Genomic DNA, 71,284 nt, shown 5'->3' on the forward strand with positions numbered 1-71,284 from the left:
GTAGTGCTTGTCCTCCGCGGCGCAGATCAGATTCAGCGCCTTCATGAGCAATAACGCGGCCATGAGCAAATGGATCCGGTGGACGACGCGCTTGTTGGTGTAGCAGAGGTAGATCCAGAATCCGAGGAAGGCGAAGTAGGCGATGGAGAAGAGGAAGAAGAGGGAGGGGAGATGGGTGCGTCCGGCTGAGAGGTAATCCTTAGAACCGTCGCTGTCTAAGTTGTAGACCTCGGTGCGTACGGCCATGGAGACAGAGGACTCGGGTGCGCAATTGGCGAAGAAGAGGGAGTACTCGTTAGGGGAGGAGACTGGGTAGGAGTGGTTGAAGGAGGCAGCGGGGGGTGGCGAGAGGTCGCGGAAGTTGAACAGAGAGGATATGTAGTGGGAGTCCAGGACGCAAAGCTGAGGGTTCTGCTGGATCTCCACCAGCACTTGCAGGAGGGACTCCTCAGAAAGAAGGAAGAAGCCCAGCCGGGACGGGTCCGGCGGGGAGAGCGAGGTGGACACCGAGACGGAGGAGACGGAGATCGTCACGTGCCCGGTGTGGGTGAAACCGAATTTCTCGAAGAGGATCATGGGGCGGCTGTCGGAGGTGATGGTTAGGGTTTTGATCTCGGCGGAGCTGGGGGAGAGGACGACGAGGAGGAGGAGGAAGAGGAAGGGTAGTTTCGTCATTTTGATGCGGGTGTGGAGAATGGAGACGAAATTGGCGTGGTGAAGGGAGCAAAGGGGAAGAGTGGGAGCAAAGAATGCGAGGCAATGATAAATTGATGATGGGGGGTCACGAGGAAAAGGGTTGGTAGAGGCCCAGTTGTGTACTTTTGCTTGGTCTAGAAGGCAGCCCAAGAGCCTACAAAACTATATTAGTGCGGCCCAATTATAAGTGAGTTGTTTTTTTTTTTTTTTTTGAAGCCAAAAATTATAAGTGAGTTGTTGAATAAAATTAGATTTTGCAATTCATTTCATGTGTCAAGTTGCTAAGGCGTGTGTATAACATTATATAGATTATTCATAACTTAATCAATTTAATTAAACGGGTTAAATTCACTATCTATAACTTATTATTTTTGTATTGAGTTTGTGTCGAATTTGTAAATCATCTCAAATTCTATGTCACTATGTCACATATCTGATTCGAGTCGTGTCAAAATATGAATCTTGGACTAAGTAACTCATTTTTGTGCTCGTACCTTGGTAGAATGCCAACTTTATATTAAGGTTAAAATATTGAAAATGAAACTTCTTTGGTGAATTAAACTAGTTAATGTTGTAAAAATCATACACAGAAATGGTCCTTCTTTATTTTAGTTGTGTTGTCACTTGTCTGTCACACATATTTGTTGTTGTGTTATAGTGATTTTGCGGTCCCCACTTCTAGAAACATTTATTGGGCGCTTAGATCTCTCTCACGCTCTGTGGTTTCTTTTCTTAGCTAATGAAATGGAGTGGAATATATGAAGAAAAAAGAAAATTAGAGTTCTTTTTGCCTCACAAATAGTAAACATCTTTGAGATTGAGAGAACTCTAAAGAGTTCGAGATGAGAATCTTTTTTTTTTTTTTTTCGGCAGCGATGGATTTTCAACGGTGTTGTGTTGATTAGGGGTGAAAATACGGGCGGATAATAATTGCCAGCATCCGTTATCCGCATATGCAGCTGACATTTAGCCCCGCCGACCGCAATGAGTATTATGAGTTGGAACTATCGAGGGTTTGGGAACCCTCAGACAGTTCGAGACTTTTGCCGTCTGGTGAAGGTTAAGAAACCCGAAATGGTTTTTCTTATGGAAACCATTTCAAGACAGAGTAAAATGGAGCGGATTCGGTGTAAATTGGGGTTTCCCAATATGTTGGTGGTAGATTGTGTGGGGAAAAGTGGTGGCTTGGCACTGCTATGGAATGACGACGTGGGGGTGGAGATACAAAATTACAGTTGTCGCCATATCAACGCTAAAGTTTGTTTAACTCCTAATGAAGGGTTTTGGAAATTTACAAGCTTTTACGGTCATCCGGAAGCAAACAAAAGAAGAGAGGCATGGGGCCTTCTACGTTATCTCGTGACCATGGCTCCCGAACCTTGGATTTATTTGGGGGATTTTAACGAGATTCTGCATGTGTCCGAAAAATTGGGTGGCAAAGACAGACATAGGGGATTTATGGAAGATTTCCAATCCACTTTGACAAATTGTAATTTAATGGATTTGGGCTACAGGGGGCCCAAATTCACATGGAACAATGGCAAGGATGGAGAAGCTTTTGTACAAGAAAGACTAGATCGAGTAGTGGCGAATGAAGGGTGGAGAGCATTTTTTCCCAAAGTCGATATTTTGGTGGAGGGAACTTTATGTTCGGACCATTTACCTTTATTTGTCACGTTGCATGAAGACAAGCGGCTGGGTAGGAATATTCATCCATTCAAGCATGAAGCTTATTCGTTACTGGATGATACATAAACTGAGGTGGTCAAGCTTGCATGGAATGCTAAGAAATCAAGGATGAGCAGAGGGGGAAGTCTACGACGAAAATTGGACAAATGTAAAGTCGAATTGAAGAGATGGCAGGAAAAAAAGAAGGGGCCAGAAAGAGAAATAAAGAAGCTATGTGAACAAGTGACTCTTTTACAAGCCAAGGAGGGACCGGAGTAATTGGCAGAAATAAAAAAAAAAAAAACTTAAAACGCAAGTGGATTCTCTCATGGACCAAGAGGAAGTACAGTGGCAACAGCGTGCGAAAGTGGATTGGCTTTGGAATGGAGATAAAAACACCAAATTTTTTCACACTTGTGCAAGTCAAAGGCGAAATTCTAATAAAATCCAAATGGTTTGTGATATGGAAGGGAATCAATAGGAGTCCCAAGAAGATATTGGAAATGCATTTGTGGATTATTTCAGCCACTTATTCTCTACTGGGCAGCCGACTGGGTTGGAGGAGTGTTTGGAGTCTATTGACAGAAGGGTGACACATGAAATGAATGAGAGGTTGCTAAGACCTTTCACGGCTACAGATGTTAGTGCTGCTCTTCGTCAAATGGCGCCCCTTAAAGGTCCGGGTCCGGATGGGTTTAATGCTTGTTTTTTCCAAAAGCATTGGGCGTTAATTGGAACTGAGGTTTGCAACGATGTGCTATTTAAATTCTGGAGTATTGAATAAAGAATTGAATTCCACTTATATTGCTCTCATTCCTAAGTCTAAGAATCCAATTTGTGTTACTGATTACCGCCCAATTAGCCTATGTAATGTTTTATATAAAATCATCTCAAAGGTTTTGGCTAACAAGCTTAAAGAGGTTTTGCCTGCTATCATATCATCGTATCAAAGCGCCTTCATTCGGGGGGCGCTTGATTACGGACAACATTGTTGCTGCGTATGAAACTCTTCACACTATGCATTTCAGAATGTATGGGAAAACGGATTTCATGGCAGTTAAGCTTGATATAAGCAAAGCATATAACAGGGTGGAATGGTGTTTTTTGGAGGAAGTGATGAGAATGATGGGTTTTGATCACAGATGGATTAATCTGATCATGAGGTGTGTGAGTACAGCTCACTTTTCAATCTTGGTAAATGGTATTCCAATGGGACGAATTACCCATACTCGGGGAATACGACAAGGGGACCCAATTTCGCCATACCTATTCCTAATCTGTGCGGAAGCTCTTAGCTCACTTTTGGCCCGAGCTGACCGAGATGGCTCTTTTAGAGGTGTCCCAACCTCCAAAAGGGACCTCGATTGAACCATCTTTTTTTCGCTGATGATAGTTTATTGTTTTGCAGAGCCGATCATTCACATTGGCATCGAATGACTGCTATCTTGAATTGCTATGAGCGTGCTTCGGGTCAAATGCTTAATGTTAACAAAACTGCAATCTACTTTAGTCGTAATACACCGACTGAAGAGAGGGAAGCCATTCTTGAGATCGCTGCAATACCAGCGTTTCAAAGGTTTGATACCTACTTGGGACTCTCGGCTTTGGTAGGAAAGTCATGGGCTAAGGAGTTCAAGACCATTATCGACCGGATTGAAAAACGATTAAAAGATTGGAAGCTGAAATTTTTATCGCAGGCTGGGAAGGAGATTCTTTTGAAGGTCGTGGTGCAAGCTATACCGACATATAGTATGAGTGTCTTCTTGCTTCTGAAAGCATTATGTTCCACTATAAATCCGATTATGCATAAATTTTGGTGGGGGCATAAAAGTAATGAGTCCCATATTCACTGGATGAGTTGGGGACGATTGAGAATCAATAAAGAGAAGGGAGGGATGGGTTTTAGAGAGTTCTCTTGTTTTAACAAGGCTCTATTGGGTAAACAATATTGACGCCTCTGGAAATCCCCGGACAGTTTGGTAGCAAAGATAATGAAGGCAAAATATTTTCCAAGTAGTGAGGTTTTGGATGCGAAAATTGGATCTGAACCCTCGTATGCATGGAGGAGTATTTGTAGTTCGCAGGCATTACTGAAAGAAGGACTGTGTTAGAGGATCGGAAATGGGGAGAAGGTTCGTATTTAGGGAGAGCGTTGGGTACCAAAACGACATAGTTACTTTATGCAATCCCCCCCACGACAAGGGTATGAAGATGCTATGGTGTGTGACCTAATTGATAAGGAAATGGGTTGGTGGGATTGTAATATCCTTGCAAACCTATGTAGAGAGGATGAAGTGGAAGCCATAAAATCAATTCCGCTGAGTAGTACTAATCAAGAGGATTTGCTGATTTGGAGGGGCACGGTAAATGGGCTCTTTTCAGTCAAGAGTGCCTATCATTTGGCTAAAGAAGTGGAAGATAGATATAAGGCAGGTAGTTCTACGGGTATGCAAAAGAGTGAAGTGTGGCAGCGGATTTGGAAATTACATATCCCTAGTGTGGAGAAAATTTTTATCTAGAGAGCTTACCATAATATTCTATCTACTAGGGATAATCTCTTAAGAAGAAAAATTGTGCAGGATCCGCTGTGCCCGATTTGTGGGTTGGAGGTTGAGACACCTATCCATATATTATGGGAATGCTCTTCAGCTATGCATGCGTGGGGATCTAGTTGTAAAAAATTCCAAAAGAGTTCTTTTAAGGGGCTACCTTTTTTTAAGGTGTTGGAGGAGGTTTTGAAAATCGCAAATGAGGAAGAAATAAAATTCTTTATTGGTTTATCACGGCAATTGTGGCTTAGACAAAATGAAGTGATTTATGGGGGAGCATTTTGCCATCCAAAGTTGCTGATACAGAAGGTGTACAATGCAATTTCTGAATATGGTTAAGCTAATAGCGTCGAGTCTCATGCGCAATGAGTACAGGAGAGCAACGAAGATGAAAAATGGCACGCACCTCCAGTGGGCAGACTAAAGGCCAACTGGGACGCTGCAATGAATGTCAAATGTAGCAGAATAGGCATGGGCGTGATTGTCAGGGATCATGAAGGGTGTGTCATTGCAGCCAGGTGCAGTACTAGTCAAGGCACTTTAGATCCATCAGCTGCGGAAGCTTTAGCAACAGTCCATGCACTGTGGTTCAGTCTGGAAATTGGCGTGAATATTATCAGTCTGGAAGTTGACGCCAAAAACGTGGTGGAAGCGATGAATTCACAAAAAGAAAACTGGAGCAGAATTGGACACTAAGTGGCAGATGCTAAATCTATGCTCTAACGGTTTTAATAACTAGGATATTAAGTATGTAGGACGTAGTGCCAATTTCGCAGCTCATCATCTTGCAAAATTGGCAGCGGGATCGGGAATTGACAAGGAGTGGTTGGGAGAAATCCCTGATTGTATCCTAGAGATTGTCCAAAGAAAGCAGTCTGTATTATCTTTTTGATTGATTAATGAAGAAGTGAATGCTTTTCTCAAATATATATATATATATATTGTCGGATTTTTGTTTCTTATATTTGCTAGATTTGCAATGTTATTGAATTTCACTTTTAGAAAACTCTTTTAATTTGTTCTAATTAATTGCCTTATATGTTCTTCCTTTATTATTATTATTTTTATTATTTAAATGTTTTTTCTTGTTACCAACTATAGATTTACTAGAAGCAAAATATTAAATAATGTATGTAATGAAAATTTATTGGCAAAATAGTTAGAAAGTGTGATATGAATATCAGTGTTCAACTATAAATAATGTTTTGTTTTTGTTTTTGTTTTGTTTTTTTTTTTTTGTTTTTGTATTTACTAGAAGCTATAATTAGTAAATTATAATTTCAAGGTTTAAAATGCTCATTACCTCAATGCGGATAACAGATAATATCCAAATTTATTATCCGCATTAACCACGCAGATGCGGATATGGATATACGGATAATACCCTTATTATTAATTTTTTTCAAACTTACAAAAAAAAAAAAAAAAAAAAAAAGTGGGTGGCAGGCTGAGCGCTTCGTGGTGGTCCCTCTAGGTGCTCCGAGGGTGGTGTGACCACCCCTATGGCATTTTGGGGTGGTCACAGCAACCTTAGATGGCTTCGGGGGTGGTTGCGGCCACCCATACCCGCTCTGTGGGTGACCACCCATCCATGATCGGCCAGCCATTTAATTTTTTATATTTTTTGTTTTCTGTTTTTAATTAAGTTGAAAACAAGAAATAAATAGTGGTGGCCACTAAGTAGCACCACCCCCTGAGCGCTTCGTGGTGGTCCCTCTAGGTGCTCCGGGGGTGGTGTGACCACCCCTGTGGCATTTTGGGGTGGTCACAGCAACCTTAGATGGCTTCGGGGGTGGTTGCGGCCACCCATACCTGCTCTGTGGGTGACCACCCATCCATGATCGGCCACCCATTTAATTTTTTATATTTTTTGTTTTTTGTTTTTAATTAAGTTGAAAACAAGAAATAAATAGTGGTGGCCACTTTGTGGGTGGCCGACCACTTATTTAATTTTTTAAAATTAAGTTGAAAAAAAAAAAGAAATAAATAGTGATGAATTTTTTAGTAATTTTGATTCAATTCCACTTAAAACATATGTGTTGTTACTAAAATAAGGAATAAGAGTAATTATTCCATTTTACCCTCCTCTAATCTCTATTGCTAGTAATAACTATTCATTTTCCTAATAGAATAGTCATTCCGCAAGCTTCGACTAACTATTTATTTTCTTAATGAAATAGCAATTTCGCAAATCAAACCAGACTTTAGTCTCAATTATGCTCTGTCACTCATATACTTAGAGCACTTCTAGTAGCACCCTATAACTAGTTCTCTCTCATAAATTTAGGAAAAACTAAACAAAATTCAAAAAAAAATTCAAAAATTCAAAAAAGAGCATTTCTATTTAGTTATACATCTCAGACATTAATTTACACAAAGAAATCATGTGATACACGTGACCTAACAATTCGACCTAACAATTCAAGAATCATAACAGTTGGTAATACTTTTACGATCAAAGTCAACTTAAAAATCTTACAAAAAAGAAAAAGAAAAAAGGGTCAACTTAAAATGTATATCTTATTTATTTAGGTATAAATAATAAGGGATGGACAAAGGTTCAAGAGGAAAAAATATTAAGAGATAAATTTATATTTTTCATAACAGGGTATCAGTAAAAAGAGAAAATAAGACAAGGAAGGAGAGAAAGCAAAATCTTGGTCCTTGGATATATCGTTTTAAAAAAGATATTAATCTTTGAAAATATTATTGCTTATAAAAAGAAAAGAAAATGTGTCAAAAAAAAGAAAAAAAGAAAAAGAAAAGAAAAGGCGATTGGGGCATGTTTGAGTGTGCGTTTAAGGGGTCTAAAAGTTTATTTAACACTTTAACAATCCGTTTAAAGAAAAAAAGTACACATTTGGTAAAAAAAATTGAAAGTACTTTTAAGAGTCCAAAAAACCAAAAAATGGCCAAAACACATTTTTGGCAAAAAAAAAAACTTAAAATCTCTATTTTTCAAATGCAATTTCAAACATGTTCTAAGGGTCCGTTTGGGAGTGCGATTTTAAAAATTGCGTTTTTAAAGTTTATGTTTTTTAAATCGCTACTTTTTAAAATCACGCAGGCGTTTGGTAAAACATGTTAAGAAGTATTTTTTTTTTTTTATCAATTGAGTGTTTGGATAACATTAGCATATAATTGCTGTTTCATGACCAAATAGATAAATATTGCCCCAAACATTTTTTTAAGTGAAATCGTAATTTTGGCTTAAATTCACACATTTTTAAATAAGCATATTCTAATCAGCTTAATCAGCTTATAGAAATCGCAGGTCTTTTCACGATTTTAAAATTTGCGTTTTTAAAATTACAATTTCAAGCATTTCAAAATTGCGATTTGATTTAAAAACACAGATTATTTTTTTAAAAATACATTTCCAAACGGACCCTAAGGACTATAGCGCAAAGGGCATTTTTGGTGTTTTATAATCGATAAAATTTTGAGAAAACTAATTTTACCTCACTACACTTAATTTAGAAAAAAACTATTATGGGTCAATATAATTTTTTTTTTTAGTTTGAGATATTATAATTGAGTGAAATTTTCATGAGTAAGTGTAATTTTATTTAATTTTTGGTTTTTGTTTTTGTTTTTATTTTTTCAGAGCATCAATAAATATTTTGTTCACTTCAAGACAAAGTGCACTACGAGGTGATGATGGTCTCTGCTCTTTCCTTTTAAACCCGGAGACATTTATCTGAGTACAGTATTTAACAAGGAATCTAAGCCTGAATACCCAAAAAACCCTTCTTTTTATTCAATATTTACCGGTGACCTAGAGAGCAATTTCTGTAATTTCATCCAACAACAGGACCGGTTAAGCATTTCCGTTCGAGGAATACCTATTTATTGCTTGGCCATGGAGGTTGCTGGTTTTTGGCGTCCATTTGTTATCCTCCAAACAATCCCCCGAAAAGTCCAAGCTTCGAAGCCGCCAAGCATTTCAACAAGGGAGGATTGAATACGCAAACACAAACATTAATTAAAGAAATTCCTAGAAGACTAAAGCGACCTCACCAAGAAAGAGCAAGAGAAAAACTTTTTTGAGCATTTGGGCTGTTAGATTGGTTTGTCTTCGCCCATCTTCAAATTTCAATCTGTAAGTGTAACCACCTTAATGTCGTTTTAATTTTCTCTGAGAGGTTGTGTTCTCCGCTCTGCAATATATATATATATCTTTGTGGGTTTTGTTTGTTTAATTTTCTCGGGAAGTTGGTGTCTCTGCATTTTTGGTTGCTGGGAAAGAGGAAGCTTGGGAAAAGAATCGAAAATTCGAGATTTTTTTTAGCGGGTCGGAGTTGATTTTTTCATTTATGTGCATGTATTTTCGTGGGTTTGAAATGGCTACTGGAACATGTCAAGTTTTTCTTTTCCTTTTCTTTCCTTTCTTGGCGACCAAACGGATATTAGGGTTTTAAGTTCACTTCAAACTGGCGTTGACATCATATGTACTATTTACTTTGTTTCTTTAAAATGATCATTTGATGGAATTTTTTTTTTTTTTTTTTTTTTTTTTTTGTCTTGGATTTCACGCAGTGAAATACGTCGCAGTCTTGTTTGGAGGAAATAATTTTATTTCAATTTGGGTGGATGTTATTTTTGAAGGGAAACAAAGATTAAAATCTAATTGGGGCTTCCCAAAATCTTGAGGGTTTGAGTGGAGGTTGACCAGATGAATGTGGTTGGTAGGGTTGGGAGCCTAATTTCACAAGGTGTTTACTCTGTTGCTACTCCTTTTCACCCCTTTGGTGGGGCTGTCGATGTCATTGTTGTTCAGCAGCCGGATGGGACGTTCCTAAGCACGCCTTGGTATGTCCGGTTTGGTAAATTTCAGGGAGTTCTGAAAGGTGCTGAGAAGATTGTCCGCATAGCTGTCAATGGCGTTGAAGCCAATTTCCATATGTATCTTGATAATTCAGGCGAAGCCTATTTTATAAAGGAGGTTGATGCTGGTAAAGGAAGTGAGACAAATGGGGTTGTAAAGGATTCTGATAATTTAGTAGTTACAGGAGAGGATAGTATTATAGGTGATAATAACAAAGACAGTAGTAATGACAAAATTGATGACATTCATAGACTTGAACATAGTGTCTCTGATTCAGAGGTGGTTCGGTTGCGAGATGAATCTGTTTCCTTATATGCAGACCGAATTGAGAGGGTAGAATCTGATGTTGAGCGAAGGTTTTATGAATTCAAGGATGAGCATTCCCCTTTGGAGGGTTCAGTTGAGTTGTCGGAATATGGATCTAATCGATATGAAAGTTTAGATGGTGAGGATTTTGTGGAAGCCCAATGTTCGGATTCAGAAGTGATCTTGGTGAGTGTGGATGGTCATGTACTGACAGCCCCCATCTCAGCATCAGAGCAGAATACAGAGAATGTGCAATTAAGCATACCCCAGTTTCATTTAGGCCCAGGTGAAGGGACAGAATTTTGTGAAGGCAATGAGGAGTTTGGTTCAGGTGAAGATGTCTGGGCTGCAGATTATATTAATAAGCTGAGTGCATCTACGGCCAATGTTGCATCTGATGATGTCTGCAGCATTAATAATGATGACAATGCTATTGGGCGCCAGCTGGAAGTTTGTGAAGGAGTAGGGGAGCATGTCTGTCAATCTCAAGAAGCTCCGGGCATTTCAGATCAGGAAGGAGAGATACTCGTGCAGAGTGATTCAGAAGAAGTGTCTGCTAATAACAAGAGGGAAGATGTGTTTAAGAGCTGTTTGGAGCTGTCAAAGTTGACCAAACAAGTTGCAAATGCTGATTTAAATGATGTAATTTCCTCATTGGATGTCTCAGAACAGAAATCTCAGGAGAGTTCTCCAGTAGCTGGTGAAGACAAAGACGAGGGCGTTGTAGAATCTAGAAAGGATTATGATTTATCTGCTTCCGGTAGTTCTAGTTCTCTGGGTAATGGGGCATCTCCAGGCTTACAGGTTGGAGTTGAATCAGTTGAGAAAAATGCATCAGGTGCACAACATATGGTGTCTGACAGCATATCTGTTCATTCTGTCACTAATGGTTCAGAATCCAAGGGCAAAAACTTTTCTACATCAGCAGCATTCGAAGGGATAGATAATAGTCCACTGAGAACTGTACTGGAAGATGAGTGCAGTAAAAGTGAGCTAGTGGAACCTCAAACGGAAGCTTCCAGTGAAGGGATACAAACTCACTCTAGCATAAGTAAGGAGTTCTTAGTGGCATTTGTTAAAATTATGGGCTTTCCTGTTGTCAATCTTAGAGAGTATTTATTTTCTTCCATCCTTCTTACAATTTGCAGGGTTTGAGATCTCGCTCTGTAGGAATGAACTTCACCCTGGTATGGGCTTGGATGCTGCTGCTGAAGCTTTTGATGCACATCGGATATCTGAAGAGGAGTTTAAAAACTCTGCAGTATCGCTTATTAGAAATGAGAATCTAATCATCAGATTTAGAGAGAGCTACTTGCAGTGGGAAAAAGCTGCTCCTCTTGTTCTTGGAATGGCTGCATTTGGCTTAGAATTACCTGTTGAGCACAAAGATACAATTCCCGTGGGCACACCACAGCCCAGGGATGACGATTCCGGTAACCCTGCTTCCCCTGCTTCATCTGGACGCAGATGGCTCTGGCCATTTAGAAGAGTCAAAACACTTGATCATGCTAGCAGTAATGCATCAAGTGAGGAGGTCTTTGTTGATTCTGAATCTGGTAACTTACAAGCATTATCAATTATGACATCGCATGATGGCAAGGAGTCTCCTCACAAGCAATTGATAAGGACCAATGTTCCCTCTAATGAGCAGATAGCATCTTTGAATCTGGAAGATGGTCAAAATATGATAACTTTCAGTTTCTCTACCAGGGTTCTAGGAACACAACGGGTATGTTAATCATGTAGCATTTAAAACTTGCAATATGCAGATGGTAGCCAGTAGGATTGGATTTTGTATATTCTTATTGCTAATACCACATTTACGTTTAACAGGTTGATGCTCGTATTTACTTGTGGAAGTGGAATGCACGAATTGTAATTTCAGATGTTGATGGGACAATAACCAAGTTCGTATAGTAAATCTTATATTAGGCTGCTAAATATGTTTTTTACTGGAACTTCCTATAAGTTGATGAAGATGCTGCTATTTATGATGTTCTTTTCCCTGTCTACTTCCTCTATTTTGTATTAGATTTGACCCCAAGAGATGACGAGCCCAAATGCCTGACCATAGCTTCCACACACATTATTTCTTTTAGACTTTTCACTTCTCAGTTTATACACAAGTCATTAAAGTTGTCATATTACCACCAAGGCTTCCATGAGGGTGTTTCCTCTTATGTGGTCTCCTTTCATGGTTTTATTCATATAGATTCTAACTCCTGTTCTTTTTGGAATATTACGCTTTGGCAGAATGAGTATTTTATTTGTCATGTGCCCTGTTGTACATTATACTGACAGGCATCCAGTACAAATCATTAACAATTTTAGTTTCAATTGTATAACCATGATGCCTTAATTTGTGATGTAGTCAAGGACACCAAGGGACTCTTTTTGCATTATAATCACCTCTAAGCAGGGCTTAAGGTTCTTGCTGATAGGTTGAAACATTTTATTATAAGTGGTGTTCTTTGTTTATAATTGTCTTTGTACAGGGGGGGCAATTTTATTTGTCCTGATGCTTGCATATAAGATTTCAATGGGAAAAACATTTTTGCTTGATCTCCTGGTTGCTTTATCATAACTAGACCTTTTGATAGAAGTTGGAAATATAAACATATCTGGTGATATGGAATAGAAGTCACTAATATGGTATTAAGTAAAGATTGTGGAACTAATGACTTAGCTGAGGGAAAAATAACATTTTATATTTTATATGGAAAGAAGAAACCCTTCCTCTATAATGACTTCTACTTTTAAAAGTATTAGCATTCTTGTCAAATCGATTTATGATGAAACCTATAACTTTGAATGTCTTCCAATTAACAATAGGTTTTGTGACGTGCATTACCTTGACCATTTGTTTTTCTTCGTTTCCAGGTCTGATGTTTTAGGCCAATTCATGCCTTTAGTTGGAAGGGATTGGACTCAATCTGGGGTCGCTAAACTTTTCTCGGCAATTAAGGTACGCCTTTGTCTAACTTTTAACTTTCCCAAATCCTCATTTGATTTGTGTCTGACTCCCAAGTCTTTTAATCTTACCAAAGTTTGTAGGAGCCAATAAAGCAATAAGGTATTTCTGACTTTGGACAAAAAGAGTGATTTTATTGATCTGAGATATGTTTCAAAATGTACTCTACAGATTTGGTTTGTATGATTTAGCCTTGAGCAAGGTTTAACAATCGTGGAACTATAGTGGTTCACCAAGGATAAATTAGTCAGTACATCCCTTTCTTGTCAGCTACAGCCTCGATCTAGCAAGTGAACTATTTTTCGTTTTCTAGTATGTTTCACAAATCTACTATGCAGTTCGACCTCTGGTTTTGCCACTATCTATCAGTGAAGGGCTTGTTATTATGATTACTAGGCTTCTATATTTTTCTCTTCATGTGCATCATTTCGTCATGGACATATAATCTTTTCATTTTTCTTGTCATTTTGATTTTTCTGAGGGGAAGGATTCATGTGTGCCACGTGCTACTTCTACACATGATTGACCATCTTTCTTTCTATCAATTTTAAGATAGTTTGGAAAAGGGATGGGTGAGGTGGGGAAGAAGAGGAGAAACTGTTATTGGTTGACACAATAAAAAATGGCCCACCAAATCCCAGTTTTGTTAGATCATTGCAACATCAAGCTTGTGAAATATGGCACTATCTTCTCATCTCCTGTTTCATAGCACTATGTAAATCAGTAGTTCAATTTTTTTGAAGCATTTGCTTTCTTGGAGTTTGGTTGAATGATAAATTTTATTGAGCAGTATGGTTGTTGAGTTAATTCCTTTAACTAATGACCTTTTTTTTTTCTTTGGAGTTGCACATGGAATTATATTTTTTTTACAAGTAATTGATGCAAGGTGCCCTTAAGTACATAGGAAGTATACAAAAGAAAGCCTCTAACTAGAATTATCAGCTGTTCTGGAATTATATGGCCTTCTTTTGTATATGGATGTCTAATATTAGATCCCTGTTTTTTTCTACAGGAAAATGGATATCAGCTGCTGTTTTTGAGTGCGCGTGCCATTGTTCAGGCATATCTAACTAGAAGTTTTTTGCTTAATCTGAAACAGGTACCAAGATAAACTGGTTTTTGGTTGACTCGGTCCTAACTGATTGAAAATGGGAACCTATCTGTGAGATTTTATAGCTTGATGAAATTAAATTAAGAATTGACAGCATGGTGGCATCAATGTAGTTTTTGCCTTCTATCTCCATTGAAGGGTTTGCGTTATGATCTAGTTTCTGACAAGTTGATGCACATATGTCTATATGGGTCATTATGGTCGATCTTTGTAGTTTTTACGTATTGGTTCAGTTCTTCTCTTCTCTTGCCTTACAGTACACTTGCAGTGTAGAGGTTATAGCTACCGTGGTGGTAGAATTATATAAGCTCAATTGGCAACTCTTTCTTCACTTGCAGGATGGGAAAACTTTACCAAATGGACCTGTTGTTATTTCACCCGATGGATTATTTCCCTCACTGTACCGAGAAGGTGATATTCTTCCCATCCTAGAGAAATTATATAATGCCACTAATTTGTAGAAATACTTTAACCTGCATTAATTCTGTAGTACAGTTGCCTATAGTGCCAGCTATATTATGGGATATTCAGTGGTTGCTCTCTACAAAATATGATTTCTGTCTGAATGTTTAGTGGTTATAGTGACTTTTTCACAGCGATCAACATGCATAAAAATTCTCTCCTCCGGGGGCGATGGATATATGAAGCTCCAACACAATGATGGATAAAAGGAGGGGGGTTCTGGAGGGGCCATGTGTCCCCCTTTAGTTTTGAAAAATTCTATTGGATTGGGGGGGTGGGTGGGGGTGGGGTGTGGGGGTCTGGAGGGGTCCCCCTTTAGTTTTGAAAAATTCTATGGGATGGGGGGGTGGGGTGGGATGGGTATTCGAAGCTCCTACACAATGATGGACCCAAATAAGGGCTAAGAGGAGCCACCACCTGGGGGGTTTTTAAAAAAAAGTTTGACTTGGCCCCTATTTAAACAAAAGATCTTCATACCCAACCTCCCAAACAACCTATTTGACTAGACTGAAAAAAATAAAATAAAAATTGAACAACCTCCCTTGTTTTGTAATGCATCATAACAACCATTATTTGCCTCCCTTATTTTGCAACGATGCAATGACCATGACCCAACTCGCCCAACAACTCCCTTATTTGTCTAACAAATTGTTTTTCAAGGAACTACATAATAAGGTTTTTCAGCTGTAAATATGATCCAAACCAGGTTTCGCAACAAAATTGAAGATACGGTATCTAAAAGAACGTCGGGTTTCATTTTTTTAGGTGATTGAGTTAAAATTTGAAATATATTAAGAAACAATTATTTGGTGTTTGTTATTTTGTTTATATTTTGTTCACACTGAATGAATACTAGTTTTATTTTTTATATATTAATTAAATCCTAAATCTTAATATATTCTCGTTCATGCTTTGGCCTCCAAGATAAGAATTCTTGGTTCCGTCCTTCCTCCCACATCAAATGGAGACTGGTGTAACTAATAGTTTTACCATAGGCCTAGGCATCTAATTTAGTTCACCTTTGACGTGTGATGTTACATGCTCTGATGATAAGGTATTAAAGCTTATAAAAATGGCCTTGGTTTGTTGTTCACATGTGGAAGCAACACCTCACTGATATGTTCATCTATCATTGCATCATTGACCACTTCAAAGAAAAATAGGGTTATGTTTGACTTTTACCCAATAGTTTCATTTCCAGGTAGCATTAGTCTGCATTGTTTCTTACTTTGCATGCCTTATTGACCATTTTGCTTCTCCATTTCTGATGGCAGTAATAAGAAGAGCACCTCATGAGTTCAAGATTGCATGTTTAGAGGTAAATATCGAAGGTCAAACCTTATTACTGGATGTATATTAGACACTTTTACTAAGCATTGGATCCTTCTTTCTGACATTTTGTTGTATATGATGCAATATCATATTATGCAGGATATTAGAAAACTCTTCCCTTCTGATTACAATCCATTCTATGCGGGATTCGGAAATAGAGAAACAGATGAACTCAGTTACAGGAGAATTGGGATCCCTAAGGGCAAAATATTCATTATCAACCCTAAGGTATTTATCTTCAACTTATGTTTTTCACTTTTCAGTATTTTGTTCACTAAAAAATTGATCTAAACTGACAGGGTGAGGTTGCTACTAGTCATCGCATTGATGTGAAGTCCTACACGTCTTTACACACTCTTGTCAATGACATGTTCCCACCAACTTCATTGGTTGAGCAGGTAAGATAACTTACCTTAGAATTGACAAAAAGCCAAAGAGACATGGATGGGTCTTATTTTGTTGGGTTAAATACTAAATACCCCATGGAGTTTCATAATTTTATTTTTTCTCCTCTAGGGTTTTATTTTTATCACAGGAGATCCCTGTGGTTTTGATAATAGACCAAATTAGTCATTCTGTCAGTTGACCGTTAGTTGACTTAACGGAATTCTACGTGGATCAATCAAATGTTGACACGTGGCACTCATTTAATTTTTTTTAAATTAAAAAAAATGTATATATTTAAAAAAAAAAAATCGGGGGTGGCCGAAACCACCCCCAGTGGGTACTGGGGGTGGCTCAGCCACCCCATAGAGCCACTCCCTTGGGCACCAAGGGGGTGGCTCAACCATCATTGGGGGTAGTTTCGGCCACCCCCTAGGCTCCATGGGGGTGGCTAAGCCACCCCCAATACCCACTGGGGGTGGTTTTGGCCACCCCCTTGGGCACCAAGGGGGTGGCTCAACCACCATTGGGGGTGGTTTCGGCCACCCCCTAGGCTCAGCCACCCCCAGTACCTACTGGGGGTGGTTTCGGCCGCCCCCTTGACTACCATTGGGTGTAGTTTTGGCCACCCCCTAGGCTCCATGGGGATGGCTGAGCCACCCCCATCTGGCCAGCTGGCCACCCCCGAATGGCAATTTTTTTTCCTTTTTTTTTTAAAACATTTTTTTTTAATTTAAAAAAAAAAAAATTAAGTGGGTGCCACGTGTCAACATTTGATTAATCCACGTAGAATTTCGTTAAGTCAATTAACGGCCAATTGACAGAATGACTAATTTGGTCTATTATCAAAACCACATGGATCTCCTGTGATAAAAATGAAACCCTAAGGGGAAAAAATAAAGTTATGAAACCCTATGGGGGTATTTAGTATTGAACCCTATTTTGTTTAAGGAATGCTAATCTACTCTTCATATCTATTTCACACTGGGCTAAGGTGGCATATTGGAAAGCCACTTAAAATATATTACCTCAGCCAGTATAAAATGGGTGTGAAGAGTAGCATTACTCATTTTGTTTTGTTTCTCTCACAACTTCGAGTATCAATATGAAAAGGCACTTAAAACATGTTATGTTAACCGTTGTAAAATGAGTGATAAATGGGTGTGAAGAGTAGCATTACTTATTTTGTTTTGTTTCTCTCACAACTTCGAGTATCAATATGGAAAGGCACTTAAAACATGTTATGTTAGCAGTGATAAATGAGTGTGATAAATGAGTGTGAAGAGTAGCATTACTCATTTTGTTTTGTTTTTCTCACAACTTCGAGTATCAATATGAGAAGACACTTTAAAACATGTTATGTTAACCGTTGAAAAATGAGTGTAATAAATAGGTGTTTACTTATCTCACAACCTCAAGTATCAATATATGTGCAGGAAGATTTTAACTCATGGAATTTTTGGAGAGTGCCAGTGCCAGACATTGATTTATTGGGCCAATAAGATCAGTAGCTTGGGGTGTCCCATAAAATATGAATACATTCAACATTCTTGTTGTACGAGAAGCAGTCCTTGTTGTACGGGAAGTTTTGGGTATTTGTGGGTCATAAACATCTCTCACTGAATAAAAATTCCTGCTGACGTTTAGCTCTCCCTTGTATCCGTTTCTTTCTTTTGGTTTTTGTATATGATATCGACTCCTCCATTAAAAGAAAAACTTGCATCCAGAGAAACAAGGAAGCTATGTTTACTGATACTTTTTCTTTGTCTTTCTGATCTCTCTCGTGCTTGCAAACTAGTGATTTCATGGGAGCCATTGCTGCATTTAGATGCTCCCATGAAATCATCAAAATGTTTTCATTTTCGGTGTTGCTTTTTTCGTTTGAATTTGTTGTTGGAGAGTCCACTCTTCTTGGATACATTGGTTTGGTTCTCGTAACCCCACTTTATTTTATCATTCAGTTTTTTTTTATGGAATGACATATTTGGTCTTTTTTTTTTTTTTTTTTTTTTTTTTTAAGAAAAATAAAGAAAAAAAAGGTTAGGTGGCCCATATGCGATCCTTTTGGGCCTGTAGGGTGAGGCCCATTACTTGGAATCAAGATGGTATGACATATTTTTTTAGTAAATTGGTTCAGGATTGTTAAGTAATTTTATCTTATAGAATCATTATTTTAAAACGATTCACATTTTATATCATGAGCTTTTATTATATGTTATATGAAATAAATATTAAGAATATTTTTCAAACCTAAACTTTAGTATTTTACTTGTGATAAATTTGAGTTGTTAAAATCTGAATCATTGAAAGAGAATGGATAGAACTTTAAAAAGTAGTTGTATAAAATATCAAGAATATGGAATTCATATATAATCAATGAGAGTTTTGAACCCTGTAGTAAATCACATGCCCCCTAGCATTACTCAAAGTACTCATTTATATTTTTGTTTTGTTTTTTTTTTTTTTTTTGAATTAGAATTGGTAACTTTTATTGACTTAAATCGAGCCTTGCTCAGAGTGGACAATTTCCAGAATACATAAAGGAAAATTATCAAGCCAGAATATTTCCTGATTTATATTTTTGTTTTGAGTAAAGATAAAAAGCCACTCTTTTATTTTAAAATTAGTGTCTCACAATGATGATGTGACAATGTCAGGATCGGTTATTATTAAAAAATAAATAAATTTAAAAGTTAGTTGAACCAATTGTTAGATAAAAGTGTAGTATATAATATTATTATTCATTTTCTGCCCTAAAAATAAGAGGAAAAGCTACTATAGGTTAAGAACCAAAACAAAACTGCGCGTTCCTTTTATATAGCAAACAAAAGGGTAGCATATAAAAGGACCATCCTAACAAGTGGTATCAAAGCTATGGTTAGCTTTTCGGAACGAGTGTCTGGACACGTCGGGTTTGAAATTGTGTTTGCATACGCAACTCTTGATGCGAGACACTTTTGAAAATGTAAAAAGACTCACAAGCGGAGGGGAGTTGGGTCAATGTGAAGATACTCACAAGTCACAAGTAAGAGGGAGATTGTTGTAATTACACTTATGAGTGTTAAGTCTTACATTGAGAAAATAAATAAAGAAAAATAGTACTTAATATACCTAAGTGAACCTTAAGCCTATTAAGTGCAAAAACAACTCCGAGATTCGAGAAATTTTATTTTTGAAATGAAAAAGATTTATTTATGGTTAAAATTTTATTTTGTTGTATTTAAAGGTATATATGATAACATATTCAACCATCTTGCAGTATATAAAGAGTAATTCTAGAAAAGTAATTATATAAACTATATTTTTATTTAACAATTATTTTACAATATTGACGTGACTTTTTTTTTAAAAAAAAGAAATGATAAAAAATTGGTTAAGTTCGCCATGTCAGCATTATATGATAGTTATGGGATATAAACGTGGTTTCTTTTATTATTACTCGGGCTAAAAATAGGACAAGTAAATTCAATTTTAATGAAGCAAAGCGAAACCAAAGGCGTAAGACTCGGACTAACGAATGCTACAAACAAACGTGCGCAGTGGCGCGCTGAGACGCTTGACTTCTTCTTCCCTGACCATTTCTCTGTCTCCCTCTCTCTCGGTCTCCTAACAAAATCAAGTTAATCAACGGGAATTTTTATAGCAAAAAGAAAAAAAATCCGGATTATCTTCCAAAAAAAAGCCCATCTGTTTCATCCAAAATACTTCCCATTTCACAAGTGAGAGGGAGAGAAAGAGGCTGGTGATTACTATGTCGTGGATAAGAACAGCGGTGAACAAAGCAGTGGAAGCTGGGGGCAGGAACACTCGCACTGTCCGCGACTACGCTGGCTATGCTGTCTCCGAGGGAGCCAAGATCATCCACGACCGCATTGTAATTCCTCTTTCTCTTCTTTTTCTTCTTCATTATTTCTCTTTTTAATCTATATGGCTTTGTTCTCTTGGATTTTGGAGTTTTATGTTAATGTTGTCGATTAGGGTCCTGGGAACTTGAAAAGCTTTAAGCACACCGTGAAACAATTGGAAGAAGTTTCTGTATCGTGTAGAGGGATAGAAAGAGTTCAGTTACTGAGGAGGTGGTTGGTTGCACTTAAAGAAATAGAGAGATTATCCGATGTTTATCGGGAGAACAATGAAAAGAATCCCGAGGAGCAGCTGACATCTGATGAATCCAAGGACTCTCCTAGAAAACCCACTTTGGTGAGGATCAAACCCGGTTTTGTATTTCATTTTTGTCTCCCATTTGAGTGAGTTTAATTATATTTGCCAATGTTCTTCATTTGTGGTTATTCATATATAAGATATGTGCTTCATTTGTTAATAAGATGTGTTCTGTTTCATTTTTGTTTACTCATACTGATGGGGTCGTTTTGGGGCTTATTGTTGGGTTGCCCAGCCCTTTGTTGTTTGTTGTAATCTCTTGTTTTATCAAAAAAAAAAAAAAAAGATGTGTTCTGTTTCATTTTAGTTGCTTTTTAATAATTGGCATTCAATGGTGGACAGGTTTATTATGTAGATTCTGACATGGGTGGTGTACATTTGACTTTTCGTGATGCCTTTCTTCAAAGCCAAGCTCTTGAAGGCATAACGTTGTCTATGGTAAGTTGAAAACACATCCATGCTTCTCATGGGTAGTTTGTAAACTTCCAATGTTTTATAGTTTTCGAAATTTTCAATTGGCCTACTACTTGATGAGTATTGACAAGAAAGGATAATACACTTCTGTAATAGTCTCTCTCTCTCTCTTGGGTGGAGGGGGGAGGGAGTGAGTTTGAGGCCATGCCCAAGCGTATTATAGAGTGTTTAATTTACTAAACACATGTAATGTATGATTGTATCCTATTTGTGACTGGTCATCTTGAATATGGATGTCTCTGCTGTATCAAGTGGAGCTCTTATCGATGATCCAATGACAGTCGTGATTTGCTGGGACATATTGCAAATACTTTAGAAACTTTCCTGATTTATAGTTAGGAGAATAAGATCTTACTGCTTGATGATTTTGGTTCTCTTCATTTTTCCTATTTTGTTCTTATTTTAGATGGTTCTGGCATTGTGATACTTGTACTCTTCCTCTACCTCAAATTTTAGTTCCATTTTTATTATTATTTCTGGGCTTTGTATTTGCTGATCCATGGAGTTTAACCGCAGGTTAATTCTTTTGTATGAATCAGATTCTTGAAGCACCAAATGATGAAGAAGTTTCACTACTTCTGGAGATATATGGGTGATTTGTCTCACTCTTTCAACTTTCTTATAATGCCTAATTACAGTTTCTTTGGCCTCTGTTTCCTGGGAATCAAAACTTTGGCATATTGTGGGAAAAAAAGAAGATTACCACATATTTCAGCCACATATTGGCGTATTGTTTGACTTTCATATAACTTCCTTGTGGTATGGTTCATACAGGCTGTGTCTTACAGGAGGAAAGGAAGTTCATAATACAGTAATGAGCAGCATACAGAATTTGGCAAAAGCATTCTCAGGCTACCAAGATGAAGTACTGGTAAAGACATGAATCAATTTGCATGGGTTGATATAAGTGTTATGCCCCTGAATATCATATGGAACATATGCATGAACTCATTATCATACAGATGCTGGCACAATTCAATTATACAAGTTATTCTCTAGGACTTTTGAAGAAGCTTATGAATTGAAATTATCTTCATTGTTGACAGACCTTCACTGATACTTGGCTGACATTCATAAGTTTTCGTCCTTTAGGTAAAAATGATTTTTTTGCATTGGATCCTGTTCTGACCATTGTTCTATTTGATTTATCTGTACTATGCATTCGTTCTTACAGAACGCCCAAAATATTGCTAGGCTTGCCCATTAAGCATCATGATCGTGCACTTTGAATAAAATCATTGATGTTGTTTACATTTTATAATGATGTTACAATTGGAGATGTCTGAATTTATGTTATAATAGATGTGCTCCCTCCTTTCACCTCTTCCTTTGATTTTGCCCTTTATAGGTAAAGCGAGAAGAATTGCTCCAGTATGCTCAAGGTGCAATTTCAGGGTTGAAAATAAATGCTGATCTTGAAAGGTACTTTAGGAATTTAATTTTAATATCTGAATGATGAGTCTGCAATTCATTTTTATATGCAATTGTAGGTAACTTTGCATACTTTGGTTCTGATGAGCAGCAGTCAGCACTATGCTGACTCATGTATGGGTAACATATCTTTCATAGCCACATTTTTTACACCTTGATGAGAAGGAATTTTGCTTTCCAATTTGCAATACTGTTTTATGTATCAAACTGACTGTTGCTTGCTGAGCTTTGACGAGTTAGTAGTATGCTCTGATGTTTAGCAACAAATATTGTGTTAAATCTACAATGTGTGTTGTGTGTGTAGGGTTTGTTTTATTTTGTTTGCCTTATGAATACCTTTCAGTATTCTACTTGGGAAAGCAAGATTTTGAAGAAATCTTGTAAATGAATTGATTCTGGCTATTGGATTTTTCATCTCTTATCAGTATGTGGTATATAATTCACAGTATCATGTGGCTGTGCACATGTTTTTCCTATGGTCTCAACTCATGCTTGTTTTGTTTTTGGGGTCCAAGTCGTGGTTTCTCATGCAAATGGTAAGATTGAAACTTCAATTCCTTTTGTCCACTTCTTATTGATCTGTTCTCTGCTCTCAGAATAGATGCTGAAGCTTGCAGACTAAAGGAAAAACTTGATAAAATGAAGGCATCCCAGTGTCCTTCAAATGAGGGCTGTGAAAAATCAGCTGAAGAAACAAATTCTGTAACGATAGAGGTGAGCTTAATCTTCTCACTCTGAAACACACAAACAAGCACATAAGAACATGATTGGAGACATAACATTTACAATTTTGATGTGATGCTTGGGTTTTGAAATCATAAAATCATTGGGGAGAAAAATAATATTTGCAATTTTGATGTGAACTTTCCATTGTGCCTATTCCTTTTTCTCGCTCTCTAATATGGAGGTTCATTGATCAATATTAGACTTTATCATCCTTGTATGTACACATAGTTATTTTATTTTATTTATTTTTAATGTGTTTTGACATTCCTACTCCATTATAATATAACCTTAATTTCCATAGTATTCCTATTTAACTTTCCAGTTTATGAATGCGTGAATCATATAGAACTTATGCATTCTCTTGATGCCTTAAGTGAAAGGAACTTAATCAGAAAAGACAGGGTTTAATGTATAATTTGATACCATGGAGCCTTGTGGCATAGTGGCATCAGGGATCCCATTTAAGGATTGTTTTAAGGCTTGCTAGGTTATGTCCTGAGTTCAATCTATGAACCCTCTCCCTTATGTTACTGAATGGTTGTTGGGATTGGGGTCAAACTCTAACTTAGTTTGTCTTAAGGGAGCGCCTATAGACCACGCCCAAGTAGGGTGGAAGTGGTTATGATTTAGGACTATCTTGACTGATTCTCCAACAGGTGGAGACTGCTATGGTTATGCCCAAATAGGGATGTATTTGGTGGCTCCTTTTGCCGTTAATGCCAAAAAAAGAAAAAAAAGAAGGGATAATCGATTTTAGGATTGCAATTAAAACTTGTCTTTTAACTTCTTGTACTTTGAGTTCAATAATACCACCGTTGAACTCTAGCTCAAATGACACTTCCTCCTCCCCATAATAATGGTTTGAAGTGCGAGTTTGTGAATTCAAGACCCGTTGGATGTATGTAATTTACCAATAAAAAAGTTAAGCATTTCCACTATTCCCATATATTTGTTTTAGTATTGTCATCTTTCTGGTTTCCATTGAATATTTTCATAATCTTGTGCTTTGACCAATTGAACCTGGGGTTTTGTTTTTCAATTAACTTCTTAGCAAAACAGAAGAGAGAGAAAGAGAGAGAAGAGTGGAAGGATGTTTAAAGGATTCTGGTTTACTTTAGCTGAGCCATTAGTAGTTGTGTGCAGCTGAATGTTAATTATATGTTAAGTTGTATTGCATTGATATCCTAACTCTTATTTATAAGGAAAGCAAAACTATTATCTTGGCCGGCTATCTTAATGAAAGTAAAGCTAAGTTTCAATTCTTAACATTTCAAGGAACTCATAGAGAAAGTAAAGCTAAGTTTCAATTCTTAACATTTCAAGGAACTCGTAGAGAAAGTAAAGCTAAGTTTCAATTCTTAACGTTTCAAGGAACTCTTAGATCTAATCATGAACTTTCCATTCAATTTTTATACTCTTGGGGCAGCATCGTGGAGCTTCAGTCTGATAATCAAGTGCAACTTTAATGACTGATTGAAATTGAACTCTTTGGTTCCCTTGCAGGCTCTACAAGAAGCAATTGCGCAAATTGGACTATGTTCCAAGTTCGAGGCACTCTTACTAAGGAAAAAACCCTTGAGTAATGGGGATTCTTCAGAACTTCATGCTGAAAAGGTCTCATTTCCTGGTGATATGGGTCATTTATATATTTTTTCTTCTTGATGTGTAGCCAAAGATCTGAACTGAGTTTGCTGACAGTAAGTTAGCTCTCATTTCCCTAACCTAGGAAAGAACTGAGGTTCCCAAATAATCAAACCAGATGTCTGATTAGGTCAACCAGTTTTTGGCATGCACCAAACAAAGGAGCCCCGTCAAATCTGTGTAGGAGGAACAGAGCTGTGAAGAAAGCTTCAAATATGTGACTCATTGTTGTCAGCATTATCTTTGATAAATTCTCTTTATTTGGTATTTTGATAGATGGCTAGCATACAATAAAGCTTAACCATGCCTCATCTGAGTGACAGATGGCATGTTGTTCAGGTCCATCTTTTTGGGCCAGGTAGTTATCTCCTTGTTGCTCTCTAAGATGAAAAGTCTGAGCAACTTGTGTACCATAGTCGTCGATTGAGATGTTATGATGCCCAAATTGCTGCATTGCTGCTGCACCACCACTCTAGCATGTTCTTGCTGTGAGTTCATGATATGGAAATGGGGTACAAATTGGCTTCAGGCTGTCATACCTCTATCTTAAGAACATGTGATGATTCCCCTTTATATGCGGTTCCTTGAATTAGTTTATCTTAGATAGAGTGTTCAGAGAATCCTTAATTTCATGTTTCTTCCTGCAAACGCAAACCTATTTGTTGAATCATAAAAAGATAGTTTAAGAAGCATACTTTTAGGAGAATTGTTTGGAGGGCAAGAAGTATTTAGTACTTAAAAATTTATCTATATTACATGGACTCGCTTTAGGAGTTTTGATCCTAGCTGTTCTAGATGTCTGGTTCACCTAATCCACAGTGTCCAGATATGGAGAAATGGCTGGATTCTTTACATGTTTCATTTTCATCTTTAAATGGAAAATGAAGTGTGAATGTAGCGAAGCTTGTTAGATACTGTTGCTTTGACTAATTCATAAAGTCCATGCAACAAAAAAGCGAATCATTAAAAGTAGCTTAATAGTGATATGGCCATGATCCTCTCTCTGTTGAACATACGCACTAGATATATGTCCTATGGTAAGCATCCAGAAGGCATATCCTACTCCCATACCTGTGTCATCTGTGTCTGATACAGGTACTTTCATGCATTTTGAAGTGCTCGTGTGAAATAAAAACATCATAGTATTATGTAAGTGGTTCTAAAGTCATAATTAGCAATTTTATTTTAAATTCCACCAATGGATATTAATAGTTTGTGCAAGTGAGTATGGTTTATTTTGGTTCAACTCTTTGCTTGGTTAATGCTTAATGCTTAATTCTTCACTATCACTATTACTATTATAGTTTATTATGATTGATGGTTCAGGATTGCATTATATTGCAGATAGATAAATTGAAAATACTATCGGAATCTCTTGCTAACTCTACCTCCAAAGCCGAAAAGCGCATGTTAGACCACAGGTATTGTGTCTTAGGACTTGCTTCTTTTTTTTTTGGGTTCCTTTGCACAATTTTCCGTACTTGAGTTTGTATGTTTATGTATGCATGGCTTCATAACTTGCATGTGCATGCATTTATGGATCATAATGGATGCATTGCTTGCATGGTAACATGGCTTATATTTTTTTAGGAAAGGGATGGCCATTTATAAGACAATAAAGGGGAAATATTTTCGTCATTTTGGGTGTTTTTTGTTTTTTATCCTTAAATTCTAGACCCAAAATATGTTTTTATAGGTTACAAAAAATCCTGTACACCACATTAAGATTGCGACTGTCCTATGGTATTCCATTATCTTTAAGTATCCCCTCTTTATACCAATTAGAGTGAAAACCAAAATAAACAGATTTCATGGTACAAACCTGGAAGTGAAGTGGTTGCACTTATGGGTTTTGAAATATATTAGTAAATATGTAAATATATTACAAAGTTTGGGTTAAATAACCTTGTTAAGGAGTGATGCTCAACCTTATGACCGCTCCTTCTGAAGAAGGAACATGGAAAGGGAGATGAAACAAAAGTATTTCATCCAATTCAAAGTAGGCGATGGGAATAATATACATATATGGCTGGATTGGTAGCATCCAGATGGAATCCTATATACAAGATATGGCCATAGGATAGTTTATGATGCTGGAAGCAAGGTGGAAACAAAACTGTCAAGTGCTTTGAAAGGAAAAGAATGGGGTTGGCAGCCAGCTAGATCAGATGAGATGGTTAATGTTCAAATCATATTGTCTGTGGTGAAGCTTGGAGATGCTGATCAGCCTATCTGTGTCATATCTAAAAAGGGAACCTATACTTGTTTAGAAACTTGGAATGCTATTCGTGTCAAGATGCCACAAGTTAATTGGTGGAATTTAGTTTGGTTTCCTATGGCTATAAATAGGCATGCTTTCATTTTGTGGTTGGTTATAAGAGAGAGCTTATCAACAGGAGAAAGGTTGCTGAAATGGGGATGTTATATGTGTGTTCTGCAGAAGTAATATTGAGGGGAGAGATCATTTGTTCTTCCAATGCAGGTTTGATAAAAAGAATATGGAGGGAGATAATGAGAAATTGTTTAGTAGATGATCCTTTTACCGCTGGGAGGATAAGAATGCTACCATGATTGTCTAGGTGAAGCTTTGAAAAGCAGGAACTTGAAAGCTACTTTATGTAGGTTGAGCTGGAGTGCAACAGTGTTCAACATATAGAGGCAGAGAAATGATATAAAACATGGAAGCCAGCTTAAGTCGGAAGAGAAAATTGTGCAAAACATCAGTTGGGAGGTTAGAACACGGATTATGGCAAAATGCCGATTTAAAAAGACAAGGGAAACTTAGAATTTTGCTGCGGATGAGAGGTTACTTCTGAATGTCTGGGTTGGTAGAAAGACATTCTAGAGTTGTATAGAGGATTTTATCAATTGCTGTTTTGTAATAGGGTCCAGAGGTTATATTGGTGTGTCGTTGTTTAGTGGATTTGATTAGTTTAGATTTGGTTTTGGTTTGTAATCTGCTGTGGGTAGCTGCTGCTCCAGTGGATTTGCTAGAGAAGCCTGGAGTGTTTGTAAAGTGTGTTTGGGTCTCAACACCATTGAAAGTAGGCCCACGTGTGCCTCAACAAGAGAGACGAAGCTTATTACTCAAAAGTAAAGGGCTTTCCTATGGGCTTTGCGTACAGTTGCAAGTCATTCCAAATTGGGACAGGGTGATATAAGCAATATTCAATATTATGAGGAAAAAGAACTGAAACATTTAAGCCTTAGGGATGGTGTGTATTTACTGAGCATCAATGTTGTAGTTGATTAAGCTGATACTTTTAAAAGATTTGCACTTCATTTAGAATTGGAATGGTGCATTACAGCTTAATACATTTCTGCATGTCTGGTAGTTTGTCGCCAATATGCTTTTGGCGAAGTGGAGTTTTGACATGGAAAAGGTGGAAATTTTGACTATAACATGGCTTGTCCTGACCCTTCTTGTAGTTTATACTGAAATTTTCCGTTGCTTTACATTCTTTTTTTGTTCATTTGATTGAAGTGTTTCTATTCATTACCTCTACATCTCAATCAGGTATCAGAAAGAAGAAGCTCTCAACTTTCGCGTGGCAAAAGGCAATGAAGTTACCCAACTTGAGAAGGTACATTGCCTCTGAAGAAGTAATTTTCCTTTCTCATTAAAAACCATTAAGCTAAGGGACTCCCTTTCAGAGATAGATCATGTCATGAATAAGTAGTATGTGTTTCTTTCAAGAAAGAATTGTACACTTACGTATTGAATACTGACAATAAGTTTCAGTGCTTGGTATTTAATATATTCAACACACTGGTTATATTTTTATGCCACTTCCCAGTTTCATTCTTCTCCTTATAGCTATTGACTAATAAATGAAGGACAAGCAGCTTGGAGTTCCCTTTTGAATTTTCCATCCAAAAGAATTTACATGATTGGGCTAATAGTTGATACCTTTGAAAATTTTCCTAACCTTATCAATATGTAGTGAACTTTAACAATGTGAGGTATTTAAACATAAGTGTTGTGGCATTTTACAGGAATTGGTGGGGGAGATTGGAGAACTAGAGAAGCAAAGAGATGAACTTGAAGCTAAATTAAAAAAGGTTATTTTTTGCTCTATCTGATATGTTGTTACTTCTGAAGCATGAAAGATTACTTTTATGTGATGAACTCATCCTCAATATTGTTCAATTGATAATAATTCTGCCAATGTATCTTTGATTCTGAAGATTACACTCAGTAAGCTGAGTGTGTTTTATCCACATATTTGTGTGTGAGCACACACAAGGAAAGGTGAATTGCCAATGTCAGTCCAACCCATCCTTCGATTCACAATGTGACCTACTGGTTCTTTAAATTATTCTTTGAAGTGATTGCATATTGCTGAGCATTTGTTATAGGTCAATAACTCTTTGGCTGCCACTCGTGCACGGCTACACAATGTGAGAGAAGAAAGAGAGAATTTTGATGAAGCTAGTAATGAGATTCTTGCACACTTGAAAACAAAGGTATGCTAGCTTTTCTCACGCTCTTCTTCACTTTTAGATTATAAGTACAAAGATAAATTTTTATAGCTATAACCCTTTTCATTGTTGATACTTATCTTTTTCTACACTATTTGATTATAGGAAGATGAGCTGTTGAGATCGATTTCTTCCTATAGATTAGAAGGTAAAGCTGTTGATACATGGATCAATTTTCTGGAAGATACCTGGGTTCTCCAGACCTCGTATGCAGAGCAATGGGAGAAGCAGATCAAGTATGTATGTTTTCATTGCTCTGGTTGGAAAATTTGTCTGATACAAGAACTCTTTGTTGGATGGATATAGTTTAAAAACCAACGTTCGGAACTTCAGATTAATATCTCCTAATTATTTCACTTTTATGTTTAATGTCCCTGCTTATTTTTATCCATCTCATATTGGATCATAAGTTTCTCCTATTTGATGATATATTTCATATTTGCATGCTCAAGTGGTGAACTGGAGAGATATGGAGACTATTTTGTGAATTTGGTTATTCATCTTCTCTCTACTTACAAGGTATTAGCTTGCTCATCCCAACTAAATTGTTTCGTTAAATATAATGTTATACCTCCAATTCCAATCTATAACTGTGACACAATATATTTTCGTATTTTCTAATTGGCATGCAATTTGCATATCTTGTATATTATATTAGGAATGGTTGGGGCCTTCCATTTCTTGTACTAGGAAAATTGTGGACAGCTTGAGTTCAAGTCAACGGTATTTGCTCTATTTCTTTCAAATGTTTGTTAGCGGTTTTCAAAACCCATTGGGTGCGTGTAACTTGTTGCGAATCAAAGAAAAACCATTTTTATGCAATTAAACCAAAGCTGTTGTTGTTGATTTACGCCAGGTTAGAAATATCGCCTAGCATAGATGAGAGTTTCAAAGTAACAAAACCAAGGAAAAATCTTGAGGAAGAGTATTTGGGTGTTGAAGCCAAGGTATGCTTGATTCTCATTTTTGTCTGGATGATCTTTTGCATAGTTTGAATAATATTTTGATGTCAAATTGTACTCTCTATAAAGATTAATAAAAATATGCTTTATTTATGAGTTTGTATTTCTTCATTTATTTTGCTTCAAAACTTTAGTCCATCATGTATTGGCACTCCTAATTTTGAATCATTGGTTGCTTCTTTTAATCAAGTAGCATGAAATTATTAAATCATCATTTATCTCAAAAGCTTAAGCTTATAAGAGTTGATGAATTTAATTATTTAATTTATAATCTTAGACACTTGTTGGCACAAACCCTCCATTAGCAAGGGAGGTCCAACACGTGAGATATTTAATTAAAATGGTGGTGAATGACGGAAACAAAATTCGAACTCAAGACCTTTGCTCTGATACAAAGTTAAATAACCATTTATCCCAAAAGTTTAAGCTTATTGGAATGGATGAATTTAACCATTTAATTTATATTCTAGCAAAAATGAGGTCTATTGTTTCACAAAATTTGAGCTCTTATCTACTTAACAGATATGTTCTTCATTTTCATTTTTTTGTTCCTTCTCAGTTTGTAACCACTTTAAGTGTTGTGGACACCATGAAAAAGCAGTTCTACATTCAAAAAGAAGGCATTTTCAGGTATGCAGTCTTATCATGTTGTTGTCCCTCCCATTCCCCCCAATTGCATGCTCTACAATGGTATCAATCTCACTTAAAATGGATGCATGCCACTCTTTTCATCCAGGAAAGATGATCAAAAGGTGAAAGAGCTGTTTGATGCCCTAGAGAAAATAAATTATGAATTTGAATCAATTGAGAGACCGAAATTGGAAATCGAGACTCCAACTCGGAAGTTAGCGACACCATCCAGCAGTGGCCGCCATCGAAGTTATTTCCGTACCTCTGAACACAATGCAGAGTCATTGGAAGACAAACAAGATGAGGCCTCAATTCAGAGAGTAAAAGCAGAGCCAAAATTTGGAAAGGTTGGTGGAGATGACTTGGCAGAGGAGATTGGTGACTGGGAGTTTGATGTTCTTCAAGAGGACATAAAAACCAGCAGCTGACCATCAAGGAGATGGGAAGCAAAAAAATCATCTGATGTTTTATTCATGGGAAAAGAAAGAAAGCATTTCTCCATACAAGAGTAAAAGAATCACTCCCCAACCGCTGCAAATCCAATGGGAATTTAAAAGTGTATACATAAACTTATTTTTATCATATGTTAAAAACTTCCGAAATTGTGAATCGAGCTTGAGCTATTTCCCTCTCATCTCCTGCCTTTTTGGCTGCATTGTTTTTTTTTTTTTGCCTAAGCAATTACATTAGGGAGAAGCTAGGGAGAGGGGAAAATAAATCAAACATCCAACTCAAAATATGGTGGGCAACACAACAAGAATAATGCTACTCACACTTTACTTCTCTACACCCATTTTCACACTCTCATAGGTGTCTTTTAAAATCATCATTGGATTTAAATTCAATAAAAATTTATTCCAAATATATATATATATATATATATATATATATATATATATATATAAGCCGAGTTTTGACGTAGAGAGTGCTTAGAATTGCGACACATGTCTATGTTTTTAATATCTGAACCCTTTTTTATTTTATTTTTACCTCCGGTCATTAATTAGTGTAATTAATTGTGTTGATTATATTTCAAGAGTTTTCCATACATAAATTATTCAATAAATTAAGTATTATTAATGTCCGAATCAAATAAGGAAATAAATAATATAAATGAAATTATAAACTTTTTTTTTTTCACACCAACAATATTTTGTTTAAATTTTAAATTTTTTTACTCATAATTTTTAATAATTGAACCGTGCAAATATTGAAAGGGTTTTTCCTTTTTCTATTTTTTTTTAATGAATTAAGTGTACAATTTTTCCTTAATTATTTCCTTTTGACCTTTTTTTTTAAAAAAAATTTAAATTTTTTTACTCATAATTTTTAATAATTGAACCGTGCAAATATTGAAAGGGGTTTTTCCTTTTTCTATTTTTTTAATGAATTAAGTGTATGATTTTTCCTTAATTAATTCCTTTTAACCATTCTTTTTATTAACTCATGTTTATCTCTCTCACCCTCAATCATGATTTTTTTTTTTTTAATAAATTAAGTGTTTTAATTCATTAATATCTCTCCCTTTATTAAAACACAATTTTTCCTTAATTAATTCCTTTTGACATTTCGTTTTATTAATTCACATTTATTTCTCTCACCCTAAATCACGTCGGTCTCTCTCGCTCTAAACTCATCCTCTCCTTCTACGGCAACAGCGTTTCAAAACTCTTTCCTATAGAAGTTGACAGTTGCACGAAGTTTATTTGATCAGTTTCATGAAAATATATGTGACTCCGAACTATGATTTGAGGTATGAGATATTCGAGATGAATGTACCTTTGTACTTTTATGTATAAATTTTTAGCAATTGTGAATTGATGATCTTTAGTTTGTTTCTTGAGAATTTTTTTTGTACCAAACACCGTTTTAAATTAGAGATTAGGTAGAAATGAATATGTTTTCGTTTTGTTTTGTGAAATTTTTTATTCAGCTTTTTTTTTTTTTTTCCTTAATTAATTTCTTTTGACCTTTCGTTTTATTAACTTACATTTATCTCTCTCAACCTAAATTACGTCGGTCTCTCTCACTCTAAACTCACCCTCTCCTTCTATGGCAACAACGTTTCAAAACACTTTTCTATAGAAGTTGATGGTTGCACAAAGTTTATTTGATCGGTTTCATAGAAATATAGAAGTTGACGGTTGAAAATTAGTATACCTTTTTTTTTTTTAAAAAAAAAAATTATGCTTTTAATTTTAAACTACACTTATGGGAACGAATTTAGTTTGTTTTAATTTATTTTTTTTATTAAGGGAAGATTGAAATGATTTATTTGATTGTATTAAATATTGAGTGAAAGATTTTGTTATTTTTGTATCCATAAAAAAAAAAAAAAGATTTGTTATTTTGCTTTATATTATTTTTTAAATGTCCAGAATTTTATGAGTTTTAATTGTATTGAAATATAATGTATTACACAAAAACCTATTGGGTTTAGGGTTACTCTCAATTTTGCTACCATTCTCAATATATTGTTATAGGGTTTAGGGTTACTCTTTCCTTATTTTCTGTTCTAATTTATATATTATTTTTCACTCAAATTTCTTATTGTTCTTTCGTAAATTTAATTAACTTTGTTGTTCATTATGTTTTTTTTTGTGTTCCAATATTACTTCTACGATTTTTTATCTCTTTCTTTGATGAAAGAAATAAAACTACTCCTAGGAGAATAAATATTTTAATATGTTTTATGGGTCTTATGATTTATGGGTCTTATATTTTAACTCATTCTAGTTGGTTTTAAATTATACATATGAAAATTTTTTAATATGTTTTAATTTATATGAATTAAAACTAAAATTATATATGGTTATTTTGATAGTATATTTTTATGTGATTTATATATTCATGCAAACTTATGTATAATTGTGTTACTATGTTCAATAATATACTGTTGAATAACCTTTAGTATTTATTAATTTTTTTATTGAAATATGCATGATAGATTTTTTTACACAACTTTTTTGACCTATAATAAAAAATACAATGGAGATGTGTTTTAAGCTTTAAAATCAAATTATAATGAATAATCCTGCGCATAGCGTGGGCTCTAAGCTAGTGATATATAGTTTTAAAAGCCACTTAAGAAAGTGTGGAAATGGGTGTAGAGAAATGGGAGTGTGTAGATTACTCACACAACCAAAAAAAAAAAATTTAAAAATTTAAAAAAATCAATACACATGAATTGGAGGGGAACCGGTTCTCTTTAGCATAGGGGCAGAATTGTCCAACAAAAAATTGGACAATTTTGCCCCTATTTTAACAATAGCCGGCTCCTCTCTCGTCCATTTGGACCGGAGAGGATCCAAATGCTAAAAACTATTGGAAATGGGCCAAAACTTTGACTCGGTCCATCTGGATCTTAGCTCACTGGCCAAGAAAAAGGCTAGGGGTGTCAATACGGTTACGGTTAGCGATTATTGACAATAATCGTAACTGCCTTAGCAGTTAGTAAATTTTACTAACTGCAACCACTAACCGCTAGCGGTTAATGAAATAGGTAACCACCCGCTAACCGTTTTTTCAAAATTGAGTTTTTTTTGGGGGGTTTTGGGCTTTTTTTGGGCGTTTGTGAGCTTTTTTTTATTACTGTATCATTTTTTACCCTCATTTGTTTTTTGTATTTTTAGTGTCTTCTTAGGCCCAATTGCTATAAAAAGAGCCCATATTGAAAAATCAAAAATATTTGACCTCAAATTTACATTTACTTGTACTTAATCATAACTGGTTAACTTAAAAAAAAATAAAAAATAAAAAAAAATAAAAAATAAAAATCAACACAACATATAAAAAAAGTTCAACACAACATATAAAAGAAGTTCAAATAAAACATATGATATATATGATTATATGTATTATTTGTTATTGTATAATCATATGATTTAATGATCAATTCATCATATGATATAATCATATCAATTATAGTGATAATATTACTAAAATTAGAATGATAATACATTAATACTTCAATTATGTTTATAAGTAACACATTGTTTAATCCAATGTCAATTATTTAATTTGATATTATACGAATCACATTATCATTATACATTAATAATATGATTCACTTGAATAAAGTATTTGAATTGTCATTGAATCATATGATTAAGTATTAATATTATACATTTATATTATTTATATGCATATATATGTATAATTATAATTTATAACATATATAGACTTATAAGTTTATAACATACATTGGAACTAAGTCTTTAGGTACTTAAGTATTGTATTAGTATGAATTGATATACTTATGACTTATGTCATATTATATATGTATAATTTGTTATTATGTAATCATATAAATTAGAATGATAATACATTAATACTTCAATTGTGGTTATATATAACACATTATTCAATTTAATGCCAATTATTTAATTTGATATTATACGAATCACATTATCATTGTACGTTAATAACATGATTAACTTGAATAAATTATTTGAATTGTCATTGAATCGTATGATTAAGTATTGATCTTATACATTTATATTATTCATATGCATATATGTATAATTATAATTTATAACATATATAGACTTATAAGTTTATAACATACATTGGAACTAAGTCTCTAGATACTTAATTGTTGTATTAGTATGAATTGGTATACTTATGAGTTATGTCATATTATATATGTATAATTTGTTATTATGTAATCAAATGATTTAATGATCAATTGATCATGTGATATAATCATATAAATTATAGTGGTGATATATTAATACTCAAATTGTGATTTAATTATCTAAAAAAAGAAATTGTGATTTAATGATCAAGTGATTATGTTATATGTATAAATATTATTATTATTATAATTATAATTATAAAAATATATTATATAAAAAAAGCAGTTAACGGTTACGGTTAGTAAACCTAATAACCTCTAACCACTAACCGCTAGGCGGTTATAGTAGTTAGGCAGTTAGTGGTTAATACGATTGAACGGTTAAGCGGTTAGCGAGCAGTTTTTAATCGCCCGCATTGACACCCTTAAGAAAGACTATTGCACTCAATGCCAATTGTAACGACAAGCAAACTTAAAAGCCACAGCGGGAAAAAGCACACTAGAACCGGCTAGAACTAAATTATAGTGAAGATCATCTCACAATTATCCATCCAAATAATTAACTATTTTGACGAATAATTGTTAGGGATTTTTAATTATGAAATTTTAGCCTTTGTGAGGGTACAATGATTGTAACGGAGTGGTAATTGAGTCAAACTTTAGAGGTCCTAGGGAGCACTTACCGGAAAAAAAGAACTACTTTAAGGGTACCCTATATTCATCATGAAAGGCAGTTTCCAAAAGTGACAGGCACCGACACCCTTCGGCCTTTCCACAAACTTTTTATCCCTGCATTGGCCTTTCCTTCCCCGAGTGCTCTGAAAGACCCTTTTACTTCTCAAGATTAGCCCATGGAGACCTAAAAGCCACATTGAAAAGCTGATCACGTGACCGTGTATGAAAATCAATCAAAAAGCATCACTCAGAGAGCAGCACGTGATCAAGAAGTCCTAAAGGCTCAAGTGGTTTACAATGGGTCTCTCACGTGCACACGTGTGGTGGTGAATAGGAGGACTACATTGTGTTCGTATTAATTAAGTTCTTCGGTTCTGATACTATTTGTTGGACGGTGAGCTGCTATTTTACCTAAAACTAATTGATGTTAAGAGAGACAAACTCAAATCCTTTATGGACTACGACATCAAGTTCAACGGGCCTGTTTTTATAGACGTTGCAAAGAGCGGTATTGTGTCCTAACAACATCATTTGACAAGGAAGGAATATAACTTGATTCTACCAACAAGCTTGTTTCTCAAGGATAAAGAACAAGAAATGTGGTGGAGCTTCGAACACATCACTTTGCATCCTTCAATGTTTGCTTTGCTAGCTCCCTTGAAATATTAATTATCGGAAGTTGTTATTGCTATTTACTTGGCCGGTCAAACCATAAGTTAAAATCCCAAAAACAGTAATAATATATAAGCTCGATCTCCCTAGTCCCTACATATTGACCAGGTCAAAAAATAGGACAACCCAACCCATGAGAGATCTTAGAGAAAACAAAATACACAATGGAAAGCGGGAAGAATGAAGATTTGTTGAGAAATGGGACAGCTTTTGAAATTTGAATTTTGGTGTGGATGCATGTTGGAGATTCGGAGAACATAACACAAAATTCATTATATATATATATATATATATATATATATATATATATATATATATATATAATATACGTACATATCTATTATTGTTTATATATATATATATATATATGATCCTATATAGTATAGTATATTATATATAGGCCGGCCTTTGTCTATATATTATTTTGGAAGTAGCTAGTACAATTGTAGGTAGCTTGGAATAATGGGTGGCAAAATTACAACATTATATGCATGGATTGTCCGACCGACATGACTGAACCTAGTACTTGTAGATAAGGGAGGGTGGACGACATAGACGATGTTTGTTTGAAGCATCAATCCATTCAAAGAAATCCCAAGTGAATAAACACTCGATGCATGCATATGATCATAGTACTAATCAGGTTTTTTTTGTTACTTACATTGAAACTATCCATAAAAACAAGAACCACTGTCAACATCTTCTTCAAGTGGGAGACTGATCTTAACTTGGTTTCCAGGCAATTTCAAATTCAAGGTACCAAGTGGTTTGGTAGGACACTATCCAATCTCCAATCATGCATGTAGTTTCATAAAGGTGGTCTCATTTCTTGAGAAATAACTCACATTTTTTTTTTTTTTTAATTCACAATAGGACCAATATTATCAATCCCCAACAATTAGAGAAGAAACCAAAAAGAGACCCAAAATAAAAAGTTCAGAAGGTAAACGAATCGATCCCTAGACTTAAATTTAGGGCTTCAACAAGAAAGAAGAGATAATTTCGAATTTAGAGTGGAATGAAAAGCACTCTTTCAAAGAATAAAAGATGATAGATGGAAAGTTGTGATTTGAAAGATGTTAGAATATAAATTAAATGATTAAATTTACCTTTTATTATCAGCTTAAGTTTTGTGATATGTGGTGATTTAATATGATATCAGACTAAAAATCATGACTTCGAACTTTGTTTTTATCATTTATCTCCCATTTCAATTTAAATAGTACATGTGTTGTCTAGTCTCACACGTTAAAAAATGTTAAGCTTTTGGGATAAATGATGATCTAACAAATAAACTATGGTCCAATTTTCGAGTTGGCGTGTTGGGTCAACTGACTCACTAACCCGTTAAGGATCAACCCATTTAAATAAACAGAATAGAACAACTTGACCCATTTGATAAACATACCGTTTTGGATTGACCCAAACTGTACAATCCGTTATTTGAAAACTAACTCAAATAGATGAATAACTCGTTTGACCCAGCAACCCTTTAGGCTTTTGTTTTTTTAATCCAATCATACCAATTTCTAGTCAATTAATTTCAAATTTCGTGTTAGATTCACATGTCGTGTCAAAAATTGACAGTACCAAGTTCATGCATTATAGAGTACTTGTAATTAGATGGTCTGCACACATATCATAAGCTCTCTCTTTTTTTCCCTGAGCCGCATCATAGGCTCTCTTTGTGTCAAAGAAGAAGTTGGTTGAATCATGATTCTTTTTCCTTTTTCCTTGTATTTTTTTTTCCTCTTGCAATTCCCCTTTGATTTGGAGAGGATAAAATCACAAAAAATAATTGTTTTCGCCAGAGTTGTACTTGTTTCGTGCATAGCTTTCAATAACTTTGGACGTTACCACAAAGCTCTATGACCATGACAATTCCCTTTCATGATGGCTAGTAAATGAAGGCTGACCAATGGATATGGGTTCAGAGCCATGCACTTGTGGTGCTTATTCTATCCTAATAGATGACATAATTGACACAAATGCAACGAGCATATGGACTAACCCTTTTGATGCAGAAAGAGAAGCAGCATTAGGCATGGGCCAATTAGTGGCTGCTCAGCAGGGAAAAGGTCCATACTTCTTTTCTACATTTTCTTTAGGGAATAGGTCCACCCTTTTTTTTTTCTACATTTTCTTTCTTGGAAGCATTCAAGATACTCAAAAATATCTGACAATTCCTTACATTTTTATATATTATTCTAACTTGGCATCATCCTCACTTTAAAGGATGCTCTCTTCCTTCACAAAGCTCACCTCCCCATAATATCTATTCTCCACACACACAATTACACAAACACACAGAGACACAGATGTTTTGACAGTAAATCACATGAAATGGCTACAAACCAACCTTCATGTAACCATGGGGATGAAGACTATATAGATATGGAGGTGAGCTCTTCTTCCAACTTCTTCTGTTACTCTATTACTTCTCCATCACAAAACAGAGAGTTTGAGTTCCAAATGACTTCACTCTCACATGAGAGAGTTCCCAAAACTTCCCCTGCTGATGAGCTCTTTTACAAGGGAAAACTCCTCCCTCTTCACCTCCCCCCTCGCTTACAAATGGTGAGAAAAATCATCCAGAGCTCCAACACCCACAAAACAGAACAAGCCTTGGAAGAAGACCATAGCAGCCCCTTCACTACCACACCTTCAAATGCCAGCAGCCCACTTGAATCTCGCACCATTTCACCATCTGAGTCCAGTCGGGTTAGTTGTGAGCTAAACCCAGATGAGTATTTCTTTGAATGGTCTATTAATGAAACGAGTGGATTAATCCTTGGCGGTCATCCAAAGAAGTCTTGGTCCAAGAAGATGAAGTTAATCAAGAAATTCTTGCTCGGTCAAAAGCTCAAGGCTTCAAGAGCATATCTCAAGTCTTTTTTCAGCAAATCTGGTTGCTCAGATGAATCCTCTGCCAAGGCAGCAAGTAATGTAGAAGCAGAAATTGTGTCAAAGGGCAGGGGAGCCAAGAAAAAACCATCTGGGAAAATTGATGATGAGAAATGCCATTTATCAAACACTTTTATGAAGAGCATTGACAGAGAGATGCTTGAGGATGGTATTATTAATACCCACAGGAGATCTTTCTCAGGGGTGATTCAACGGCATTCTGCAACAAAGTCTTCATCTTCATCAACATCTTCATCTGGGTCTTCATCTTTTTCATTTGGTTCAAATAGTTTGTACGATTTACAACTACTCAAGAGGAGTTGCAGCGCGAGTTCAGAGATTGAGAATTCAATAGAGGGGGCGATCGCTCATTGTAAACAGTCTCATCAGCTGTTTAGTTCAACGATTGCTAGTAAAGTTGGTGTTTCTTCGCTGTCAGCTTCAAGGACTGCAGTTTGTGGGGATCAAGAAAGAAGAGGATTTTGCAGCATTTGATGGTGATTGGGGGAAAAGAATTCCACGAGAAAGACGTGGGAGAGAAATATTTACAATTGCATGATAAGATGGAAACACTTTTCCTGTTAAATGTACTATGATGTTTGGATATTTCATGGTTTGCATGTACTAATATTAGACTAGCTAGTTCTTCTTGTTAAAATTAATGCGTGGAAGAAATTGTTTGAAGTTCCTTGACTATTAATTTGTGAAAGAAACTTTAATGGGAAGATCTATCTACAGGCACCGAAGGAATTTCTGTTCAATTCTCTAATATTCTCTTGGGCTTTCTTTTGTACTTTTTTTCTTTCTTTAAAGTAAGATAATATTACAATAAAACAATAAAGAAAAAAAAAATACAGTAAAAGAGTGGATGGGGCTCCACCAATCACCCTTAATACAGTGTCAAATAAAAATAAAAAATAAAAAAATTTGAAAATGGGTCAAAGAATTGGCCCTAACCAATAGTTTTTTTGACCCACAGGCCAAGGAAAAGGCCATTGGAAGTGGCAATTTTTGAAGTAGTTTAAAACGTTGGCCGCCTGAAAGAACACCTAATAAGGCGGCAATAAAGACACTTTGGTTGCTACAACATAAAAGATTGCATTAGAACCAACTGAATAGAGGCACTAAAGAATAACTCTATTTCAATATCCAATAAGAGAGATGCCATGTAATAGAGATTAAATGGTTCTTGCACTTCATAAGCAAAAGGTTCCTACGAAGCCTTAGAGTTTTTACAATGAACTCTATATATATATTTTTTTATCTCGAATAGCTATTCAGAAGTTTTTTTTTTTTTTTTTTTTTTTTTTTTTTTTTTTTTTTTTTAACTAATGATTTTTCAAATGCATTCTATGTCCAATTATTTGTTACTTTTTTTTTGAATTATTTTAATATTCTATCTTTTATTTCACTTTTCAAACATATACTCTAATGATATGATGATGCTGCTTTACTCTCTTTATCTTTTTTTTTTATGAGATCTAGGAAAGAGGAGTAATCAACTAACAGTTCCACCCAACTGAAGAAGAGTTTTCAGAAAAGTTCCGAAAGCTCTTCTGGTTCTGGGGGTTGCCGTAGTTTTGTCGACATTGGATCTTTTGTGGTCCTTTTCCTTTGTATTAGATTCTCATTCACTGTTCCACGCGTACGCTTTATCCTACTATTTATGGTCAACAAGAAATGATGGGAGATATAGTACTGCTGCATCAAAGTCTGGAATATATATCATCATTTTCCTTCGGTAAAGAAAAAAGTAGAAAGTCATCAAATAACAAGAACAACGAAAGTTTATCATCATAATCTCAATCCAAAATGAAAACTATATATATATATATATATCGTCATAATCCCATTAATAGGGCTCTTATGTATGATCTAGTATGTAAATATGGCACTTGAAACCTTGATCTTTCTTAAAAAACACAAGCAAAATTATCTATCTCCTGTATGGTCTGCTAAAAACTTACCTGTACAGCCTACAGGAATGATTTATTGAACTGTATTTACTAACAAATGATGAGAAGAGAAATGATTCTTATCTGTCTCTGAAGAAAGCCCTTGGGCCACATGCATGCATGTTTGAAGCCTATTTTGTTTTCTTCTTGTGCTTTGAAATTTTTCACCTTTAAAGGCCTATGAGAATCAAATTAAGTACGTAGTATTTAGTTTTTACAAGTAGCCATTTTACCCTTTTTTGTTGTTGTTGTTGTATATATAATTAATCTTATTCAATATGCAGCTAAACCCATGTATTATTAATATGTATATTTCTATGTAATTTTAGTGTATAGTGAATATAGTATATGAAGATCTTCTATATATCATGTTGAACAACATGCTTTTCATTATGATGTCAGTCAAGTGCCTTTTAATGGTTTATCATCATCTACTTCTTAAAAAATTGTATGCAATAAAAAATTACCTCAAACAAACCAAACCTAAAATTTAGGGTAATGTCACTCTTCACAGCTATTTGATTTCGGTAATTTGACGTGTTATATATATATATTTTTTTTTTTCAAGTGATCGACATGAAAAACCACCTAAAATACGTCATATCAATTAATATGAAATAAGTAGCATTACTCTAAAATTTATGGTCCTCAATGTTGGAAACTTTCTAAGGCGCTAATGCCACCTTTATAAATTAAAAACATCGTCTTGATCGATAAATTGATTTCCAATTGAGTATTACAGGTTTGTTAAACTTGATTTGCAAATTGATATAACTTCAAAGATTAATTTTGCACTTTTCCCATAAAAATGCACAATTTGGTACAACAAAGTTGACATTCAATTAACTTAATTAAGGCAAATTACCCATTTTTCTATAGAGCTATCGTCTAAGATCTCTTGTCCCTCTCCAGAATTTTGTTTTGTTAGACTGAAGAGCCTCCTCCTAATATATTTCTTTCTTCTCTTTCTTTTTCCCTCTTCATCCAATCCCTATGCCCTCAACGCGCCACCTCAACTTCTTCCCCGCCCTTGGATCCTTCTTCGTCAAGTACCAGTACTCTCATTGGGCTCCGCGATGGTGTACCGTTCCAGCAGCTCCAAGCCTCCAATTCAACGAATTATACTGCTCTTTTCCCTAATGCAATTGGTGTTTTAATTAACATGTAGATTCGCCTTTGGTTTATTGCTTCAAACCACCAATGTTTACTGCGGCCTTGTTCTTAGCTGAGAAGCCAAGTATCAAATGGACCAGAGCAACTTTTTGACCGTTCCCAATAGTCTTCAAGTTTAGATTACAGTGTATGTGTATTGGTTGTTTTGGGGGCATGCACCAACTCGTTCTTCGGATTGAGATCTCCTAGAATTACTTTTAAATTTAAGATTTTTATATTCATAAATCTCATTCGTTCATCTCATTTAAGAGTTTAAAATAAGTCATGTTTCAACATTTTTTTTTTTTTTTTTTTTCATGTTTTAGCATTTAACGAGAATGCTACCCTCATGAAATTTAATAAGTCATGTTTCCTCATTAAATGCTGAAACATAATTTATTTTAGACGCTTAGATGAGATAAACGACTAAGATTTATGAATTTGAGAATGTGAGATCTCAATCCTCAGCAATCCCTTGTTGCCCTGCCTTTTTTTTGTTTGAGTTATGATCGATGGATCAATGTTGTATTTCTTTCATTCTCCTCGCCCCTTTGTAATTGCTTTAAAAGGAAGGGGGGTTGACATTGTATTTACATAGTCCTTATCTTCAAAATAGGTGGCCATGTCCAAGAAAATAGTCCAACAGCCCAATCAATCCAAATAGGTAGCGATGAATAAAGAAGAGTCACCCCACCCCCACTAGTGAAAATTAAACGACGTTGTTGCCAACTTGCCATATTGTACCTAAAAGGTTAATTAGGACAAATATCTTTTGTACAAACTTTCATAAGCAAACAAATCACTTTTTTAACTTTTTTTTCTTCCCCTTTTTCCTTCGGATATCGACTTAACAACGATCTAAACTAACATGTTAGATTTTTGACAGGTTAGCAGTGCGCAGCAGGCTGGTGCGGGCTGGCTGTCTGGGGACAGGTTTAGGCATGCAGGTTCCTGCTGCCTGCTGGGCTTCCTTCTCATCAGATTCAGGTGACGGAATCGAAAGGGACTCATCATCCCTGCTGCCTTGTGGACTGGAATTGGATGGAGGGGTGAGAACTGAGAAGAGAAGCTTCACTGCCGGTGTTTACTTTATTTATATTATATTCATCCATCACATTTTCCTTAGTGATAAAATAACTTCTATAAAGGTTTGGCACAAACTATGTCTTTTATACCTTCCATTGAGAGGATGATACATTAGTATGAAGCAACAAAAGTGAGCATTATGGAAACACCAAATCTATATCCCTTATATATCCACCAAAATAAAAAATAAAAAAATCATGAAATAAAGATAAAGATTTTTTTTTGTGTTTTTACGACACTCACTTTTGTTGTTTAATGCTAATGTGTTATTCTCTTAATGGAGGGCACAAATGACTTAGTTTGTGCCAAATCCTGATAAAAGTTATTTTCTATTATAATATATATAAAAAATAAGAGCAAAGATATAGTTTCTAAGGCTTTAACTTATTGATGTAGGTCATGGACCGAACTATGTCTCTTTACATTTTCACAACATTATGAGTTTTTCTCATGGTATTAAAACAAAGGTTCTTAATTCGAACATTATCTCTGTTATTCACCTCACGTTTCAATTAAATATTCTATGTGTTAGATCTCTCATATTAACGGACTCACACGTTAGAGAGTTCAGGGTTTTAAGGGGCCGGGGGAGAAAACACAACCACACATTTTCCCACGTATAGCTTGGTTTCTATAATCCCAAGTTGAAAATTTTACATGGCCTATATTTTCTTGGAACTAATTAAACAAAATTTATGCTAATGTGAAATATTGCCATTTGGCTTCTTTTTAAAAGTAAATATGTTAGCCAAAACTCAAAAGTTTTGTTCACAAATTCCATAGACAAAAACACATCTAATATCGTGTCTATAAGTCTATGTCATGTGAGTCATGTCATCATTTGATCATTAATGATATATTGCATGCATTCATATAAATAAAGAGGTTGTCCAATGGCCATCACAAATTGATTTTAGTAAGTCTATGTCATGTGAGTCATGTCATTTCATCATTGATTGAAGATATATTATATTGCATGCATTCATAAAGAAGTTGACCAATGAGACCATCATAAATTGATTTTATAAAGAGGTTGACCATCATAAATTCATTTTAGATAACAAGATCTATTGGATCTAAATTGAATCCAATGAGTTGCTATAAGCTATCAATATTTTTATGGGAAAATTTCACTGAAAACTCCTGAACTTTTACCCGATTTGATAAACTCTCCTTAAATTTCAAAATCTCTTAATTTAGTTCTCTGAACTTTCAATTGCTCTCAATTTGGACCACTCTGTCAGATTTTAAATGTTACATGACATTTATACCCCTAACTTTTGTATAAAATTCCAATTTCTAAAATGTTTTTTTATTTTTTTTTTAAAAAAAAACAAAAATCAGGAATATTTTAGACTTTTTTTTTTTGTATTTTTAACGGCTAAAATAGATGGAGGGGTCCAAATTAAGAGCAATTAAAAGTTCAGGGGACTAAATTAAGAGATTTTAAAGTTTAAGGAGATATTTTAAAACGGGTGAAAGTTTGAGTCTTCAGTGAAGTTTTCCCTATTTTTTATTTTGAACCAAAATCTTGATTCTGCCTTACAATCCAAACAAAGCTTTAGAAGGAAAAGATTTACTATGTTTGCAATAAATAAACGAAGCCCGCTTGGGGATTTCAACTTTCAAGGACTAGTGATGGGTGATGTATAGCAAGCCCAAATACAGGCCGCAGCCCATTGAGTAGTTTAACCTATTTTTCTTTACTCTTTACATGGATTAGGATCCTAAAATTTATAGAGCCTGTTTGAGATTACGTTTGAAAAATATAGTTTTTAAGTCAAAAAGAGTTTTTAGGCAAAAACTTCATTTTTAAGCTTTCGCCAGAAGTGCGTTTTGATCATTTTTAAGCTTTTTGGACACTTAAGAGCGTTATTAAGTTTTTTACCAAACGAGTACTCTTTTTTTTTTTTCTTCAAACAGACTTTTTGAGTGTTAAAAATACTTTTAAGCCTCTCAAACGCAATCTCAAACATGCTCTTAATAATTGTAAGGCTTATAATACTAAAAATTGTAATTTTGCCAGGTAATCCCTCTTTTGGAAGAAAAATTGCAAGACAAGTCTTCTTTATCCAACCACCCAAAGAGGGTAACCTATCACCTATTGAAATTTTTGAAGCCGTCAGCCGTCTCTGCGTCTCCTATAATTCTTGGCAGGCGGTTGAACCACCTTCTGAACAGTTCTAAGAATTGCAAGGGATCTTCATTTTCTTCACAATAGTTATTCTTTAGTTCGACACCTACTAGCGTGGGTCGACTTTTGACAAAAAAAACATGTCGAATATCAAATACCATTTTGAATTTCCTATTGTAATTGGGTCGAAACGAAATTCAGAAACTCAGTCGAGGGTGTGTTGGTGGTTTTTCCTGTTTCGCTTTCGATAGAGGAAGAAACCAAAACCGGAAGAGGCCTTTCCAACTCAGTCGGAATCGATGCACAACCTATTACTCCTTTTTTTTTTTTTTTTTTTTGACACTTCTCAGGCTATCGTCCAATATATGTGATGTTAAAAGAAGAAATCTAGAAAATTTGGATTTATTGTGTAGTAAATCTTAGAAGTTAAAAAGGCTGATTATGCATGATTTGGACCTTGATTCAAGGATGCGCTCCCTCTTCTCCAATCTATATAATAGATTATTTGTAAGCAGAAAATATATAGTGAAATAAAAGAATTAATTTTTTTTCTAAAATCTTACATGGTATCAGAGCGATTTGGTTAACACTTTACAATCTTGGTTTTTTCTTTGATTGCTACACAGCCCTTTTGGGCTATGCTCATGTAGGCCTAGGCAAATTCACTGCCTACCGACTGATAGTCGACCGACTTCTATCGACACTGATTAACCAATGGGCGGTAGGCGAAAGATGTTTTCTCTCTTTCGACAAATTTGGTTCGGTAGGCGAAATAAAATTTGTTAACCGAACCGACTTTACCAACCGACTTTGCCGATAATTTTCAATTTTTTCACATACCGACTTCACCGACCGACTTTAGCGACCGCCTATCGGTGTCGGGACAAAAATTTGGCGAAATAAGTCAGTGAAATTTTCGACTTTACTAACATTTTAGCGAAACAAAATTTTTTTTACCGATACCAACCGACTTTAACCAACGCCCAGCCCTACGGGCAGTGCCTTGTTGCCGTCTATTCCTTTAGTTTAACAATAAAATCTAAAAGCCATATATTTGGCTACTTTCAAATATGACCGTGAATTTGCAGTAAAATGCAATTTGCTGTGAAATCTGACCATCCATTAGTGGTTTTGTGGCGAGATACAACCGCCTCTTGGTATTTGAGGCGAGATTCGACCGTCTCTTGGTAATTTGCAGCGAGATTCGACTACTCCTTAGTATTTGCGGCGAGATCCGACCTCCCCTTAGTGTGTTGTGGCGACATCCAACCGCCCATAGTGGTTTATGGCCAGATTTAACCGTTCGTTGTGCTCCCTCTTCTCCAATCTATATATTAGACTATTTGTAAGTAGAAGATATACAGTAAAATAAAAGAATTTAATTTTCTTCTAAAATCTTACATGTGATACATACACATACTAACAAACCTTGTCATTTTTTATATCCTCTAAATATTTGATAATTTTATCTAGATTCTCGATTTTACAAAAAGTTTTTTGTAAAATTTACCAAAAGGAAAGATACATGATCTGAAAGATCATACAAAAAATATACACAAAATCATAGAACATCCTTGTGGAAGCATCCATTCCATTTTCTATAGCAGAAGGATGATCAGATTAACAGGGATCTATATATACATATAAGGAGGAAAAGATTCATGTTTTGAGAGATCCAAAACAATGGGGGCAAAGCAGAGACAGATCTCAAATTGCATAGACTGTCTTAAACTCATTTTCCAGAATATCGGGATCCGAAACTACTCCCGACATAGACCTCGTACTGCTCATCGACGACCGCCGAATGCTCCGCATTTTAGAAGCTTCGACTCGATGCAAAATCACCCAATAACACATCGTCCCCAGTGTTGTCGCCATGATCACCGTTCCGACGGCTGTTACTCCGACCGCCAGGCACTTGTCATCTTTCCCAACAACAACGTACGAGAGCGCAAGAAACGCCACTGAAATCAGCACACAAGCCAACCACATTAGCTTGTTTATGACTGCCATCATTCGCTTCTTCGCCTTCCTCTCTATCACGACAATTGAGGTTTGAACGACCACGACAGCCAGCGATATGAAGAGGGCAGTGGAGTCGAAGATGAAGAAGATGATGAACTCGAGCTTAGGGGCGATCTTTGCTTCCCCAAGATCGTATCCAGGGGGAATGGCTTTGTTGTTGTCGGCGTATTGGCCGGGGACATTGAAGATGGCGGCGAAGGCAACGGTGGCAATCAGGACGGCGACAACTGTGGTGGAGTTGATTGCGTTGTTGAGTCCCTCCGTGTGCATTTTGTTGAGCCGTTTTGCTATGCCATGCACTCGCTTTCGCGTTTGCCGTGTGTGCTCTATTTGATGGTGCACACCGTGTTTGATGTCGCTCACCGTTTGTTTCAGCTCCCGGGCGGTGTTTGTGGTCGCCGGTTTGATGGAGTTGGCGCTCTGAACCCCGTGCTCTCGTAGCACTGTAGCAACCTCAGAGTGCCCTGCTTCTTCGGCAATGTCAAGTGCTGTTTGTCCGGCTTTGTTGATTGCCATTGCCTCCATTCCCTCTTTAGCTACTAGATTACGAACAATCTGCAATGAAAACATGTATTTTGTCAAAAACATATAGGCATATGACCCATATCCATACATCAGTTTACATTTTTTCCTTAATCATTTCATTGTATACGAGAATATCTATTTATAAAAAAAAGAATATCTTTTCTACTTCTACATTTTAATTTATCATTTGTACCTCTTAACTTTTAAGTTTTTAAACTCTTTCTTTTTCTCTTGAGTTATTATAACTGTTAGGTAATTTAACATAACATTATAGCCAACTATTCCGAATTCAAATCTGTCTTCTAAATTCAAACCTTGTCTCCGCCCTCACCGTTCGATTTCAATTAAATTAGGAGAGTAAAAAAGATAACTTCTTGCATAATTGGAAAGCAGGAAGAGAGTTTTCTGACCTGCAAGCGACCCTTCCTCGTTGCTATATGCAATGCAGTGCAGCCTTTGGTGTCAATCATGTTTATCAAGGAAGGATCTGATTTCACCAGCTCATCCACGAGCTCGACATTCTGGCCCTTCACAGTCATGTGGAGAGCTGTCTGTCCCTTCTTATCAGTTCTTGTTGCAAGGCCAGGTTCTTTGCTCAAAAGGGCGCTGACAACCTCCAAATACCCGTGCCTTGCGGCTGAATGCAGGGCGGTTTTCCCGTTGCTTTTTGCTATGGGGGCCAAGCTGCTACCTCTCTCCAAGAGAAAAGTTACCACTTCAACATGGCCTTGAGCTGCAGCAGTATGTAATGCAGTGGTGTTTGATAGATCAACGGTCATTGAAAGCTCCGGATCAATGGCATCCATTAGAACCTTCAATATTTCTGCAACACATTAACAAAAACACTTGGTGAGCATGTTGAATCGAGATTATATTTGATGCCAAGAAAAAATATCACTCACCCAAATCGCCTTGCTTGGCAGCAATGTGGAAAGTATCATAGCCGTTTTTAGCTTTGGTAGCAGCCATACCAAAATCATAGAACTTTATCATCTCCTTCACCAAATCAACAAAACCACTTTCAGCAGCAACATACAGAGCAGTTTCACCCGAGTGGTTTTGCTTGGACAACAATTGCTTCAACTCTGCCTCCCCACTGTTGGAGAAGATCTCCATAGCCAATTCTAAATTTCCCTCTCTCGCCGCCGTGTGCAACGGCGTGTCTTCCCGCTTCCCAGTCAACTGCTTTGTCATTGTCTTCCGCCGGAAACTTGGCTGCCTCTCTGGAGCTTCCATTGATACCAATTCCAATCAACTTCCCCAAATTAATTGCCTGTCATCATTTATACCAGAAATTAACTACCACTATTAGAAAACAACCCACCTCTGTTTCTTCACCATTCATCATTTACAATCAATCATTAAGATAAGAAAATTAGAACCACAAGGTAGGACCATGAAATTAGAAAAAAATAAAAATAAAAACTACCAAGAACAAATTGGCAGTTGAGTTACACCGACCAAAAGAGCAGAAATTCAAAAGTATACCGTCCACAAATAAACAAAGAAGAAGAAGGAAGAAAAAATTAAAATAATCACCTTGGGTGAGGAAAAACAGAGCTTCTCTCTCTGCCTCCAATCTAGAGATTGAAGAAATTCTCCGCCAAAGCAACAGAGAATGGTGGTGAAGCAGGAGCTTAAAAGAAGCATGAGACGCGGTGTGAAAAGGGAAAGCCACAACTTCTACAGGCCACACACAAAAGTTCAGTGGAACTCGGGAAAGAAAGAATCTTGGGAAAAGGTGATGCTGACAGGAAACAATAATAGTAGCAAAGGTAGAAGAAGACGTCAACGAATAAGAGGAAGAAGACGAAGTTGAGTAGGAGAAGGAAGAAGGAGACGTCGTGAAACAGAGAGGCATGAAGTTAGTGGAAACAAGGCTCACTCTTGACTTTAAGTTATCCACAAAAGTCAAGGCGTGTGCCGTACAAGATGCTAGTGGCCATCATCGTCGGGATTTATCACATCATGGGCCATGCTCCTGAACCTGCTAACCTACTCCTCCTCTTATAATTCAACGGGATCTTTGCAAAAAAAAAAATCCTCAGAAAATAATAATAATAATAGTAGTAGAAGAAGTAGTACGTATGCATAGCATTATCACGGTAGCCTTTTGTTTAAGCAAATTTTTTGGCCGTTATTGAAAATGAAGACCGACTTCTATTATATTATTGTAGGTAGGTAGCAACATGCTAAAAATAACTATTTATTTAAATTTCATAGAATTAATTATTCATTTATGTTGGATACGGTCTCCAACAAAATTAAGAGTTGAATATGGACCTACAAACTATGAAATCATGACTATTTTTATTTTCTTTTTCCTTTTTATTTTTTAACATATCCGCACGAGAGGAGAAGGGGGATTCGAACAAGCAACTTCCGCTTAATTAGGCGTGGTCTAAACCGATTGAATTACCTCTTAAGGACATGACTACTTTTATTAATGTTTTAATACTTGTCATTTCTTTCGTAAAAGCATGAAATCGTGGTCAGATTTTTTTATTTTTTATTTTTCTAAATTATGGTTAGTTACTTAGTTTTATCTTCTTTTTGGTACTTTTATTTGGCATATATTTGTAATTTTTTTTTTTTCATTAACACTAATTTTGTGGATGCAACTTTTTTTTTTTTTTTTTTGGCGCGGGGGGGGGGGGGGGGGGGGGGCGCTTCAATGCCATTGAATTTTTAAGGAATTGTTTGGACAATTATACATCTTTAAACTTACAAGCATCCCTCTACTATCTCATATGTACGGGGTAGACAAGAAAGTGTGCTAGAATTAATAATTTTTTGTTATTTATCTTTTATCATCAACCTAAAGCATTTTTTGTATAAATACTTGTTGGTTTAAATCATTTTATAAAATATATATTTTATTTTAGAATTATATTCCCATAAATAATCATGAGAATAGCTTCTATGTGGATGGTGCTCAAAACCCTTCTTTCGTGGCTACCATTCATAACTTGACACATCAACATAGAATACAATAAAAAAAAAAAGAATACAACCACGTCAAATTATACCAAATATGAGAAAAAAAATTAAAAAAATTAATTAATTAAAAAAGAAAAAAACAATCAAAACTCAAGGGGTGGCCAACCCCTCCGCCACTTGGGGTGGCCCCCCAAAGGGAGGTGGGGTGGTGGCCAACCAACCACCCCAGGGCCATGGGGTGGCTCGCTAGGGCCACCCCCACTCCCTTGGGAGGTGGCTATCGGCCACCCCAAGTATTTACATTTTTTTAAATAATAATAATAATAATAATAATAATTAGCTTTCTAAATTTTTTTTATTTATATTTAGTATGATCAAGTGTGGTTGTATTTTTTTTTTAAGTGTAAGTTTAGTATAATGGGTTGAGGTATTACTTCCAGATTGGTGGCACAAAAGTCACATTATGTACCATGACCACGCAAAAGATGCCCTCAATAATCATTATGGTTTCATCCTTGACTTAGACCGCCATAGGACCGGAGATTGTGCGTTTTTGGTTGGGCTTTCTAAAAAGTGACTTTGCTTTTTAAATGCTTGAAATACTTTTCACCCATAGTTATCAAACAAGTTGGGGTTTGGGTAAGTTTATTAAAGTTTACATTTGGAGGACTATGTTTGAAAAGTATTTCTAGAAGATTGGGTATATTATAACAAGAAAGTAGTATACTTAATTTCAATTAAGTATGCAGGGTTTTCTCTCTAGGGCTCTCTTGGTAACCTAGAGGAGAAGGAAAATATTCTTCCGACACTAACTGTTTTTGGTTGGTGATCGTGAAGGTTAACACACATTTCAAGTTTGCTTTTTGAAGGAGGAGATGGCTGAGGTTTTGGAGGCTCTATAGGGAAGATTCTCTTTAACGGAAGAGGAGCAGGATGGTCTCGAGGTGACTAAGGAGGATGTGGAAGTGATCACGACAAAAGGAAAGCATTGCTTAGTGGGAAAACTTATCACTGATAGATTTGTTAGGAAAAATATGATTCGGTCAAAGCTAATCAGAGGATGGAGGCCAATTGGGTCGTTAGATTTCAAAGTTTTGCGTGAAAATATATTCCTATTGGATTTCGAACGTGAGTGGGACAAAATCCGAGTTATGGAGGGCAGACCTTGGATATTTTAGGGGCAACTATTCTCGGTGGCGGAATATGACGGTAATACGCCACCAAATGAGATGAACTTTGACACGGCAGCATTTTGGGTTCGTATGTTCAAGTTGCAGCTCTCTTGTATGGGACGAGAGATGGGGTTCAAGCTGGGGGACTATCATCGGTGTAGTGGAAGATGTTGATACGGATGAAGATGGTATTGGTTGGGGTGAATAGTTTCGTGTTAAAGTGCAAATAAACGTGTTCAAACCATTGCCGAGAGGGCGGATTCTCAAACTAAAAAACAAAACGTTATGGATTCCTTTTCAATACGAAAGGATTCCTAAATTTTGTTTTCAGTGTGGGGTTATCCGCCATGATGTTGGGGGTTGTGCGAATGAAGAACTTCGATGGAAGCATGGAAAGTCGACAAAGAAGGAATATGGGTAGTGGATGAGAGCGGGCTCACCACAACGTCGGTCGGACCAAAGAAGGGGACGTTTCGATGATGATGGCTACTTCCATGAAACTGACAATTATCATGGTTCTTTATCGGGGTCGAGACCAGCAGATTTCCAACAGGCGATGGGAACGAATTTGGAAAGTAACAGTCATAACACAAGGAAAGAGACACGAACGGAGCAAGAATCCTAGGATTTTTATAAATTCCAAGGAAAAAACTGACGCTGCAATTGGCGATTTTTCAAGTGGGGAATATGATGTCTTAATGAGAGATTTGAAAGGAGCAGAAAATAAGGGAGCTAAAAGGAATTTGAGGAGTGATTCGAATAACTCTCAAAATGGAAAGAACGTGGGAATTACAGGGGGCACTGGAGGTGAGATAGTCCACGTGGGTGAGAATAAATGTCCTGCTAAGGGGGGCACGCAGAACTCACATGGGCAAAATTCTACACCAACCACGTCTGATTATGAGGGAGCTGGTAGCCAATTTTCAAAAGTATGCGAAGGGCCCTATGAACATAGTGACCCGGTCCTCTTGAGCAAGAGCCCAGGATCATTAAGAGGTTGGAAAAAGAAAGCCTGAGAGGTGCAACGAGACAACATTGCAGGGGCTGTGAATACGGTGACTTTCGTAAAGAGGCATGCTGAGGAGAAGGGAAGTCTTACTACTGCACCGAAAAATAAAGGGAAAACCATGCAACGACTGGGGGGCAGCCCGTATATGTTACGAGACGAGATGCATGAAGTTACAAATGGATTGGGATTGGCAGCGGCTGTGGCACAGCCCTGCCCACCGCAATGAGTATCCTCAACTGGAATTGCTGGAGGCTTGGGAACCCCCGGACAATTCAAGACCTTCATCGATTGGTGAAGACTAAGAAACCCAGAGTGGTTTTCCTCATGGAGCCTATCAAATTTAAAATGGGTTTTCAAAACATGTTTGTGGTTGATTGTATGGGTAGGAGTGGCGAATTGGTGCTATTTTGGAGCGATGAAGTGGAGGTTGAAATTTAAAATTACAGTAGGCGACATATAAATGCAAAGATGGCCAATCTTGCTATAGGTGTTCAATGAAAATTTACTGATTTCTATGGCCATCCAGAAGCTCATAAACGGCATGAAGCATGGGCACTGTTGAAGTATCTCAAGAGGTTTGAGCCATTGCCTTGGCTATGCACTGGTGATTTCAACGAAATATTGGATTTATCAGAAAAAAATGGAGGGAATGGTAGAGCTCGAAATCTCATGCAAGCTTTTAAAGATGCTTTGGAGTTTTGTGAGCTGGTTGAATTGGACTGTAAGGCGCCACGGTTTACTTAGTGCAATGGAAAAGAAGGCCAGGATATTATCAAGGAACGCCTGGATAGAGTAGTGGCAAATAAAGAATGGTGTGAAGCCCACCCGGAGAATGAAGTTTTTGTGGAAGCAGCTGCTGCATCGGACCATGCACCGATCCATATATCCCTCTCTAGTCCAGGCGGTGAAAGGAAAAAACGAGTATTTCGATTCGAGGCTAGTTGGGCGAATGAAGAGGGCTGTAAGCAGGTTATAATAAAAGTGTGGTGTGAAAAGTTGCATGAAAAAAGTGGATGGCAGAATGTGTTATCAAAATTGGAAAAGTGCAAAAAAGGCTTGTTGACTTGGCAGAGGGTGAATAAACGACCAGCTGGTCTTTTAATCCAAGAAAAGGCCCACCAATTGAAGACCTTCCAAGAAGAACAGGAACCATCTAACTTGTCCCAAGTCCGAGCAGTCCAGCAGGAATTAAATTCACTACTAGAGAAGGAAGACCTCCGTTGGCGCCAAAGAGCAAAAGAAAACTGGCTGAGATTTGGGGACCGCAACACCAAGTACTTTCATGCAAGTGCAAACCAACGACGGCGGGCAAATACCATTCATAAAATTCTGGATGAGCAGGGAAGGTTATGGGAGGACCAGGAGACAATCAGTAATGCCTTTGTCCAGTACTATACCAACTTGTTCAGCAGTTCTGGAACTCAAGATGCTGCAACATGCCTCTCGGGGATGGAGAATAAGATCATGCCAATTATGAATAATGAACTTTTGCAGGAGTTCACTATGGATGAAGTCAGTGCGGGTTTGAACCAGATGCCACCAATGAAAGCGCTGGGACCGAATGATTATTCAAGTTGTTTTTTCCAAAAAAAACTGGGCTACTGTGGGAGAGCAGGTTAGCCGGGCTGTTTGTTTTCTTTGAATAATGGTTTTATTAATAAAGACTTGAATTATACTTACATTGCTCTTATTCCCAAGAAAAAAAAATCCCACCTGAGTCACTGAATTAAGGCCTATAAGCCTTTGTAATGTGATTTACAAAATCATTTCAAAGGTTTTAGCAAATAGATTAAAGAAGGTGCTCCCCGAGATTATCTCTTGGAACCAAAGTGCTTTTATGCCGGGGCGCTTAATTACTGATAATATTTTAGCAGCATATGAGACACTTCACACCATGCAATCAAAAATGTGGGGAAAAAATGGTTTTATGGCCATTAAGCTTGACATGAGCAAGGCTTATAATAGGGTAGAATGTGGGTTTTTACTGGAGGTCATGCGAGTTATGGGATTTGAAAAATGGATAAGACTCATTATGATGTGTGTGACTTTAATTAACTATTTGGTTCTGGTTAATGGAGTTCCAAAGGGCCGAATTTTCCCTACTCGGGGAATTCGACAAGGTGACCTAATTTCGCCATATTTATTCCTCATTTGTGCAGAAGCCTTAAGCTCCATTTTCAGCCAAGAGGCACAAAATGGGGTTTTGACAGGTGTCCCCACTTCCAAAAGGGGCCCACGGATAAACCATCTATTTTTGGCATATGATAGTTTGCTTTTTTGCAGGGCATCTATCCAACATTGGCATCGAATGTCGAAAATTCTCAGTATCTATGAAGGGGCATCGGGCCAGAGGTTAAATAAATAAAAGACCTCCATTTTTTTTAGCCGCAACACTACAGCTGAAGTTAAAAATGAAATTTTGGAAGTGGCGGGGATCCCAATTACACAAAGGTACGACAAGTATTTAGGGCTCTCAGCTTTGGTGGGAAAATCCAGAAACAAAGCTTTCCAAGAAATAAAAGACAGTTTGGAAAAACCTGCAGGATTGGAAATTGAAATTTTTGTCTCAGGCGGGGAAGGAAATCCTATTAAAGGCAGTTATTCAGGCAATACCTACGTATAGCATGAATGTTTTCTTGCTTCCAAAGGGATTATGTAGGGAAATAAACTCTCTTATGCAAAAATTCTGGTGGGGACAAAAAGATAGGGAGCACCAGATCCATTGGATGAGCTGGGATTGCATGGGGTTACCCAAAAATAAAGGTGATATGGGATTTAGAGATTTATGGTGTTTTAATAAAGCCTTGTTGGCTAAACATGGTTGAAGACTTTTGCAATCCCCGGATAGTTTGACAGCTCAAATTTTAAAAGCCAAATATTATCCGGGGTCTTCTTTTCAGGAGGCGAAGCTGGGCTCTAAACCCTCATTTACTTGGCGTAGTATTTTCGGGGCACGGGACCTGCTCCTTGAAGGTTTAATGTGGCGAATTGGTAACGGACATGAAGTTCGAATCTAGGGGGAAAATGGGTACTAATTCCAACCACTTACACAATCCAATCCCCACCAAGGCTCCTTGACCCGTCGGCTAGAGTTTGTGAACTTGTTGACCAGGTGAATGGCTGGTGGAAACAAGATCTGCTTATGGAGCGATTCACAGCCGAAGAGAGGGAGGCCATCACCTCCATTCCAGTTAGCTTGACCCAGCAACCGGATGTAAAGATTTGGAGATGCACTAACACATGAGCTTTCTCTGTCAAGAGTGCATATCATCTCGCGAAGGAATTAGTCACAAACTCAAACCCCGAAACTTTGGTGAGGATAGCTAATAAGGCGATCTGGAGAATCTTGTGGAGGCTTCCCTTGACAAATGCAAAGAAAAACTTCATGTGGAGAGCATTCCAGAATCTGCTTTCGACAAAAGACAACATGTTGAGGCGAAAGGTAGTATTTGACCCCCTATGCCCCATATGCTACCTGGAAGCTGAAACTATCTTCCATATGTTGTGGGATTGTCCTTCTGCAAGAGATGTGTGGGGTGCAAGCAAGAGAATATTCCAGAAATATTCTCACGGAGGACCAGAATTTCTGCAAGTGGCGGAGGATGTTTTACTAAATCATGGGCAGGAGGTTTTGTGCACTTTTATACGTACAACATGGAAAATCTGGTTTAGGCGAAATGGGTTTGTTCATGGTGAAGAGTTTACTCATCCTGATAGTATTGTACGCGAAGTCCAGACCTCAACAGAGGAGTTTAGCCGGGCCCAGAAATTTCGGCGATCCATACAGCAGTAACCCAAGGTCCAGCCGAAGTGGGGTGGTCTAAACCGCCGATACACTAGTGGAAGGCCAACTGGGATTTTGCAGTGGATAGAGCAAGTAGCCGAATAGGAATGGGCATTGTGGTTAGAGATACTAGAGGAGAGGTAATGGCTGCAAGGTGCCTCATGAGAAAGGGGATAATTGACCCAACAGAAGGGGAAGCTTTTGCATCACTACATGCGGCAAGAATGTGTCAAGAATTGGGAGGCCAAGCGATTATTATGGAGGGTGATGCAAAGAACGTTGTAGAGGTGATCAACTCTAATACATACTATGGTAACCGCTTTGGACACCTTGTGCAGGATACTAGACAGATTTTACAAACGTTTCCACGGTGGAAGTGTGCCTATGTCAATCGGAGTGTGAATGTTGCTGCTCACAATTTAGCAAATGAGGCAACTAACTTGATATAGATAGAGATTGGGTAGGGATTACCCCTGATTGTATCTATGATACTATTGAGAGTGGGAAATTTTCTCCTCTTCACGATTGATTAATTAATGAAAGCCATATAGTCTTTTCTCAAAAAAAGAAAAAAAAAAAGAAAGTCTCTTACTTAAAACCTTATTTTATCGTCTTCAATAAAAATTTGACACATTAAGTAAAAGCAATAAATACAATAGAGATGAAAACACCATATATTTAATTCAAATCAATCACATAAACTTTTTCATTCATTCTAACCTAACGCCCACCACCCACCTCCTAGTCCCCAATACTAGAGTCTAAAAAATCAACCAAGATAATGGCTCCGATAATTTTGTCAACGAGTATTTTGTCACGACAGGAAAGCGAGTTCAGCCTCATTTTTCCTCTTTTTCTTTTTCCACCCTTACAAAGGGTGACGAGTGTGGATACCAAAGGTGAGGAGGGAAGACCCACCTCCCCCACTTCTAGTGGAGAGAGGCGGCTTCAGAGTCCAACCTTCACTTTTTTATTTTTCTTTTATCAAGTGGCCGGGGACAATCTCTATTTGTTTATGTGCATGAATGATTGGGCATGGTTTTTAATTAGAAGGTGTTTTCTTACTTGTTTTTAAAAAACTGAGCATGTATTTTCAAAATATTTTCATATGAAGGTGGGAAAAAAATTAATGTATTTTGTATTTTATTTTATCAAATGTTTTGCATTTTGAAAATTGTTTAGGAAAACAAAAATTGGGAAGTATTCTAAGGCGATGCTTAATAACCTCTTTTGAAAGGAGATTTTTATGTGACGTGATATAAAGGCCAAAAAAGATTTTGAATTTTTGGTGAGGGAGAAAAGTTATTCGATAATATTTTAACTTAAGGAAAAAAATAAGTGTTAAAGAACTAAATAAATAAACTAGAAAAATTTTTAAACTGACGTGGTAAGGATTTTTAAATTAAAAAAATGCAATTCTCTCTTCCTTGTCTGCCACGTCAATTTGAAAAATTTTTTAAGTTCATTTGTTAGACTTCCTAACACTTTCCTAAAGAGAAAAGGTATTTACAAACGGTTACATCTCATAAAATTAAAGTTAAAAAAAAAGAAAAGAAAATAAATAAATAAATAAATAAAAATCAGAGTGAGAAAGAGAAAAAATGGACCCACCACTTTATTCACTCGCTTACACGCTACTAGAAAAGTGTGGGCCAGGAAACAAAAAATGGTAGGTGTTTATTTTTTTAATAATATGTAAGATGCACATGAACTTTTAATATTATTTATTTTAACTTTGTCTATGTTATTAAAAAAATATGCGTATCTCACATGTTCAAGTGACATATATTATTTTTATAGCCTGAATTAAAGGAAATTTCTCTAACCCAATTTGAAAATAAAAAAAAACTGTCCTAAATTTAATACCACACAATAATCCGGTCCAACACATCAAGTAAGACCACGTAATCAAAGACGTCAAGAAGCATATAAAAAAAAAATTAAAAAATTATATGAATTTCATTCACCAACAAGATAATAGAGCAATTTGTAAAATACAACTACAAATTTCTCTTGTTCAAATTTTATCTGTAAGAGCATTTTCAATGGAAGAGGTAAATGTTACTTTTATTTAAAACAACTCTTCAAATGTTTAAAAAACTCACTACATTAGATTAACAAAAAAAAAAAAAAATGTAAAATAGATATTTGATGGGAAGAGATAAAAAAAAAGTTAAATGTAGCAGCACTTTTCAAGAGAGCTATTTTATTTTTTATTGTTTCTCTCACTTATTTTCTCTTTTTCCCAAATATTTTCTTACTTTTTCTCTGACATGTTTTTTTTTTTCCCAAAACTTTTTCCATTTTCCCTCTCACATGTTCTCTTTTTTTACTTTTAATAATATTTAAATGATATAGATAAAAATATAACTAATCAAATGTAGGAGAGATTTAAAAATTCATTAACTAAATTAGATGAAATACGTTTTGAAAAATCATTTTGCATAAAAATTTGACTCCTCCATCAAGAATGCTCTAACTTGTTTATAACAGCCTTTATTAGTCCATGCCCCCACAAAATTTGCATTCCTACTAATATGACCAACCTATCAGCCACATTATGAAACTACTGATTAGTCAAATCAGCTCACTTAAAGCATAAATTGTCACTATGATAGAAATAGCGAAGGGAATTGCGAAATTGATAAAGTACTAAAAGAGAAGATTAAAAATAAAAAAGTTACGGAATCAATGACTTGACAGCAGATAAAGATGTAATTCGTTAAAATTTGATGTAGATCTAAAATTGATTGGAACAATAATTTTTTATAGATATTATCTTATAATAGCTAATAATAGCTTGTGTGTGTTATAAATAATTAGAGAATGGAGGCATGATTGCAGGCTTTTTATTTATTTTTTATTGTAGCCGTGGAAGAGACAAAAGGGGGGGGCGGTTGACTGAGCCACAAGCTGTTGGTCATGGCCGCCTTATCTTCCCACGTTTGTTTTGGTCTTTTTTCAGAACACGTTGACGCGCATTTTGTTACAAATTCATGCACCAAGGCCCACAAAACCCCTATGCTTTCACACTTGCCGTGTGGGGTCCAATACCATGCTCGGCCACGCGTCCGCTGCATGTTACACGCCTTTTAACTAGAAGTCTAGAAGAATGCTATTTTGCATTTATTCATCAAGACATGTTGGACGTCATTAGGCTATATATTTTCCGTCCCATTTTTTTTTTAAAAAAAAAAATATATATATATAGTATGTGGGTTTAATAATTCAAATGATAAATTTGCTTTTTTATCATTTCAATTACTCATTATTCTTTCGACATACTCAGCTAACGTGAAATATTCAATTTACCTTTAGATTAATCATAAGCTTTGTTTGTGTTTGTGTAATTGTGTATAATGTTTGGTTGGAAAATATTTCCAATGAAATTATTTTTGTTGGAAAATTATTTTTATAGGGTAAATTCCACGTCACTGATGCTAATAGCTTTCCTAGATCTTATTCTCTAATTTAAATGCGCGAAAGACTCTTAAAAAGTTACATGCAATAGAAAATGAGAGACGGTAAAAAGGGTTGGTGATTTTTAATAACCGCTGACACAGAGGTCTGATAGTTTTTGAAAATGAGAAACTCAAACTCAAAAAATAATTTATAAAATTTAAAAATGAAAATCATTTTCCGTAACAAAAAAATTATTTTTTTGGTCTTTAAGTTTGACTATTATTTTTAGTCTATCTCACCAAACACCAAAAAAAAAATAAAAAATAAAATATGTAATAACAAGAGCACGTACACAATTATTTTATGATACAGAAGGTAATGATTCACCAATAAGAAGTTGATTATAATTAGTTAATATAAAAACATTAAGATGGTTTTATTTTAACTATATAATTAAAGGAACACTCGAATAGGGAACATGATTATTTTCAGTCTAAAATAAACTGAAAAATATTTCGTTAATGGTCAGAATCTCTTTAAACATTTGTCCCATTATATATATATATATATATAAGGGGTGACTTCGGCCAACCCATGGCCTTTGGGGGTAGTTGAGTAGTTTGGCCATCCGAAGGGCCAAATTTTTTTTTTTTTTTTTTGGTTTGAGTTTAGGGGGTGGTTGGACTACCCCAAGGGCCATGGGGTGGTCCGCCATTGTGGCAGCTCTCAAGTTAATCCCAGCTAAAATGGGGTGGTTCGACCACCTCCTATGATTAAGATGGATGGCCAGTCACCCCTAATTTTTTAATTAATTAATTTTTTATTTTAAAATATTATTTTATTATTATTATTTTTTATAATAAGACATGTGTCTGTGGGTCTAAAATTTTTAAGAAAAAATCTTACCCATAAATTAAATATTTTTCGGTCCATTATATGGACCATCTAAAACTGGTGGACCTGCCATTACCATTAATTACCACCAAAACGACCACAGAAAACCAAAAAAGAGAAAAAGAAGCCTCCGGAAGAATCAATGCGATGTACCTGAAGTCGCCGACAGCTGTTTGTGCCCTATAACGTTGTCTCCACAAGTCGAATTTGCATAAAGCAATTCAGATATGTCTCATCAGCAATTCTAAAAGGCAAAACGTTTACCAGTAATTCTAAAAGTTATTGTCGTATTTTATTTTTATTATTTAAAAAATAAGATAATTTTTAAAATTATTATTTGATTAAACTTTAAAAATAATTAATTATAAATTTAATAATAATTTGAGAAGCAACATTATTATTGAAGTGACACAAAAAAGACTTCTAACATTATTGGACAGAAACATGAGTTAGAAATTTGTTTTTTAAATGGCCTATATCTACGACTACGAGTAATGTTACAAGTCCATCTTATGTCACTCTTGTGTCTCTTTAAAAATGATGTGGTTCTTAAAATCACCATTGAACTTGTGATTGATCATTATTGAATTTTGATCAAATGGTAATTTTAAGAGTCATTTTTAGATGAATACAAAAGTGACACAAAAAGACTTTTAAAATTACTCTACATCTACATATATAATTATACAATATTATATGTTGCCAAATAAGATATGGCCCATATGGGTGAGCCATTGACATATTTCTAAAAGCACCTCCTTTTTTTTTTTTTTTTTTTTATTTTATTTTATTACATGTGGTTGAAGACTTGAAGTCTCCTCTCCAAACCCCAACACTTATATATATATATATATATATATATATATATATATATATATATGTGTGTGTGTGTGTTGGGGTTTGGAGAGGAGACTTCAAGTCTTCAACTACACACACACATATATATATATATATATATATATATATCTTATCATTGTATAAGACACTAGAGATAAGTGAAAGATTTTATGAGTTTATTAGACATTCTAATTTTACAGATTAAAAATGTAATTTGAAATAAAATTATAGAAAATATATTTTTAAAAACTAAATTACTTATTTTTAAATCAGACACTTTTTTTTTTTTTTTTTTTTTTTTTTTAAGGAAAATATCACACACGTTTTGAGATCCAAGAATCGCTACGTTTTCTGTCAATAATAACGGCGTGTCCTCTCTTTCGTTATTTTCTTCAATAGTTTGGCATGAGATCCTTGAAAGGAATAGTACATGTGGAAAAAGTGTTGAGGCTGGTGGAGGTCAAACGATCAACGAGGGAGCCAATTAGAAGAAGGCACGTGGAGTTGGAGTCCGTAATCTTGAAGAATGTTTTAAGTGATTATGGGCGGGTTGTTAATAAAACGGTTTGGGCTGTTAGGTTTGTTAGGGCAAGTTGTTAAGTAGTTAGCCCGCATGCTTTTTTTTTTTTTTTTGGAAAGAAACTTCATGAATTAACCATCTCTTTCTCTCTCTCTCTCTTGCATTCTTTTTCAATCTTTTGAATTAAGTAGTGGCTGCATCGCAGCGTTTGAAACCTAAATTTCCACCAAATTCAGCTGCTCATTTGCTACCATCAAAAGCCTTTTTCGTTGGATGAGTAAAAGCTTGTGGCTGTGACACAAACTACATGGAGATCTAAGCCTAAATCAGATATATATAGAATCAATCTCAAAGACAAATGGTAAAAACAAAGGTTGCCTTGGGAATGTGGTCCTTTGCCGTTGACCGAGCGACTTTTTCCAAGCTAAAAAAACTAATTTTTAGTATTTTTATTTTTATTTTAGTAAGGCTAATTTCGTCATTTTTTTTAAAATTAGGAGTACATTATCATTGTTTTGGTAGTTTGGGAGGTAAATTGTCGCAATTGATAGTTTGGGAGGTAGATTGTCATTAGGGTGGTAGTTTGAGGGAGTTAAGTGGACTTTACCCTTAATTTTCTTATTTAAAGTTATAACATTAAGTAAAGAGGAATTTTATTTCTAATATAATATATATAGCTTCAATAATTGTTATTCTGAGTTTTGATATATATATGGAGTAATTTTAGAAGTCATTCTCGTGTTACTCATATATATGTGCATTTATTTGTACATGAGTGTATTTATAAATATATGTGTGCATAATAAATTTATATACATACATATAAACTCTAGATTTGATTAAAGAATTTAAGATTCAAGTTAATTTGTTTGTTTAACTCTAATGATAAAATCTTAACAATAATTAATATGGATTTAAATAAATAAATAAATAAAAAAAGTCATGATATTCACTTTATATAAAAATAAATAAACAATCGTCATCAAGCTTTAGTTCACTCGAAAAATAAATAAGTCAAAATTGAACAAAATATTTAACTGGGTGATAAGTTCGAACAAAGCTTGTGTTCGAAATAAAATTAAATGATTAGAACATGAACATTCATTGCTCGGCTCAACATCCCTAACAAGCTTCCTAATAGTCATAGGCTCATAAGCTGAAACCAAATACATTAAAATGATAAATGCAACCGTTTGATCAATATTGCATGGCTCTTCAGTTGCGTACTTAATCATCCAGAAGAACCAGAAAATCCAAGAAGAGATTGTAAGAACAGAACATGAGAAGAGTAAACATAAAGTAAGGCACCAGGAAAAGAAATGAGAATTACCACAAAATTCCACCTTGGCATCAAATCTGTTTTTGAATGAGTACCATTGACCTGAATCATCCGATTGGAACTCTACCTCTTATCTGCAAAAGCAAGAACATTCGAATAGCCATTCCGGGTTAGTTCAAATTACTAAAAATATTTTTCAACCAAAAGACAATGTTGGACCAACATTTGATAACCTGCGACAAAATTTATCATCAATCAACCTGCAAAAGAAGCAGCCCATGAAAAGGGCTGGGGGAGCACGGGTGGAGTATAAGGATCAAAGTGTGCACTTTGAGCATAATCATAAGAATTACGTCAGCATAATGTATGCAACTGCAGATGTGGAATATCACTCAACAGACATTCACATTTGCAGGCCAAAAAATAAGAAGAAGAATGAGTAGATTCACAATAAAAAATTGGATCTACAAATAACCAAACGCTATGTTATCTCAATTGGGATACCATAATTCATATCATCAATCATGTATATCATACAATAACCACATCATATTCTCAATTGTTTCCTCTAAAGATTCGGGATTACTGACTAGTTTTGCTCCAAACAAAGATTCCTCTGCTTCCAAGAAAGCCATATCCATATGCGACAACATTCTTATCCTGAGATTTTGTATCAACAGCATGAAACCTCTTCTTGCATAAACTGCTCTCTTTCTTTTCTCTTCTCTTGATATGTCAAAAGTCAAAACCAGGCTTAATATCAAATGGCATAAATTGGGTTTACTTCTGTATCAGACTCAGAGTCATGCCATGAGTTGGTTCGACACCTTGACAACTCTCTCTTCCTCACTCTACGAGTCCGTTTGGACCTAACCACGTAAAATGTCATGGTTCCAAGTACTCCTGCCATAGTGACTGCCCCTATAACTGTAATAAGAATTGCAGCCCACCGGTTATGTCGACCAACCACTATGTAAGATGAAGAGATAAATGCAACTGTGGTGCAAACAGAGGCCAACCACATCAGCTTATTGATCACCTCCACAACCTGCCTCTCGGACTTCATCTCCCCTCTGACAAGTGTGATTTGTACCACCACGACCGCCAATGACGTGAAGAGCGCGATAGCATTAAAGATGAAGAAGATCTTGAATGATGGACTGCTCGCCGTCACAGCCTTCCCACTATCCTCATCACCACCAGGAACAGTAAAAATTGCTGCAAATGCAACGGTGGCAAAGAGCACAGCAACCACTGTGACTGAGTTGGTGGCGTTGTTGATTCCTTCTCTGTGAAGCTTACGGAGCTCGTTGGCAATTCCATTCATGTTCCTGTTGGTTTTGCGGGTTTGTTCAAGCTGTATGTGTACATCTTTTTTAATTTCTGTGACAGTTTTTCTAAGCTCATCTCGTGGCTGGTTAAGTTCATTTGCTCTAACAGCACCATAACCAGCCAAGCACTCTTTGATTTCTGAGGCTTCTTCTGAGAAGGGGAGTCCTTCAGCTATGTCAAAGGCTGTTTTATGGTCTCTTGTTAAGGCATTCACATTAGTGTCAGGAAGCAGTAACAGCTCATTCACTATCTGCAAGAAATAATGTGTCATAATTGCTGAAGTTCAATTGACATTTTAACATTATGATCATTATGGATTGCTAAGTATTTTGCATCCACACATGACAATTGATGGGGTATATACATCTAAATTTATAAAATGAAAAAAAAAAAAATGCAAAGTTATAGGAAGATACTTGATGGAAATCAAAAGTCAGAAAAACGAAGCCCAATAGAGCCACATGAATCCCATGGCTTGTTATGAATGCATGATCCATCGTATATCACCAGTCATGTTATATGTGAGACAAATAAAATCCAAACCTATATCATGATCCTCTCAGCTGAAAAGACTCCTTTTGTTTTTGGAGCGATAGCTTGAGGATTGGGGGTTTTGGAGCTCGAGTATAGTTTGTTTCTGAACCAATTCTCAGTGGAGTACATTAAAGGTGCCTTTGTATAATTTTTGAAGTGTATTTGATCCATCTTTGAGGAAGAATGGCTTCTAGAAACCACTAATTCGAATTCTAGTGGCTTATTTAGGGTGAATGTCCTCAGAAATGACCCCCCTTTCGTGTAATTCTTGCAATTGGCTATAGCAGCAAATTAGTTCACTTGGTGACCGTTTATCCTACAAAAAATCATACAAAAGACAGTATTTGGCATTTGATAATTTCCATTGGTACTCAGCTCATCTCAGAATGTGATGAGTTGCCTATGAGCTAAGTTTGGGCCAGCCTGACACAGCATATCTCTTAGAGAATACATCTATAAGAAATGTGTTACATCGACATTTGATGACTTAACCAAAGGCCCCGTATCCTTGGTAGTACTTATCCACCTCTCAAAGGTGTAGGTCTATCATTCATCTCGGTATGGATAAGGGATTTAAGGAGTTAGGGATAATCATTCGTCAGGATGAATACAAAAATAGAAGATATATTGTGGCCTCACCTCAAGTAATTAAAGTAATATCTCATGTTCTAGTATCATTATGTTTCAGGTCGAGCTAAGCTTAAGAGTAAGAAAGCAAAATTCAAACTTGTATCTCAATGCTTTGTCAAGATTTCCTCAAACCAGCCCCAAATAAAGCTTGAAGCATTTAATTCTGGGAAGAACTAGAAGTTACTTGACCATCTCAGCCTGATTTGCACCCTTCGCATAAGGATGAGAAGCATCAAGTTAAGGCGATAATCATAACTGTGGTAAGAAAACAGCTATATCCAAACAGAAGAACTTTAGCAATAACAATGACTACCTCTGCACGCTTTTTCCTGGTGGCTACATGTAACGCAGTATTGCCAAACTTGTCTGGGAGCATGACAATAGCTGCATCTGCCTCAAGAAGCAACCTCACCACGTCACAGCTAACCCCTTTCACAGCCATATGCAGAGCGGTCTGCCCTTTCTTATCTGTCCTTCGAGCTAATTGTGGATCCTTGTCAAGCAATGCTTTTACCACGTCTACATGCCCCTGTCGGGCAGCTAAATGTAATGCATTCTTCCCATTGGATCTTGATATCTCCAGCAAGCTAGAATCTGTTGACAGCAATTCATTAACTACTGCTGTATGTCCCCGTGTGGCAGCAGATATCAGAGGGGTTGCATTTGACTGTCCAAATGTTTTGCTTAGCCTGGGGTCATGGTCTAATAGCACCTGGACAATGGCTGCATAAGATAGTAAATGAGTTGCGGATAGCCCAGAAAGCATGCAAGTTGCAATAGACATTCAATAGCTGCACATATTGAACAATGGACACAGCACTACTCCAAAATTCAATTTAGAAAGAATGTAAACCTATTTTTTTAGAAGATTTAATTTTAATAAATGCTTTAAGAAAACTGGGATATTAATCTTAGGATTAGATAATGATCTTAACCATAATGGGCTTTGCTCTACGGATCTAAAGCTCATTGTTTATCCCTCTTTCTTAAACCGTATTCTGAAACACATAAAAAGTCATTCCCTTATCAAATTATCTATAGAGCCATGAAAAGATTCAACAAAAGATTTTTTGTCTAAGAATATGCTAAAGGCATGTCATCATCATCAATTTAAGTGAAATGAGAGGCGAATAAGAGAAACAATGTTAAAATTCAAAATTTTTGCTCTAATACCTTGCTAAATCACCGCTTATCTTTAAAAACTCACAAACTTTCTAAACAGCGCTTAATCAAACAAAGCAATAGTGAGACCAAAGATTACATTACACCACAAAATCAAATTCAAGGGATTACCTTGGTGACCTTGACTTGCAGCAATGTGCAGCGGATCAAACCCAGAACGATTCTTCAACAAAATGCCCTCCTCAGTTGTATACTGCAGCAGCTCCTTCACCACATTAAGATGCCCCTTCTCGGCGGCAGAAAACAGGGCCGTCTCTCCCAACTCGTTCACCTCATTCACGATCGCCGACCTTATATTCAGCACCTCGGCATCAAACTCCGCGCCGCTCAGAGTCCCCACCATCTGCGAATCGATTTCTCCGAGAATCTGCTTCACGGCGGCCAAATCGCCTCGTTGCGCAGCCAAGTGGAGCTCCGTGTCGTTGTGGCGACCGGTCACCTGCTTCACGAACTTCTTCTTATCGATCCGCTTGCCGGAATTCGATACAATGAGGGACTTACTGGAATTGGAAACCAGCAGAGCCTTACCGGAACCGGATAAAACCAAAGTTGGCGTCTTCGGAGTTGGCGGTTCGGAGAGAGTGCCGGCATTCAGGCCCAGGCCCATGCCCTTCTCCAGATCCGTCTCGCCTCCTTCACAACCAACCATTTTGATTAGAATAAACCCGTGAGTACAAATTTTGAACCAAATTGATTAGAAATAGCGAGCAAACTAAGATCTTAACCTCAGTTTGGTTTCCGAGAAAACAGAGGAAAAAGAAATGACACAAAGGAGGTTCTACATTTTCCAAAAATGCCGTGGTTTTAATTCTGAAAAACCACCGTTTGAATTCCGAGAAAACTTAGTAAAAGGAGATGCTACATTTTCCAAAAATCGTTCAACTTAGCTCAGGAAATGTACGTTCAATACCAAAAAAACCGAAACAAAACGTAAAATCAAACCATTCTATTTGATTCCTTTTTCTTTTCCTGCGCTTTCTCAGCAACCAAAAAGGGCATTATTACATCACAAATTAAACGACAGAGAGGGGAGAGAAAGAGAATTACCTTCTTCGCATATTGACTCCATTAGGAGATCGTTGAAAACAAGCCCTACCGTTTCATAATTATAAGAATTTATTTATTTGTTTATATGTTTTCATAGGAATAAATTCTCTGGAGAAGAAAAGGTGGCGGGAAAAGACCAGAGGGGTTGGGTTCGCCGCCGGACGGGAAAGGAAAAGAGATATGGAGGCGGATAACTAAAAGAATATCAGACGGTTAACACCGTGGGGTCTACCATTTTGACCATCGAGGGCCATGTCAGCTTAATATCAAATTAACAATAGTAATTTATTATTATAAAAGTAAAATTAACAATAGTAAAAAAGCGATATCTTGGATATATCTAATAAGAAGCTACTACCGTATAACGAAATAACGGCCATTTTTTGGCTCACCAGCCTGGCATCTTCAAAGTTATAACGGGTCTTTTCTTCAAATACTGTGCAAGATTTCTTCAAAACGGTCTTCTTTTAAGGAATTAAACCATTCTCAAAATATACTTCTAAGGACTCCAACTAACACCTAAAAAGAGAGTATTGTCGGCTCAATTCCCTTATCTGAGGTGAAACGTGGCATTTATTTTCTTTAATAGGGTTATACCATTTTCAACATCATATCCTTTAAGTCTCTTATTTGTCCAACCCGTCTCATCACATATATTATTTGCCTTCTTCAACCTTACCATTGTCCGCCATTGTTTTCTTTCCTTTCATCGTTGGCTCGATATCATCCACATGATTTTTTTCCATTTTTACTTTCTTAGGGTTGTGTTTCTTCAGGCCTTTGTCGCTCAAATCTCTTCATTCAAGTTTTTCATTGGTGTGGGTTACATATCTGTAAATCCGCCTAGGACATTATCAAATACCAGATCCTCTACTTCCAAGTGTACTTTTCATTATGAGTAAGAAAAACCATAACTCGCCTTCAGAGAATTCTAATAATTGCTCTAATCTTCAATCAAAGATGCCCCAAAGGTGGTCACTAAGTCTTATGCCGAAATTCTAACCATATCACCCTCTAAAGTCTAATCCATTAAGAGTGTGCCTGGCCCTGCAACTTTGCTGGCTAGTAGCGTGTTTCTAAACAAAATTGAAAAAAGTACCGCGTTTGAGAGTGTAATTGAATATATATATATATAAAAAAATTTTTTAAAAAAATCATGGTTTTATACTATAGACAATGGGTGTGTTTTAAAAAACGTAGGATTTTAAAGATTAAATTGTTTAATCATTTAATTTATATTATAATAAAATGCGGAAGAGTTTTCTCTCTAGACAACCCTAGATGAGAAGGTACTGATTTTTCCAAGTTTGCCTGTGAAAGCATATAGTCTTGACTTGTATTTTTTTGATTCTGTATAGCGGACAATCTAGCTATAATGTGGGAGAACTTATCATTGATGGAGGATGAGGAATGGAGTTATCTTTTCAGAGCGAGGAGTTGATTGAAGGGGAAACTTTTGGTCAAGCTTGTGTGTTGGCAAAATTGGTGGCGGACCGAATGATTAGGAGAGAGACAATTCAATCATCTCTTATGCAATGGTGGAAGTTATCGGACAGATTTACTTTCAAAGTCCTTGGGGAGAATTTGTTCTTGATCAAATTCGGTGATCCAAAGGATAGAGAAAGGGTGATGGAGGGGAGGCCGTGGGTCTTCGAAGGGAACCTTTTTCTCCTTGAGGATTTTGATGGAACTAAATCGCCATCACAATTCACTTTCGATAAGGCAGCCTTTTGGGTGCGGATGATCAATATACCATTAGCTTACATGGGAAGGGAGATTGGTCGCAAGATTGGCACCTCTATAGGGGTGGTTGAGGCGGTGGATACAGATGCACGGGGTATGGGGTGGGTGGAATTCCTCAGAGTCAAAATTTTAATGGATCCAAAAAAACCCCTTCAGCGCGGCAGGAAGATTAATATTGAAGGAAACGTTCATCTGATTAAATTTCAGTATGAGCAGTTATCTAAATTTTGCTACCAGTGGGGGACGATTTGTCATGGAAGACTCGAGTGTCCTCGGAGAAGCAATTTCCGGTAGCAAGAGACCAACCAATATGGGTAGTGGATGAGAGCCCCTTCACCCACCAAGAGAACTGAGCGGAGCAACAACTGTTTTCTAGCAAAAAAGGGACCTGTTCCTTCAACTCATAATAAGGTGGCGGAGGAAACTTCTAGTGAAACCGGCGGTAAGGGAGGTGCTGCCGG

General features: G+C 36.2%; 5 protein-coding genes and 1 pseudogene across 6 annotated transcripts in view; 3 read left to right on the plus strand and 3 right to left on the minus strand.

Annotated features, from left to right (window-relative positions):
• Positions 1-748, minus strand: part of LOC132192116 (protein CANDIDATE G PROTEIN-COUPLED RECEPTOR 7) — a 1,649-nt gene extending 901 nt beyond the window's left edge. The window contains exon 1 of the mRNA XM_059607334.2: positions 1-748. This exon is cut by the window's left edge and continues 901 nt beyond it. Within this exon, the coding sequence (XP_059463317.1) occupies positions 1-675 (675 nt within the window). The 5' untranslated portion in view covers positions 676-748.
• A 7,866-nt stretch (positions 749-8,614) lies between these two features.
• On the plus strand, positions 8,615-18,060 carry PAH1 (Lipin family protein). Of its 2 annotated transcripts, none has more exons than XM_059606501.2 (11): positions 8,615-9,015; positions 9,453-11,098; positions 11,196-11,776; positions 11,881-11,954; positions 12,928-13,012; positions 14,031-14,117; positions 14,468-14,540; positions 15,866-15,909; positions 16,023-16,151; positions 16,223-16,321; positions 17,744-18,060. In XM_059606501.2, the coding sequence occupies exons 2-11, from the start codon at positions 9,589-9,591 to the stop codon at positions 17,807-17,809; spliced, it is 2,748 nt and encodes a 915-aa protein (XP_059462484.2). In that variant the 5' UTR covers positions 8,615-9,015; positions 9,453-9,588; the 3' UTR covers positions 17,810-18,060. The 2 variants fall into 2 exon arrangements, with proteins under 2 accessions (XP_059462484.2, XP_059462485.2); XM_059606502.2 differs by having other exon boundaries at positions 9,522-11,098.
• A 1,881-nt stretch (positions 18,061-19,941) lies between these two features.
• Positions 19,942-31,440, plus strand: LOC132192300 (uncharacterized). The gene is made up of 18 exons (XM_059607587.2): positions 19,942-20,181; positions 20,286-20,507; positions 20,811-20,906; positions 21,482-21,534; positions 21,717-21,813; positions 22,291-22,364; positions 22,970-23,087; positions 24,603-24,713; positions 26,085-26,161; positions 28,258-28,324; positions 28,737-28,802; positions 29,100-29,207; positions 29,328-29,458; positions 29,675-29,741; positions 29,881-29,945; positions 30,079-30,169; positions 30,744-30,814; positions 30,921-31,440. Exons 1-18 carry the CDS (start codon positions 20,059-20,061, stop codon positions 31,240-31,242), a joined length of 1,959 nt encoding a protein of 652 aa, XP_059463570.1. The 5' UTR covers positions 19,942-20,058; the 3' UTR covers positions 31,243-31,440.
• A 7,549-nt stretch (positions 31,441-38,989) lies between these two features.
• Positions 38,990-40,375, plus strand: LOC132161810 (putative membrane-associated kinase regulator 4 pseudogene; annotated as a pseudogene).
• A 7,039-nt stretch (positions 40,376-47,414) lies between these two features.
• LOC132162003 (ankyrin repeat-containing protein At5g02620) lies at positions 47,415-50,420 on the minus strand. Its single transcript, XM_059572245.2, has 4 exons — positions 50,058-50,420; positions 49,421-49,791; positions 48,929-49,341; positions 47,415-48,548 (listed from the first exon to the last, which is right to left on the minus strand). Exons 2-4 carry the CDS (start codon positions 49,752-49,754, stop codon positions 47,676-47,678), a joined length of 1,620 nt encoding a protein of 539 aa, XP_059428228.2. The 5' UTR covers positions 49,755-49,791; positions 50,058-50,420; the 3' UTR covers positions 47,415-47,675.
• Positions 50,421-64,787: 14,367 nt separating this feature from the next.
• LOC132161824 (Ankyrin repeat family protein) lies at positions 64,788-69,117 on the minus strand. Its single transcript, XM_059572020.2, has 4 exons — positions 69,081-69,117; positions 68,145-68,666; positions 67,165-67,574; positions 64,788-65,937 (listed from the first exon to the last, which is right to left on the minus strand). The coding sequence occupies exons 1-4, from the start codon at positions 69,100-69,102 to the stop codon at positions 65,116-65,118; spliced, it is 1,776 nt and encodes a 591-aa protein (XP_059428003.1). The 5' UTR covers positions 69,103-69,117; the 3' UTR covers positions 64,788-65,115.
• Positions 69,118-71,284: the final 2,167 nt, after the last annotated feature.

The sequence above is a fragment of the Corylus avellana genome, chromosome 10, assembly GCF_965113065.1.
Source record: "Corylus avellana chromosome 10, dhCorAvel1.hap1.2, whole genome shotgun sequence".
Taxonomy (NCBI): Eukaryota; Viridiplantae; Streptophyta; class Magnoliopsida; order Fagales; family Betulaceae; genus Corylus; species Corylus avellana.

What these genes read in the sequence shown, in the direction of transcription:
- PAH1 (XM_059606501.2), top strand. Translation starts at nt 9,589, where the DNA reads ATGAATGTGGTTGGTAGGGTTGGGAGCCTAATTTCACAAGGTGTTTAC. An exon ending in ACAAACTCACTCTAGCATAA is followed by an intron (nt 11,099 to 11,195) that starts GTAAGGAGTTCT and finishes TACAATTTGCAG; the next exon opens with GGTTTGAGATCTCGCTCTGT. An exon ending in AACTTTTCTCGGCAATTAAG is followed by an intron (nt 13,013 to 14,030) that starts GTACGCCTTTGT and finishes TTTTTTCTACAG; the next exon opens with GAAAATGGATATCAGCTGCT.
- LOC132192300 (XM_059607587.2), top strand. Translation starts at nt 20,059, where the DNA reads ATGTCGTGGATAAGAACAGCGGTGAACAAAGCAGTGGAAGCTGGGGGC. An exon ending in CAGAACTTCATGCTGAAAAG is followed by an intron (nt 24,714 to 26,084) that starts GTCTCATTTCCT and finishes ATTATATTGCAG; the next exon opens with ATAGATAAATTGAAAATACT. An exon ending in AAGTTACCCAACTTGAGAAG is followed by an intron (nt 28,325 to 28,736) that starts GTACATTGCCTC and finishes GGCATTTTACAG; the next exon opens with GAATTGGTGGGGGAGATTGG.
- LOC132162003 (XM_059572245.2), bottom strand. Translation starts at nt 49,754, where the DNA reads ATGGAAGCTCCAGAGAGGCAGCCAAGTTTCCGGCGGAAGACAATGACA. An exon ending in TGCCAAGCAAGGCGATTTGG is followed by an intron (nt 49,342 to 49,420) that starts GTGAGTGATATT and finishes AATGTGTTGCAG; the next exon opens with AAATATTGAAGGTTCTAATG. An exon ending in CGAGGAAGGGTCGCTTGCAG is followed by an intron (nt 48,549 to 48,928) that starts GTCAGAAAACTC and finishes TTTTCATTGCAG; the next exon opens with ATTGTTCGTAATCTAGTAGC.
- LOC132161824 (XM_059572020.2), bottom strand. Translation starts at nt 69,102, where the DNA reads ATGGAGTCAATATGCGAAGAAG. An exon ending in TGCAAGTCAAGGTCACCAAG is followed by an intron (nt 67,575 to 68,144) that starts GTAATCCCTTGA and finishes TATCTTATGCAG; the next exon opens with CCATTGTCCAGGTGCTATTA. An exon ending in CCAGGAAAAAGCGTGCAGAG is followed by an intron (nt 65,938 to 67,164) that starts GTAGTCATTGTT and finishes TATTTCTTGCAG; the next exon opens with ATAGTGAATGAGCTGTTACT.